This window comes from Nesoenas mayeri (assembly GCF_963082525.1).
Source record: "Nesoenas mayeri genome assembly, chromosome: 5".
Classification (NCBI taxonomy): domain Eukaryota; kingdom Metazoa; phylum Chordata; class Aves; order Columbiformes; family Columbidae; genus Nesoenas; species Nesoenas mayeri.
The window spans coordinates 61,431,998-61,504,086 of record NC_137548.1 but is presented as its reverse complement, the minus strand read 5'-3'; the positions used below and the strand labels follow the sequence as shown (position 1 = coordinate 61,504,086).

At 45.1% G+C, this 72,089-nt stretch overlaps 1 protein-coding gene across 4 annotated transcripts; it reads right to left on the bottom strand.

Moving 5' to 3' along the window:
* Positions 1 to 17,218: 17,218 nt before the first annotated feature.
* On the bottom strand, positions 17,219 to 53,358 carry WT1 (WT1 transcription factor; the record flags this gene model as incomplete). Of its 4 annotated transcripts, none has more annotated exons than XM_080345469.1 (9): positions 17,219 to 17,244; positions 22,137 to 22,229; positions 23,894 to 23,983; positions 31,618 to 31,768; positions 33,179 to 33,281; positions 41,904 to 41,981; positions 48,177 to 48,279; positions 48,495 to 48,617; positions 52,968 to 53,358. In XM_080345469.1, 9 exons carry the CDS (start codon positions 53,356 to 53,358, stop codon positions 17,219 to 17,221), a joined length of 1,158 nt encoding a protein of 385 aa, XP_080201595.1. The 4 variants fall into 4 exon arrangements, with proteins under 4 accessions (XP_080201595.1, XP_080201592.1, XP_080201593.1 ...); XM_080345466.1 differs by lacking the exon at positions 17,219 to 17,244 and adding an exon at positions 18,560 to 18,681; XM_080345467.1 differs by lacking the exon at positions 17,219 to 17,244 and adding an exon at positions 18,560 to 18,681 and having other exon boundaries at positions 22,146 to 22,229.
* Positions 53,359 to 72,089: the final 18,731 nt, after the last annotated feature.

The window sequence follows — 72,089 nt, the reverse complement described above, 5'->3', positions numbered from 1 at the left end:
TCAGAGAGATCTGGGACACAACACCTCTACCCATGTGAGCAGAGATTTCTCATATGCATAGAAGTTTGCAGAATAAATCCTGGCACAGGGCAAAGAGATTGCACAGGTTGTAACAACAAAGTAATGAGCATTTTTGGGGCATACCTCTGCACCTTCAGCCTGTATTGCTGCTTATGTGAAACACACTAACAGTAGGTTCCAAGGTCACCTTCTTACCTGCAAAGACTCCATTCCCACAAGAAAGCAGCATAACTTGGTAGGTTCCAAGCACTTCTGGGAAATGATGAATGGAAATGGATGGTGTCCAGCACCATGCAGGATAAATTCATGTTTGTTTGAAACAGAAATAAAAATCTTACTTTGGCATCGGAAGGTCTATATTAAATATCTAAATGAGACGAGAAAAAGAAAATATCAGAATGATTTTTTTTTTAATATATATAACAATATTTACTGTCAGTGCTGGAGTATTAAAAAATCATGCCAGGAATTCTTGCCAATTTTGCAAGTCCTTCACTTCAAATTTTCCTTTATTTCCCAGAAAATGCTGTGGACAGCAGTTGCTATCCTGTCATATATTCAGCAGGATATAACTTATTTTATACTGCATGTAAGGCTTTATTCTTTCCTTTGCTTTGTGACACAGTGTTTTGATCACTTTTGCTCTCAGACCAGACCATTTTTTCAGAATTTTTTCTCTACAAAATATTTAGGCTAATTTTTAACCTACTGAGATCTGGAACTGGTATCTTTGGCTTTAGGGATGCTCTAAAATGGCAAAGCTGGGAAGGCACTGGCAGACGGGGACAGATGTTTTACAAAGACTGAGAAGCAAAGGAATCTGCAGAATTCCTAAATCCCAGTGGGTTTAATGCTCCTTGCTGACTCCTAAATACCAATACTTTAATGTGTGTCCCGTTTCCTGGATTCACTAGCACTTTGCAGACCATTCAGCTTTTCACTTCTGAATATACAACCTACATATTTAGAAAAAAAAAGAATTTTCTGAAGAAACTACCAGTGAAAATGTTAAAGGTAATTCGGAGCTCATGTAAATAATCTGAAATGTATTTCCTCTGTAAAAGCTGATTTCTCCAGAGTTCCTAATGCTGGTTGTGATTTTGGTTCTACAATACGGAATACTTTGCAAAGGTTGTGGTTTTTCAGGTTCAGCTGTGAGAGCTCGCCACCTTCATTTCAACCTCTCTGGTTCTAATTCAGGAATGCACTTCAGTAAATCCATCATTTCTAAGCAGTGTGTAGACTACAGGCACACACAACAATTTTCTGAATGGGAATATTTTCTTACAGATCATACAGCGAAATACTTCTTGTCATGCTGCACAAGAAAGAATTATAGTCTTCCCAGGGTTAACTGTTCTAGGAATACAAAAACCAAAACCAAAACAAAAACAAAACCAACAACAACAGAAACCCAAACAAGAAATACATGGTTTAGAAATAAATTTGCTAGATAAAACAGAAGGAACAGGTTGTTGAATAAGAAATTTCACCTTGATGTTTTTCCAAGTCAGACTGGGCTTGAACAGTTGAGTAAAAAACCAGTAGTTACCTGAATGCAAACATTACAAAACTGGGAGTTAAGAATCTATTTTAAAGAGACCGCCTCAAGGAGACAGGAAGATTTCCTTAAATTACATTTGCTGTTCCAATAGCCCAAGCGGTATTCAGTGAGGCTGTTTTTAGGAACACAGTTAAACCCGTCTGTGCTGTGTGTGAGACGGAGAGAGCCAGTGCCTGGCCCACAGAGAGGATGGTTACAATCAAGGGAGATCATGTTTACATTTCAAAAGCCTGTGTATTTTTACGCAAATAACCATCATCATCATCTGATGCCAGCTCAACAGCAGACAGTGATTCACCTCCTAACCACAGCAAAGTTTTTTAGGGTCCATGCTTCCATCACTTCAAAGAGTAACAATACACAGATTTCAGGAAAGTTGAAGTATTGTGTGTCCAAGGGGTATTGTGCCGAGCACATTGTTCATTTCTTGATTCAATAAAATCTCCTTTTACTTAAAATTGCCACAGGATTTCCAGTCTGCTAGTAAAGTTCAGAGCTGTTATCCCAGCAGTCCCTTCTGGCTGGCTACATGACATAGAAAATATTTCTTGTAACTGATTAGCAATAGATTGTTTTTATAACAGTGTGTTTCTGTACATATGCCCTCCTCCAATATCCCTTCCCTATTCCCAGGACAGAGACACCAACTCAGTAGTCACAGACTGCTATATTACATCAGAGCGCCTCATTAAATCACTGCAGACACAATTATCTTTTGTATCCATCAAACCATGAAAGGTTACCTGAGTTACTAAAAAATTCCAGGCGTGTCTTCCTAATAAACAACAGTATAGTGATTAATTGCTAAAAGAATCTAGTGCTTTAGGAGTAGCTTTTATTTGGAAAGTTTAACATACTCATTCACCAGACAACTGAACTCTCCACTTCTCACTTTCTCAGGTCACCTGCAAGTACTAAAGATTTATGTGAGCAAGAAATATTGTTACTTTTTAACATGGCGATGTTTTTTTAAGCAACATATCTCAGATAGAGATTTAGCCCCGTGATGCATACAAAGAAAGAGACTTTGCCTTGAGAGGATTTGGTATGAACTGGGTCACAAAGGCAATTAAAAGTCGTAAACCAGATGTATTATGTCTGTTCTATGCTTTTCGTTTGTGTCAACGGGTGAAATCGTAGCATGGTACGCCCTGGTTCATTTTGTCATTCTAAAGCTAGAAATGATGTAAACAAAAAAGCAGCTCTCTTATTTTTTTCAGTACTGTGAGAGATAGTCATTTTATTCCACTTAAATCAACGATAAATTCAAAGCTGAAAATGCATGCATATTTTTAAAATATTCCTATTCCTGTAGCCCAGATTTGTTTTAATTGTGATTAATTTGTTTTCTTCTATATCCCATGGTATCTATACATAGGATTAAATATATGCAAATAAATCACATCCTTAACACTGTGTTTTCGTTCACCTGTAGAATCCTTCATAAGAATTACTGTTTCATTTAAATTACACTCTGCAACGTTCATGCGACTGAGCTGGGCCGAATGTGCTTTCTGCTTCCATGGAAGATCAGTTTAAACACAGTGAAATAAGTAAATCATGTATGTGGTTGCTCAGTAAGGAGTTACTCAAGTTAATTATATATCTGTTGGTTTTGGCAAATAACTAGTGCTACAATATTTATTTTAATAAGCTGAAGTAAGCTCTGGGCCTCTTTAAAATCTCACTCTCTAGAGTGCAAAAACTGTAAACACTGCAGAATGAGGATTCCACTTGAAAATCAATTCTTATTTGCCAAACTTCCTGCAAATGGGGGAGGATTTGCTATTCTCAGAATCTTGGTAGGTAACTGCTGGGAAAACTGGTGCAATATCTTGGTGGCACTGAGCAGCTGGTGCTGGGGCATCATTCCTAAATAAATACCACCTGTCAGAGCCCAGCCATTGGGGGACAGTAGGTGTCTCTTTGGCCTCTTTGCTACCTAATAGAGTGGAGATCAGGACCTCGTAATTTCATAAAACAAACCAGCTTATGCGCCCCCTTCTCTGTTCTAGTCCCAAAGAGCCACCACATCTGGTTGCTTAGGAGATCTCTAGAAATGTAGGATGCTGCGGCACAGAGGTGCCACCCTCACTCCTTCATGTTTCCTGCATTCCCTGTGACACTTGTCCCTGGGCCACAACCAACCAAAATGAGTAGAGATTTCCATAACTGCACTGCAAAAAAGTTCACCTTCATTAACCACCCAGTTCTTTCTTCAATTTGCCTTGTTTGGGTCATGTTTGTGCTCTCATTTTCACCTGTGGAACACTCAGACTCATGTCTGATCCAGTTATCTGCATTTTTTGGGGGGTGGGGAATGCCATATGATGTCTCTAAATATCTTACTTTCCATAGCCAGGCAGAAATGTGCCTGTAATTTGCTTTATACTGCCAATACTTTTTGTGAGAGGAAATTGTTCAGGCACTGGAAGTTATTTATTTTTCACTATATTTTATTAGGTTATTTCCTGTTTTTCTTCCTGTTCCTTTGCTCTGTCTAATTTGGCAGATTGATTTTCTTCTTACACTTTCCTTCCTCTTAGTTTGTTCTCCCATTTCTACTCAACATCTACTTGTCCAAATCTTCTGGACATCGGTTGAATCTTAGAAAGTAGAGCTGGCCAAGTATTTCATTGTTTAAAATGTAGATAAAGTTTTCCAGCAAATTTAAGCCTTCAGGCTTGACATATGAGTTACATTCAAATCTAGAAAACAGTCATTTCCTCTGTGGGTTTTTTTTTGCATATATATTTTCCCTTTTATTTTATTTTCCCCCGACATACGCTAGCTCCTGCTTTATCTTGTTCCTGTTCCCAGTAAAGTCAGACTGCCCCAGTTCTTCTCCTTCCTATTTTAGCATGTTTCCAAAGACCCAGGCACCTCAGTGTTCTTTTGACATTTAGACTGGTACTGGTGGAGAGCAAAAGCGTTGGGAAATAACAACATTCCTGGTGCCATCTGATGAGTACTGGGCAAAACAAGACATTTGTTTGGGGTTAGGTAAGCTTACCTGGCTTAAGACCCTTGTTGCTGAACACATTAACCTTCCTTCTCTGTCAATCTCAGTAAAGTATAATTATGCTAAATATATTTACTTACAGGTGAGTACAATATCCATCTTTGGGTTCCAGGTCTATCTCTGTTCTGTACTGCATATTTTACTGTTGTGTTAGGAAGTAAAAATTGCTCACTGCATGACAAAAATTAACCGGATTTCTCTGAAAGTGAATTTTCCATTCTACTAGCTCACAAGTTTCTGGTGAAATGCACTATGCTTCAGGAAACGAGTCCCTCTAAAGTTATGTGCCCCTCTAGACTGAGATAAATTGAACAACATTAGATGCATCTATACCTTGGGAAAAGAGATCATTAAGTTCAACTCACAGAGAAATAGCCCCAAGGGATCTTGAGCTTATTCAGGCTAGCCAAAGGCCATGGCCAGCACAGCAAAAATTCCAAAATTTGACATAGTTAAGCTATTAATTTGAATTGCCAAATAGTCTTTAGACATATTATTACAGAGCCCTGCAGTAGAATTGCTTGGTGGTTAATTTTACTCCTCAGCTGCATCAACACATGTTCAGGGGAGGCAGAAGTGTTGTTTTATTCCTGCAGCATTTTATGATTTTGCTCTTAAGAAAAAGCAATTGGATTTGCCTTTATTTTTAACAAAGACATTACTTTTGTCGTAACTCTTCAAAATAAACAAAACTGTTACAGCACACTATTGATTCACTTCAATAGCACGTCAAGCAATTGAAGACAAGACACTTACCAAAATCTTATCTTTACAAAACCCAAATGAGGAAAACTCATTTATTTCAATTAGATATTTAGTAGTAACTGTGCACAAGCCATGAGCATGGGAGAGGGAAACTCCTAACATTGCTTTCCTAATCAGTTTCTAAAATGCTATCTAAGTTTCAGCGTTTGTTAACTAAGCACAAATTTGATAGCATTGAGAGGAAGCAATACACTCAAAAGAGATTACAGAGACAAGAATATGCTGATACTAAAGGCAGTGAAAAAATATTTTTAATGCCAAGAAAGAAAAAAAACCTTGGGGTATGACCTGGAAATTTGAACACTTGAAGAACAAGGATTCAGCATTTTTTATTTTTCACTTTTGGCACACTCCGTTCACTCCAATTTACTGCTCATGTGTTTGGACACAGATTCGACTGTCTCCTGTATCCAAGGATAATGACCTACTGCTCCAATGATTTAGTAAACCTCAACTCTATGCAGCCAATCAATCAGTGATGGGCTAATCCCTTAATGGCCATTTGTGTCTTTCCAATGCGTCCTAAGGAGTTCTGCAACACTCTGATTCTGCTGCACAGAATTATGTGCACTTCTTCCACCCTCGTTATCTTATCAGGTAGCTAATTCCCACAAATGATCATGCAGTTTCAAGTTTAAGATGAAATTGCAATTGAATCATAAATTTGTCACTCTCCAGACAGCTGCTAAGTCAGTAAAACCTTGATCAAGTGGGGATTAGTCACTGCATTGAACAATTAAGACCTGTGAGTGCATCTGGTCCTTTGTCAGAGACATGTTTATTGATAAAAAAAATAGTTTATGTAGAGATTTAAAACGTTATTAATTCTGAAGTGGGGCATAATCCTTTATCTAGTATATGGTGACACAGCTAACTATCCCACTAACGTCCTGTTCTGCTCAACTGACTATTTAAACAGAATTAATCTTTTGAAATAATGATGGCTGCAAGTCTTTACAAATTACCAGAGCAGAGTGCAGTGAGAGATGTCATTTACAAAAATTGTTTGCTTCCATGGCTTTATTTTAGTCTGTAAAGGCCTTTCAGATCATCACCTACTTGCATTTTTATTAAAATGTTCATATAAAGCAATATATTTCCTACAAAAGGAAAATATGTTTTCAGCAGAGAACTGACATACATGCACACTTCTGAGCCCTGTTTTGAAAAGAGTAAGGCACAATTGGAAACTGGAGTTCTATTTTGTACTGCCCCTTACATAATGGAAACAAATAAAGGAGATAAGCACTTCCTTCAAGTTAGTGACCCCTATCCAAAGCTTTCTTTAGTAGAGATTTTTCCCATTGTATCACATATCCATGTTTTACCATAATCTATTTTTGTTAGTTTATTGTAGGAAAGAGTAGATCCCTGAAATGTGAAATGTCACTGTTCCATGCCTCTGCATCTTACACCTTTCATATTTTAAAGATTGAGATAGTTTCTTAACTACAGGTACAGATGAATTGAATTTCTGGCTACTTCTATGGTTCTTCAATTATGGAGCTTTCATTGTGTTGACAACCAGCTGTGAAGAGCTCAGCACAGACTAGAAGCCTCATTTCAGGCATGCTCATAACACAGCAGTGATTTTTGTTCATCTTTTTTATGATTGAGACTTCAACTAGGAAATTACAACTAAACCCTTTAACATATAATTCACTAATGATCCCTTGTTACCTGACAAATTCATTTGCTGCAGCCCAAATGTTTCTTTCCATGGTGCTGAGTATGAGTCTTCCTTTTTAAGCAGGTCTGCCCCTTTCATTCCCTTTGCCTTTCTCACAAGATACTGAAACAAAACATTCGGTTTGGGGTTTGAGAGGAACATTTTGTTCAACTTGACATTGCAGTTTTCAGCATTTTGTTTCCATAAAACAAACAAACCCAAAAGATTAAATGTAGATTTGGCCCAATGAAACTGAAATTTGGGACAGATACCTAAGCTTGGCTTCCCATTTCAAAAATCAATTCATATCCTTAATTAACTTAGCAGTGTGCTTTATACTGCAACATTTCAGAGTTCAAAGCTGCATCAATATAGTAGCAATGTATTAACTCCACACAAGAAACTAAGAGGAAATAATGTTATGGAGGAAATTAGTACCTCCTTATAGTAACATAGCAGTGATGTTTTTCCCTTTACAGTTGCACTGAGCAGCACTAGATGCAATAGCACATGCAATAAGCAATCATCATAATGTTCAGCTATGTTAAGTGTTCACAGAGCTTAGCGGGAGATGAAGGTATATATAATTTCAGAAGTGCATAAGTACATTCTGCATATTTAAAACACTATCCACAACTTGATACCAACTCTGTGCCTGGTGCAGACTCTAAGTAAAGTATAGAATGAAACCAACTATGGTTGAAAAAGTTTTCGGGGAAGAGTTAAGTCAGGCAGGTACTTTTACCTGCAGTATAAATATTGGCTGGATTTAGCACTGGGATATGGTGAAAAACTTCAAGTCTAAATTAACCATCTTCCTGGGTTTTGAGCAGAAAAGTTCACAAGAGTCCCATCCAATTCACAGACACATTTCTTCAGCCCATCTCACACAAGGAGACCTCAAACTCCCATTTCAATGGCTCACTCATGCAAGAACAATTTAGGTCTCAAAGATACCTTTTGCAGAATCCCTTAGGTGCTCATTTTAGTCGTTGTTGAGTCCAAGGTAACAAATGACAACAACTACAGCATTCAGAAGTGGCTGTGTCCCTCAGGATGACCCAGCATCGGGGCTTTGCTCCATGCAGCATTAGCACTGGTGGTCAGTTACATGGGTATTTGAGGCTGAACCACCTACACCTGCTCAAATTGGAGGGTTTTAATTTGTATTCACTGTGGCAAATTCTTCCTCAGTATCACACCCCCTGTTCTTCATCAAATCACAGCTGGGGGGCCTCTTGCTTAAGGAACACAGCCCAAATTCTTCTGACAACCAGGCTGGATCAGGGTGATCCATGTCACAAAGCAGACAGAACCAGCCCTGCACTAGCCATCGCTTTGCCACGCTGCTCAGAAGAATAATTTTGTAAATACTCTAAATTCCTACTCTCGTGGGTCACAGTCGTTTCATTTTGCCCTTGCCTGTGGCTGATTAATGCAAATTACACTTCATGCCAGTCAGCTCAAGCGATCTGCACAGTGCACCGAAATCCAGAGTTTCCACTAGAAGGCAAAATTGTTTTCACCAGTTACTAATGTTTCCAGAAGAGATCAGAATTCTAAATGCACTGATATCAAAGAGGATTAAAAAATTCAGTTGCAATAATCTTTGATTTAAAAGTACAATTGAAAAATCCTGCTGGGTCACTTACAATTTTTTTTCTGAATAAAAACATTTAAAGTGAAAAACAACAACCCTGTTGTTAAAGATGGATCTCTGCAAAAAGAGCCAGGAATGCACTAAGCTATTTCCAGCAAACAGCCAAGTTAAACAACACACGATTACAAAATTTCCCCTGACTAAAACCAGTGTTATACATTTCATGACTCTTCACTACATTGCTCCTGTGGTGAGTTCATGTTTTGGGCCAGTATTTCAACAGGGTCTCAAGATTAATTCACCCATCTTCTAATATTAAACATTCATTCCAGGCAGAGAGGGGAAGATCAAACAAACAAACAAACCAACCACCTGGCCTAGGTTTCTCTGTCACCTGAAATTTTATTCTACTTAAACAATATACAAACCTGTTAGTGATAAAGGCAGCATCATGTATCAGAGGTACTGGAATCCAGCTGAACTACATGATATACAGAATATAACCCCAACACGTAGACCTTCCTGTAGCCTTGATATCAGTGTGACAGAACATCAACTCTATACTCACGTGGAATAAAGAGTGTACTACATTTGGAATAATCAATGGGTTTTGAACTTATTCCAAAAATGTTTGGTCAGGTAGAAATCTTAGTCCTACTGACTGCAGAAATATGGGGCTTTTTCCTCATTTTGAGGAGTTTAAGATTGCAGATTCAGCAGAGGCTCATACTATTAGAAGTGTGTCACATTATATTACATTTATTAACAAGGGAGATTAATATTTTAACTGGCTGGTCTCAAAATTCATGCTTAATTGGGAAATTCAGAGTCTTTACTGTTTTTTGGTTCCCTATAGTAGCCATTTCCAATAAATACTCGGCTGCCATTAGAAATTACATTGCGTAAGTCTCTATTAAACAAAATGTTTCAAGATGTAAAATCTTGAAAAGAACAGCGTATGTTCTGCTGAGGCCATCCCCTAAAAATTGGTTTGGGTCAGTTCAACTTTCTAATATGATTTTAGATATCTAGTCTGTATGAAACTTTTTGTAATATAATTATGTGAAACAAAATAACACATCAAAGGAAAAAAGGTGAACTATAGACGCTCTTCACTAAGAAAATTAACTTTCTTTTCTTCTTTGATATTCTTTAATGAAGAATTTTAGATCTGTCTGAAATGCTCAAGAAAGTATTTGTACTCTAGGCAAACGTAACCTATTTATTTATGAGGTTTCAAATGTTGTGGCTCTAAAGCAAGTATCGCTGAAGAGCTAAACAATATTACCAAGGTACCAGCTGCTTCACGTTTGTCATTGTGGGTATGGACTATTCTACTGTTAGTCGACTGTCTTTAATTTAGCCCAAGCTCATAATAAAACATTTGGCTGGATGATCAGTGATTTATGTGAAGGGAGCTCAGGTACCTCAATCCAGCTTCTAGTGGCTGCATTCTCCGCAGACACAGCCCCGAAATCCAAGGACTGGGAGAGCAGGAGGAGCAACCTGTTACCTCCCCACAGGTGCAGGTCTAAGACTCTCCAGTTTGGACCTGAAATACAGTGGTAAGGTCTGAAGTGAAAAATCACAGAACCACATAGTGATTGGGGTTGGAAGGGACCTCTGGAAAATACCCAGTCCAACCCACCTGCTAAAGCAGGTTCACCAGATCACACAGAATGTGTCCAGGTGGGTTTGAATGTCTTCAAAGGAGACTCCCCAGCCTCTCTGGGCAGCCTGTTCCAGGGCTCTCGCACCTCAAAGTAAAGACGTTTCTCCTCATATTCACATGGAACCTCCTGTGCTTCAGCCTGCACCTGCTGCCCCTCATCCTGCCATTGGGCACCACTGAAAGGAGCCTGGTTCATCCTCTTGACACCCACCCTTCAGATATTTATAAGCATTGACGAGATCCCCTCTCAGCTTCTCTTCTCCAGGCTCAACAGCCTCAGCTCTCTCAGGCTTTCCTCACAAGAAAGGTGCTCCAGACTCCTGATTGTCTTCGTAGCCCACTGCTGGACTCCCTTCAGTAATTCCTTGTCCGTCTTAAACTGGGGAGCCCAGAACTGGACACAAAACTACACAGTTGCTGCCTAATCTCTCTGTGTTGTGCAGCTAAAAGCAAGGCTCTGTCACTTGGGGCAGGAATATTTCCCCACCAGTGCACTTATTCACTTTTTGCCTTTAATAGTGAATGATTTGTTAAGAATACGATGGAAATGTCTTAGGTGTGTGATTCAGCTTCAGAAAAAAAAAAAAAGGGAGATTCTAAAGACTTAACTGTTAGACCTGTGTGTGGTAGATGAGAACTAATGGGTTAACAAAACTAATTGTGGGCAGCCAGTAAGTGGCAGAGAGTAGCAAACATATTGGACACAAACAGGTGATAAAAGCCGATAAGAGAGATGACAAAATTAAGAAAATAAAGAACACTGTTATAAAGATTTATAGATCAGCTAAAGTAGAGCAAAATAAATGATAACAAACACTGATAAAAAAGAAATGGGGCATCAGCCATATAAACATGCAGGAAACTTCAATGCTTCTGTATAGTACTATGACACTGCTTTGTTTACACCAGCATTGACCTTTTGCTCCCAAAGAAGTTTATTAACCATCTTGGTCTTTCTTTGTGTTGCTTTACTCATCAAGAGAAAGTTGTACAGGGTTGATTCTGATGAATGGCTTTTTCAGAAAGTCAAGTTATCCTTGACTAGATGCAGATGGCCTAGTAAAAAATGAATGCTGCCAGCAGACATTGTCTTTATCAGTAGTAAAAGTTCAGCAGGGACTAGACTTCCTCATCTCTGGCCAGAGAAACCCAGCCTTCTGTTTCAGCACCGTATCACATATTGTCCTAATGAATTCTTGTAACACACTGCAGCCCAGATAAATATGCTTATATTAATGTTTTTTGGCAGTCTGGGGCATGGTACAGAATTGACACGAGTGTTTGGATTCTGCCTGCAGCAGACACTAGGAATTTATACAGCTTAGAAATATTAGACTGTTGTTAGGTTGTTTGTCCTGTGTGATGACCTTCAGTATTGCAGACTGCAGTTTGTCCTTCCTGCAGGGGCAGCCGCAGCAACCCCGCTCCGGGGGAAGGGAGCAGCTCTGTCACTAGAGGGGCTCATTCATTCCACAATAGTGCCAGAATTAATTTGAGATTTGTATTTCAGGTGGTCCAGTGGGCTCTCACCAGGGCAATATCCATTGCAGGCAATTCAAATCCTGTTGCCACGTGACCTTTCCTTCCTTTGATTCTCTATAAATTCTTCCTTCTAGTAACACGAACAGGCATCTCCACACTTCTGAGGTGCAGAGCAGTGAGTGATCGACAGCACACCTCTCTTCCGAGGGTGAAGCACCATCCTAATCACCCCAAAGGATGGTAGAAGCTTGGCCTTTGAAACCACATTTTTTAAAGTCTCTAATTCTCTATAGCTACCCAAATCCATGTGAATAAATGCTGTGGTCACAATAACAGCACAATAACCTGCTCAGGCTACAGAACTACATTTTGAGTTGTATTACATTACAGTCTCCAGCTCTGACTGCTCCTGCTTTGTAAATCCTGGAACCTTCCGTTGCAAGTTGGGCAATTCCTCCAGCAGCAGCAGGCAACGTGTCCCCAGAACCGTGGGTGTCCTACAAACAGGGAAACCCTTCAGGCTGAGCCGTCTAGCGGCTGAGAGAGAAATTGCTCTCCTGCCCTAAATACACATCTTCGTTGGGCTGGAGTGCTTGCCATGCAGCAGATAAAACCTCTTTATTTGGCTTTACAATGTACTTTTGCTGTGCAGTTAAACTGATATCTTAACCTAAAAACCTCAGCAATATGGTTAAAAATGCCAGAGACCTTCCTGGGAGGAAATATTAAGCAGACATGATTATTGTATGAGTATAGCACATGCACCAGGACACACTGTTTCCCAGGAAACGCTGGGGCAAGATTTTTTCCGGGCAATGAGGTTACTTTTTTTTTTTTAGCTATGTTTTTCAACATTTCATTCAAATGAATGAGAGTGCTGGGCCATGACTCAGATGAGAATGAGCCATAAAAAGAAACAGCCTGAGAATAAATACGGACGCATTTCTGTCCTGCACCTCCATGCCAAAGTGTCTCAGTGCCCTGTGTTTTTTTCATAACCCTCTTGCACCAAAAGGGCTTTTTTGATGCTGGGGGAGGGCAACTAGTTTTGTATTAGATTTATCACCTAGTCATTCAATTCAGGATGATCAGCCAGGTCTTTCCATGACAGCTCAGCTTATTTTTGCAGATTAAGATTAGGGTTCATCAGAACATAACTGGCCTGATTCACATAAAAAAAAAACAGTGATGCCATTAAATTATTTTTATACCTAGGGGATAGGCACTTAGTCATCAGGAATAGAAAAGCCCTGCCTGGGACTATACTTTCTCATTCAAGCTTTTCAATGCCTTTAAACACTTGTCTTTTAAAGCCTTATCTGGGGCTTGCAACCTCTTCAGGGCAGAGTCTTCTTGCTACTCAGTGTTCCCACAGCACCTGCCACAAGATCTGTCCATGTTACATGTGGCTTCCAAGAGAACACCTTCTTTCAGCCCATCCTCACTGCCCAAAGTCCTTTGAGGTGTCAAAGCTAACATTTTTAGCAGCACAAGGTGGCATCTGTGTTTGGATTGCAATCTATATAGAAAACTGCACTTTATTGGATGCTCTGGCTTATTTCCAGAGGCCTTGCTGGTCCTCGTTCCATCACCACCATCACTTAAGAACTGCACTGTCCTGATGAAGCCACGTCTGCTCATCAGCGCAGAGCCAGCCCAACACAGCACTTAAAACCAGGCTTCATCACGCTGCTATTTGAAGCCACGGAAGTTCTGCCAGCTTTTTTTATGGGAATCGACACAGGCTGTGCAGACAACGTGAAAGTACGCACAGCTTTGTACAACCAGAGAAAAACACAATCTTTTCTATATTTTGTCTTTGCCTCGTTTGAATCATATTCCACCCAACCCTGTTCTTTCCTATTTTACAAGTCATCTTTCATGACAAATGCAAAAACCAAACAAACAAACAAAACAGTGTTTTCTTCCTGGGTTGTTTCCTGTGCTTTGCATTGTTAACTTGCAAGAGGACAAGCAGCTTGGGTAGAAGTTCTCCAAAAACCTGATTATTAGCAAGTCTGTCACGGCACCTCACTGGTGAAACCAAGGGCAGCACTTACGACCAGTGCATCTGTGAGCACACCCGCTTCTGTCTGCCGGGCTCGTCCTCCTTCCAAACCCTCCTGGCAGTTTCCCTTCGTCCCCCACAGGGTGCTATCGGCAGCCCCATGAGTCTCCCCCAACAAGAGCCACTCTGCTCCTCTCCCGAGCAGCCTGGGCTCGGAGTACTCAGGGGCTATTGGCCCACCGTGCCTGTCCTCTGGGTTTATCTCAGCTCTACCCCTGGTTTTGTCACTGTATCCTTCAATCCCCTCTCTCCCCATAAAAGTGTCTAGCTGTCTCTTAAACTCACTTTACCATTTGCTGCTTTGACCTCACTTGGCAACATATCCTTGTGTTTATTATTTGAGGTGGAATAGTTCTGGCTACATTCCTGGTTTTACTCTTAATTGTCTAATTTTTAGAATGGTGTCAGTGGGGTTGGGATATGGGTTTGGGTTTTTTTTAAACTCATCACTGTTGTGACCAGGTCTTCTGTTTCATTAGGGTCCTTTGTGTCACCAGGACTTACAATAGCTAAAAGAATCCTAATGAATCTTTTATTGGATCTTCCCAAATATCGCAGCTGGGCTTTCTTGTCCATTAGTGTAATTCTGAACTGCACACACTGCCTTTAATTACCTTTTTGTTAATTGGAGAGAAAGAAGGGGAGAGGATGATTTTCCCCAGGCAAGGAGGAGTTCCCCAGCCAAAAAGCTGAGTGATTCCCCCTGCCCCACAGGGAAGGTACAAACAGGGCTGAAGCAGGACTGAGCAGCCGAACTTCTGCATGTCCCCTGGCCACATACCTCTGGTTGCCTTGGTGTACCCACCTCACGCCAGGTCCAGGCTGCTCCAAGGTGTGGGGCTGCCGGCACCTTCTTGGAGCCCCTCAATCCACTCCAAAGCCCCGCTGGGCTTTTGAAGAAAGTGCTGGTGGCAGCTTGCTTAACCATATTGGATTTGCTGTCAGGTCATATTGACGATGGGAAAAGACTGCACAGGACAGGTGGGTGACAGGGTTTTCTCGGTGCCTGTCAGGGGAAAGGGAAGGAGGAAGAAACACTGGTTTAAAGCACCTACCTGCATTTTCAGGAATGGTTCCCACTTGCTGTAAGGTTGGTTGATGGAGCAGTGAAATGAATCCTACTGACATCCTGAAACAGATAGGCCGGGTTGGAGTGGCTTCTGAAATGAACTCACCTAACTCAGCACGGAAGGAGAAGCAAAAAGCTGCTTCTGTGCAAGTCCCCCCACCCCTTACAGGAATCGGCACCTGTCTGAAGGACAGACTGAGTGCCTTCGGATCGGTTGTTTAACTGCAGCAAAACAACATCTTTGTACCTCTTGTTTAGTCTATACAGTCTCACCCTTAAATAATATGACATGCACCAAATGTACGATCATATGGTTACAATTTAAGCATGTTAGCTCTCATGTTTTCCTGAAGGAGAAGGGGCACTTTGCTGGATTCACCTACCTTTAAAAAATTGGTGCAAGTGAACCCTTGAATCTCAGCTGACACCATCAGAAAGAGATCACGTCCCCTTTCCTACTCAACACATCTTGTACATCATGAAGCAACAAAAAAAAATAGAAGTGTTATCTATGTAATTAACATTCTCCATTCTGGAGGGCTGGGGATGCTACAGGACAGGAAAAGTATGCCAGTCACAGTAAGACATTAACCATCAGCCAAAACAACATCGGTCACTATTTTCAGTTTGAGAAGAGAGGGCAGAGGCATAAAAGATTTGCTCAATTAATCGTGGGATTGAAAATTTTCCAGAGAGCTAAGGATACTTGTAAGATATAATAGAGTGCAGCCCCCTCATCTTTCATATGGAGGTCAAGCTCACAGAAACTCAGCCTGCTGAGCACTTTCTGCTTGCTGCAAAATGAGGAATTGCACGCTGCAAGAACCAGCGTCTGGGGGCTGCTTCTGAGAAATTCATGTAGTAGAGCACTTCAATAAAGGTGGCTTACCTTGCTGATAGAATCCTGAAAACAGGGAAATGAAAAGGAGAGACATGTCTCTCATGACAAAGACTGTAAAATAACTAGGAATAAAAAATAATTTTTAAAAAATCGTGAACATTTACCATTGTCTTCACTGAGCTCAGGGGGTTGGGGGACACAACAAGCCATCAAACATCAGAGTAGCAATACGTACTTTCCTTGAAAAAGTGGCAACAGCAGAAGCAAAATGACATGCTCTGTCACTCACCCACCCACGCTCCGTGTTTTGTAGCCATCTACCATTCTTATTTGACATGCAATTCACTAAGCAGCAAAACCGTGGCTGTAGTTGTTTACAGGTCACTGGAAGTCTGGCCTGCGCTGCAGTGGAGTTTTGGTTGTATTTCACAAAAGATAGTTTTATTTATATTTGACTAACACAGGCACAACTGGAGGCTGATTTTTCTTTCTTTGGCTTTCAGTATAAACACTCGTGGCAGCTCTCTATTTTGGGTGCAGACTGAAAAACAGACTGTTTTGTAGTTGCAGAAGACTGCTGGGTAAATCAAAGGACATTGTTACTGCGACTGAACTTTTCTCTCCAGAAAGCAGGAGGAGTTGCTTTATTTTTTAATTCTGTGCAGTTTTATGTACACCATTCGCTCCAAATATTTGATGTTTGCCACACTTGTTATGAGTTTCTCCAGAGAGATACTGTCTTTTGGCAGGAAAAGATAAAGTTGACTGATACAAATGAGTCACAGTACCCCAACAGTAATTAACAGTGATGCAATACCCATGCGAAAAAGAGGACTTGAAGAATTAACTGTTGAGTTTTCTTGACGATGCAGCTGCACTTTAAGAGAGAAAGCTCAACCCATCATAGAACTCCATTGTATACATTAGAGAAAAAAGCTTGGCAAGATACATTAAAGATTTTTGCTAAAGAGATACAAATATTTTGCAAGGTCAAAGGGCGCTGAGGCAGGCTGTACTTACTTCCAAAGAAAAGTAGGCAGTATGACAAAGAAACAGTAATATTTTTTTATCTTCATTTTCACACTTCATCATCTAAGAAAGACTGTCTTTTTCAACCTGCTGAACTGATTTAAGCCACCCCAACTCTAAGTTAACTTTTACTTAGAAGTCAGTCTATGACAACCTAATCTAAGAAGTTATCTGTGCTTATGGTCTCAGCGCAGTTCTACAGAAGGCCAGTACAGCAATTTATTAACTGGATTTTACTGTTCTACAAAGTTCTTATACAAATCTTACAGGTCGAAAGAAAAGGAATAGTGTGGTAAGAAGACGAACAATTGAAGCAACTGTTTTATAGCGCAATATGAAACTTGACACTGTTTTCTGCTGCCAGTATGATTCCCAAGTGAGATGGATAAATTGTGGTCAAGACCTGGACAGGTTAACTAGTGGTCATCAGTGCTGGTGGTACCTTTATATACAGAAAAAAAAAAAAATGGATACTATTGGACAGGGCATTTGAAATTTAATACCAGACATGAAACAAGACATCTGTTGGACTCTCATTTGTTTCTCTTTGAATGGGCTTTAATTGAAAGCTCAGTGAAAAATGCAGGTTACATTCTTAGTGTTATCAATAGTTTGTAACAGCAACAACATCAGAACAGTGATGCATCTAATATTTATACACTTTCTAATTTCAGATGTCTAAGAGCAATACATTATCAGATATATATATACACACAATTTCAAGCAATTAAAAGTAAATAATAAACCCCTCCTCCCAAAACCCTGAAACAATATATTTCCTTACACTAATAATGTCTTTTTCACATATACTTGACAAAGAGTCTTTTTAAGTTACTTATCTTAAGAGTAATCTGTTAATGGAGATCCTGGACCAGCCCCATTAAAAGTTCAGTTTTAAGTTTATACAGCTTGCTAGCCACATAACCAGTGTGGCTTTACATTGTAAACAAATCCCAAATGTCTACAATGATTGGAATTAGTTTTTTGTAAAGAAGATCTATGCATCTCATGATAGAATAAATTTAAACCAATACATTAAAAAGAGAGAGATAAAGGTAGAGAGTTAATTGACAAACAAAACCATTTGGGGGGGATCAATAACGTGATTATTTAAAAAACAAGTTAACTTAATGGTAAGATTCTTCTTTTCTGTACAGAGAGGCTCTGATTCATCTAGCTTTAGCTGCTCTAGAAATACATCTTCTAGAAAAAGGTTTGATTTGTGAAACTCAAAAGCAGAGCTTCCAACTTTAAAAGGTCACCCTTTGGCAGTACGAGTACAAAGTTTACCAAAAGTGTCTCAGGTGATTGTTCCATCTCTTAGGTGAGGACAGCTGTACTAGCATTTGGAAACCTCGGCATATGCACAGATGAAGCAAGCGTGCAGCTCACCCTACCCACTGCAGGGCTTGAAAAGGTACAACAGCTTGTACCTAGAAAAGTTCGAGTGAAAATTAAACCAGAAAACTGGAGACAGACAGGTAAGGTAAGCAGAGTTTATAGTAATCTTGAAACTGTGGCAATCTTGCTCACTTTTTAACAAAATTACAGGTAAAAATCTCTTGAGCTTATTGAATAGGAGCTTGGGTAAGTCCAAATGGAAGACAAGGTTGAGCAGAATCCTACGGTTTAGTTAACTTGTGTCAAATGGGATGCGAAGACAGCTGCAGCTTTCTGACAGAGGTGATCGAAGATGGCTGGGAAATTTTGCAGTAGCTCATAATGTCCCATCTGGTTTATTCACTTGTTTGAACTGCCTAAAGGGCCAGCTGCAGCTTAGTCATGTTCCTCTGGTGCATGTTGTGATGACGAACTAGTTCATCAGACCTGGCAAATTTTTTTTGACAGCTGGGCCACCGGCAACTGAAAGGCTTTTCACCTGTTAACAAAACACCCTGTTATTAAGGGGGTATACAGCTTGCCTGAGACACTGCGATTTGTTTTCTTTCTGCAGGGCAGTGGGGAGCCAGGCAGAGCCCCTGTCAGGAGAAAAGGCATCTGGGCTGTCCTGAAAGGGTGCGGGAGAGTCCTCAGGTCCTGCTCAGGGCTTTCCTACACCTCCCTCAGCTGATCTTTCACAAGAGCCTTTGCAGACAACTAGAACATTTTGCAGCAATTCGTTCCTGAAGACAGGCCCTTACTGAACACTGTGTTGCCACGTCTATGCTGCTCTCAGCTCTCGAATGAACTAGTCTAAAAGTCACTCCGGCATTCACATAAGCTTCAGCCACACCTTGGACCACGGTGCAGACAAACTGTTTAGTCACTGTGAAAATCGTCAGTGACAATTTAGAGCTTGACCTCAAGTCAAGGAGAGTTTTTTCCAGCAAGTTCAATGAGTTTTGACTGAAGTTCTTTGAAACTGGTGAGTGTAAGTGAATATGGTAGAAGCAAGAGAGTTCAGCATGAAGTCTGCTGAGCCAGACTGAAAGTTTCCCGCTACTGTCTAAATAAAGTAGGTTTTGCCAAGAAAGTTTGGACCAGATGATCCTTGAGGTCCAATCTGGTATTCTATGATTCTGTGATTCACATCTACGGCAGATATTAAAGGCTCAAAATAATCAAGATATTTCTAACACCCCCATGAACATCATATTCACTAAAAATGACCCCAAGCAAAGCACATTCAATTTTAACAAGAAATGCCATCAACTTTTTATAGTTTAATCTAGTCTCTCAATTTCCTACGAAGGGTAAGTGGAATTTTGGGCCATGTTTCTGATGCCGCAGGAATGCTGATGGAATGCTTTCATTAGCTCAGAGCAGTGCCTGGTGACTCATGTTTCTTTTAGAACTGCATTTTCTTTTTCCTCCCCAAAGTAGATGCAATACTTTAAAATAGGGTCAGCTCTGGGAGCTCTTCAGTGCTGTGCACACACCTCGTACTCTCCAGTTCAAGACACACTGGGGTGGTACGAGCTCACCCAGACATCTTCTCTTCTTTGCCTCACACTGTGCATTTCACAAACACCCGAATTCAGCCAAAAGGGGATCTGGGATTGACATAAATGTTGTGTATTTCTGTTTGCAAAGTCTCTTGCAATATACACAAAGGGGGCGGGAGGAGGGGGATAAAAGTCTACTTTATATGCTTAACATGCATGCTGGCAAAAGCATCAACTATCTCACATGAGCGCATAAAACAGTATGGGACAAAATTGATGTGGTCAGAGCTACTAATAAAAATCACGGATTGTGTAAAGTGGTCTTCTTTCATCTCAGCGGCATTACCATAACCATTCTGTAGACTGATGCGAGTTCCCTCTTACTGGTCAGTTTTTCACTAAATTACCACAGTAAGAGCCACGTGGTTTTGGTGTTTCACAAGCCGTTCTGGTTGTCCTCCCGCAACAGGGGGCTCCAATCTCTACTAGTTCCAGGTTGGGCACAAAATACTTTGTACAGTTTCATTGTACAGATATCAGGAATCACATTTCCATTGCTAAAGTGTAGAGTTTTCCTTTGATTCATATTTTGCTTTCTACAGCAAATATTGCTGTCACAGTAAAATTGCTTGCGGAAGGGAGAAACCCTGAATTTGTAGCTTAACAAATAGTTTGGCAACTGACTTAAAATGAGGATAGACTTAGAGAGAAGTCACCTGTGCTTTGCCTCATCAAGATTTAACGTGGAGCAAGTTAACTTGCATTAGGTGTTTCATTGCAAAACTTAGGGGGCACAAGAAAGAAAGAGGAATGAAACTCCAGGGCAGGATGGAGATGAAAAAACCCCACCCACCACTCATGCTCATTCCCCCCAGAATACATGTATTTTACAGTCAAAGCATGACATATCCGAAACCACCGACAGGAGCATCATCACAGCAACACGCAGCTGGGCTGCGGAACTCGCATTGAACCGGAGCTGGGGGCGGGTGGCAAACCCACCCGAGTCTGTGCTGTGAGGCTGCTCTCGGCAATGAGTGCAGCATGGGCTTGGATCACCAGCAGCAAGGAAGAACTAAAACAGGGAGATGAGTTTCACCAGGAAAAAGAGAGCAAGTTCTTCACTGATTTAGCTAATCCGGGAGAAAAAGTGACTGGGGTCATGAAAGTCATGAATTAGTAGATCAATTAGCAATGAAATGTGATGGAGAATGTAGTTTATCCCGACTTGTTGGAATGTGACAACCACTTGCCACTTTGTCTCTACCAGAACTTTACCTCTTGGTGAGTAAGAAAATACCTTTCTTCATGCAAATGCCCACAGACCCTGCAGCTCAGCATGGGGAGAACCCAGGAACACAGCCGTGCCCTTTACCATGTGCACATTGCAAGCGCAGATATGGACATTACTTGAAGCATTTCTTTGGCCGGTGCCACAGAAAATGCCAGTATTCTCAGTTGAATCATTTCCTTTATTAAAATTGCCTTTTTATTTTTGCACGTCTTAAATATGTCTTTTTATGGTCCGGAAGAGAAAAAAGACTCCTTAGCAGGGAGAAAAAGATTTGCAGGCTCCTTGTCCATCTGTACAGAGACTGAATTTAAAAGGTTAACGCCAGTATAGAAAACACTGTGACATCAAAGAACATGTCGAAGTGCTCGGTAAACAATTACTTAGTAAAAATACTGCGTACGCAGCGGAATGGAAGAGAAAGTGTTGGTTCACAGGAATATTTCTAAAACTTATAGCTAAAATATAGAGGTTGTAGTTGCTCCTTAATGGTGTTTACATTAACGTGAGAGCAGAGTAGACTAAAATGGCCTCCTTTTTTTTTTTTCCCCTGTATTTATATGAAATACTATGGTTTCTACAAAAAGGTCCTTGAATATTTGAGTAAGCTTTTACTTTAGAGTCTGTCAGTGTGAGTTTGCAAAAGGCACTCCTTTTATCTTCTGGAGAGATTACAGCACAAGCAGCAACAGCAAGAGCTTTGCCGTGCTATGCTGCATTAGGCTCAACTGACACTTAGGAGAAGCACGAGTAGGCACGAATACTTTAGATTACAGACCTTCGTCTGAAGCTAGAATTAAAATTTCTATCTCGCAGGGGTTTTTTTCAGTGAAGGCAGTAGATCAACTTGACATTTGTGGGCTGAGACCATGATGTTCATTTCACAATAGCTGACAAAATATATTTTGCCAAGCTGATATTTCTTTAAACATGGAGAAGGAAAGCGTAGTTTCCAAAATCACCTAAATCCCTTTGTGAAAAGTGACTATGACACTTGGGGAATTTGGTCACAGTGAAAAATCAGCACGCTCTGAAATTCTTGCTGTTTTTTTGAATATTTAAATCTGGGTCAAAGTCCTTCTAATCATAGAATTTACAACAACATTGATTTAAACTTTAAAAATAATGAAATATAAATGTGAAGAAAAGTTTACGCACTTGTTTTACCTGTATGAGTCCTGGTATGAGTCTTCAGATGATCAGATCTGGAGAACTTTCTCTGACAGGTTTTACACTGGAAGGGCTTCACACCTGAAAAGACACCAAAAAAAAGAGTATATTCTTATATCCCAGTGCCTTTTGGAAGGGTGAATGAAATCAGCTATTTCTGAATTTTCTAAAGTCTGGATTTTTTGTACTAGTTACTGTAACTGCTCCTCCCAGCTTGGTGCCCACACAGCGCAGGAAGCCACGAATGAGCTGCCACCCCTTTGCAAAACCTCCTCTCCAATGTCTGGGCCTGTGGGACCAAACAGCACCAGCAGAAACAAACACCCACTCACACTCGTTCACTGAGGAGCATCTGCAAACTTTCTTAATCCTGATCCTGTGGCTTGGCTCTATCGGCATTGTGTACAAGCAAACGTGACATAAGAAGAACAGAGGTGCAGAGATATATTTTAATATACTCCAAATAGGCTTAGCTTAATTTACACTTCTGCTGCTTACTTTACACACTGATACTAAGTCTTGAGGACTGCTTAACACAGGTAAGTTCTAGCATGCAGTTGCTAAAAATGTATCAGTACTTTTACCACCAGATTTCAGAGGTGTTTCCTGCATATCTCCATAACACCACATAAGTGGGGCAGGACACCTTGAGCAAGAAAAGCATCAGGCAGAAATCTACCACAGAATAACGAGTAAACCAATTGTCAGGCTGCTCCCTGAGAAACAAGAGACCCAAATGCAATTTCTTGTGGGCATTCAGTCACAGAGAAGGACTCTGCGGCCCTTCTCATGTCCCACTCCCAGCCAGGAGGCTGGAGTCACCGCCAGCTCCTCTTCTGTGGCTTTCAGAAGACCCACTCTATCCCCTGTCAATCTAATCTGGACCTCTAAGAACTCCTGAAATGCTGAAATGGGCCATTTTGACATTTCTAGAAAACGGCATATGCGCAAAAACCAACTTGCTGAATTTGGACTGGACTCACAAGCAGTTTTGGCTGTCTCAGAGCATTTCACCCAGTAAATTACTTACTGAAAAAGAGATGCCAGTCTCGCTGGGACCCAGCACCATTCACGACTGCTGCTGCCCACTCTATTATATGTGAACTGCTGCACACTTTCCAGGTTATTTGTGTGTTCCAACCAGCCAAATCTTTGGTATTTCTCTCCTTGCTGCTCCTAGAACCCTTCTTCAGTTGGCAGAACTCAACAAAGGCTCAAAACTAAGCTTAAGTGGTTTGCTGAGTAAGTATCTTTAGCATTATAGCTGGTGTGGCTTCTCCTTCTCCACTGCAGCTTTCCACATGCAAGTGCACAGTAATCCCACCAGCCTTTCAGGTTATGCACATGCAGCTTCCACCTATTAGCATTGCCACACAAACAGCTTTTATCACGTTACTCATTGGTAACTTTTTCTTGCAGAATTGCTTCTCTTTTTTTTTTTTTTTTGTAAAATAATATATTCGCTGTATTGGCAACCGGTATAAAGAGTTTCATTAAGAAAACTGTTTCAAAAAGGTGGCAGCAGGATTAAAGGGTGACCTGTACAACCACAGTAGCACTGAAATGCCAAATCAATGGCTCAGCTACAGTCCTCTCCTAAAGCTAACTTCAAGAATTTGGCACTGCAGGCATCATCTATAGGCACACACAACATCAGAAAAATAGAATTTCAGAAGTATACTTTTTGGATCACAGCTAGCATATAGAGATGAACTCCAATGAGCTGAGATGCATTGTCAACAAACCTGTGTGTCGTCTTTGGTGCCGTTTGAGTTGGTCTGAACGAGAAAATCTTCGTTCACAGTCCTTAAAATCACACTGATAAGGTTTTTCACCTGTAAAGGACAAATGGTTTATCAGAAAAAAATGGCTAAAGGAGGGAACACATCAATGAGAATCAGAAGATGAAACATATTACACTAGAAGACTTAGATTTCCCTCCTGTCTAAAGCAGTCTAGCAGTTCATCAAGACTAATTTGCTTTAAAAGCATACAATTGTGCTGGAAATAGTAGGGAAAGGCTGACACCATTCTGCTGCATTGACACTGATCTTTACTCCACTCATTCTAAAAACAGAGCTCATTAGGCTAAAGCCACAAAAAATGTCAGGTTGCGTGATTTTTTTTTTACTTGTTTTCTGATGGAAAAGAACAGAAATCTCCTGGTTTACATCTCTCTGAAAACCATATAAAACCCTTTCCACCTGTTTCAGTAATACATAGTTTGTACAAGGGAACAACTTGCAGTTTGCTCTAAATGGGATTTGAAGCAAAAGCTGAGCCAATGGCATTCATGTAGGCAGCAATTTTAACCACACTAAATGAATTAAATTAAAATGAGCAAAATTCAACCACAAAAAAATACATATCCTTCCCCAAAACACCCATGATGTTTCTTTTGGAAAGCACCATTGAATAGAATTTCACATGTAGCTGCACAGCTCCCTCGGACAAGCCTTTTAATAGCTGCAAAGCCTCATGTAAATATAAGCTCTTCCTCCAGTTCCCATACAGTTCAGCAGAGAACATCAGGATGGGTTTTCTGTGAGAGCAAAAGTGAGATTCTGACTTGGAAAACAAATTAAATCCCTATAAGCTGGTGTCTCTAATGAACATGGTGTTCAATGCAAAGGACTTCACCAGCCACATAAACATGCAAAAAGAAATGCAACAATTGAGGAGCTTGGGGAAAGAGGGGAGAATTGCTAGCATGTCGCACACCACAGAGTTGCTGAAAATAAAATTAAAAACAAATAGAAAAATAAAACCACCTAATCCATATTCTGTTCCAGGAGAACCTCTATGATCTTTCAGATCTGAGTCGCATCTCATCTAAGACCCCATTGGACAATACTGGAATCCTACAAGAGCCTCTGATATTACATTTATACCTGTGTAAAGTCTGTTTAGGGTGCCACAGCCCTGCACAGAGGCCTCTGCACAAGAGCAACATCTCTCATTGCAAAGCTGGGAGAATCCTGGGTTTTACCTGGAAGGTACCAAGAGAGGAGCTGGAACCTGCTTTGTCTGCTGTGGAAAGCTGAGATGTAAAACAAGGGTCCAGCACAAAGCAGCTGAATTAAAAATCAGCCAAACTGGGCAGTGAGTTTAATTTTGTGGGTCTTTTTTTAAAAAAATATATCACTTTCATACATCTACATTGCAAGTGTCTGCATTTCAGATTATATTATGATGAGGAAAAGGTATTCTGGTTGCACTGGTATCTCAGAACTCTTTTAGTTTAAAGCAGAAACCTTCTAACCTAGGTAACACAGTATAAATAGCATATTAAGCAGAACATTCCAAATTCGTACTGCTGCAGCTAAGATCAAAATTTTACAAAAGCAACTAAATCTGGAAGAACAAGCCAACTTCCTGTGACAGTCACCCCAAGGAGTTTACTGGTTCTCAGACTTAGGTGTGGACAATTTCCATGTCTGCTGTGCTTAATTTATTAGCATAAGGGATTAAAGTTGCCACAGGTGTTTGAAATAGTTCCATACACTTTGACCGCAAGGACTCCCTGGGGGGTGCCTGCTTTTCAGAAACCACTTACTTCCAAGGAATTCAGCCCTTTGGCAGATTTAAGAGGGGGAATGTCAGCAGAGCAGAATGCAGTGACAGGATGATTGTCTGCTAATTGCAATATAAACGCAGAAGATGGTTAAGGAGGTATTTGAATAGAACAGTATAGCGGTTCTGATGGCATGCACATGCATGTATTTCTTTAAATACTTTGAAATATAAACTTGATTAAATTAAGGATAAATTTGACCAATGAATATATTAAAGGAAGCAATCCAAGATGCCTACACAGGGATATGCTGACCATGCGTAGAAAGCAAAAAGCAAACAAACAGAAAGAGGCAAAATATTTGGACAGGAATCCTAATTTCTCTTTCCTTCTACATCTTCCATGTCAGCTAGTGCCAAACAAAATTCCTGCCAAAGCCAACCATTACATACCTGTTAACTCTCATAGTTTCATCAGAACAGGACGACAGAAATGTCCCAGATTAGACAAAGTCTGTTAGTACCTCATTAAATCACTACACAGAGAGGGGTCAGAGCAGTGTCTAGTTTCCCCAGGCCTATTAGAGCCTCTCCAGTAAAAGGCTAAAGTTTCTCAATGGATGAAAAACATCCCATAATGCTGTCACCTTCCTATGTGATCATATACAATTTCTAAACTAAACAGGAGGTGAAGATGAAGCTTCCCGAAGTCCTTCCACCTGTGACTCGGGTGCTTCCCTGATTATTTACATTTCATTACTGTGAGAGGGCAGACAAAAGAAAGGATAAATTTGGTGCATAACTAAATAGTCAGGCTGAGAGAGGATAGAGGGAATGGCTGTTCTTTAATATTTAGGAAAATATTTAGAAAAAATAAAGCTCAACAGTTGCAGAACAAGTGTGAATCATCTCAATAAATGCTTCTGATAAAATAAACCTATTTGTTGAGAAATAGTTAAACTAGAGGAAGCATGCACACTTTCTCTGGAGCAAATTCATTTGCACAGACACATGGGAAAACAGAAATTTCTACTGCTGTAGTTGCAGAAAACATTCATGATCATTTGGTTTAATGAAGGAGTGCTGCAAGAGCAAAAGCCTCCACCAACAGGAAGACTTGAGGAGAGGCTGATTTCGAAATAGGAGACTGCAAGTCTGAATGAGAATCTGAAGGCTGATCTAATTCCTTTTCTTGTATATTCACTTAATCAAATGAGCACAGCCCCACAATCACAACTTTACCTTGCTAATGTAGCATTTTTCTATTCAATATAATTTGCTTTAGCAAACTTGGATAAATAGTATGTTTCTTTATTTAGTAGGGAGCCCTTATGGGCAATGTTTTCTCTCATCTTCAAACCATAGCTCAGGTGTGAGATGTCATCACTGTTTTGAAACTAATCTGAATTGTAAATAGATAAGCATTTTTATTCCACAGAAATGAAAGCCTAAAAGCTCTCGATGCTGGGTGAGATGAAATATGGTGCCTGCAGGAGAGCAGAAGACAGCAGGGGTGCAGCAGAACTTGCCCTGGACACCCTCCCAGGATTCAGCAGCTCATGAGTTAGCAACTTCCCAAGCCGAAGGCGGCTTTCTGTCTAACACTCATGGAGTTTCTTTCTATTAATTCATCCAATTGTTTCCTGAACCCACATATTCTCTCAGCTTCCAGCATATCCTGCAGAAGGGAATTCCACAGCTGAAGTGTGAAGGTCGATATTTCAAAGCAACATTAATGAGAGAGCACTGTCCTAGACATGAGCACAGCAGGCAGGGGAGAGCCTATGCAGTGGGAGAGCCTATGAGTGTCCAGCTCAGCTGCAATCACACCCATTTATCAGTTTATCGTCTCTATGCAGAGATACACCCAAGGTGATGCAATGATGAACTGCACTAGTGATCGTAAAGCAGTTAGCAGCATGGTGGCACATGCCATGGTAAAAGGATATTTGCTTTTGTCAAAGCAAATCTATAATTATTAGATGATTAGCACAAAAATCAGTATTAGACTGCATTACTTACACCTCAGAAATTTACCTCTGAGTGAATTTCACTCACCCCTACGACATAAGGGACAACCTTCCTGATCTACAGATTCTCATACTTCATTGTAGAAGCTCATACCTGCAGTCGAGCATATTTAGGCTGAAGAATATCCCTGGCAAACAGGCAGAGGACATTTTCTCTGCAAAGATGCTCAGTTTTCCATTAGGGTAAATCCAGGATTTCCAATGTGTGACACTGAACCCAAAGGGTCTCTGGCAAGAATGCTGATGTTTCCACCATAAATGAAATTTATGGGGGTCTAGACATCAATTTGTCTACACAAAGAAATCTCTGAAGTCTGCCACAGGATGACAAGTCACATTATTTGCTGTACTGTTGAAAAGTTATATGTATTTTTGCATTTCTTTTCAGAGGTCTATCTACTGCAGCAAAATACACCGAGATAAGAAAAAAGCTTTTTTGGCTGTACATGTTTCAATGAAGGCATTGTTAACAATGGATAAGCAGTCTTGGAGGGTACAAAATGTCAACATATTTTCAATGAAGGCTATGTTGAAACATTGGTAAAAACTGATTACAGAATCCAACTTTGTATTTCAGGGCCCTGCTGCAATACTGCAGCCAGTGAGGAGTGGAAGATCTGATGAGCCAGACCTCTGTAAGTATCTATGACAGAAAGAAAAAAGATAATCAAGAGCCAATGTTATTCTGCAAAGATACTATCTGCTGGTTTCATATTAGGTATATGTAACAGCTTGTTGGCAAATCACGTGTTCATAATTTAAAAAATTGACCTACCGCTACATTAAGAAAGGTGGAAGAGCTTCAAACCCATGAGTGAATCCAGAAACACCTTATAGGAGGACCAGTGGAATTTTATGTTGGCTGTAGAGAGGTGTACCAAACACAACTGAATTATCTTCCACTTAAGCTGTGATCTGACAGCTCTCCTGACTTTAGACTGGCTCATCGGGATTCCTCCCCATCAAAACATTGAAGCAGAAAAGACACATCCCTTTGTTTAATAAGAACATTTGGTGCTATGTTTGCCAACTACTTTCTGTCTAATATGCTCATTCCACCAAGCCAGATTTCTGTATCTAGTACAGAACTCTAGAATGGTGTTTTGGAACTCATTGAGTTACAAACAGAAAGTTGATCAGAGAGCCAAAGAAACAGCCAGATAAATAACAACATAAACCAACAGCCCACTCTAGTCATACTGGCCCCTTAAGATATCCCCCAACTTATAGAAACAAGCAGATGGAGAAAAGAAAGAAGGTGCAGAGAAGTGCGAACTGCAGCTACTATTACAGTTATCAACAAGACATACACATTCTTCACAGTGATAATTGATCTGGCCTTGGAGAAAACTGGTTTTCAAATTTTGCTTTTGACAAACAGCTTTTCCACAAGCAGGAGACAAAAGTCAGGGTGAGAGAGAGAGACTAAGCTACAAAGGACAGGAGAAATGGATTTGCATCACAACAGTTGGTTCAACTGCCCAGGACTTCTGAAGAGCACAAGACTGGAAAAGACCATTATGGCCACCAAGTCCAGACTCTCTACTACACCAAGCAGCCAAGAAATTATGTTAATTCATAAGCATTCATTGACTCTCCACTCCAGATGCTCCCATACACCATATTTCACCAAGCATTCCCAAAAACCAGGACTAAAAGATGACAGAAGGAGACTAGAAATGAAGAGCATCATACTCTAAGCCTCTACAGCAGCTGGGAATTTGGTAACTAAAATTTCCAGATAATAACCGTAGGAAATATCTAGTACCCATACTCAGGAGAAAAACCTGGCAGTTTGATATAGGGGAGACCTCCCTTCTGATGCTGAAGCTGAATGTATCAGCTGGGCAAGATCGCCCAGCAGTTCTCAAACCAGCTGTGCACTGTCCCTTGCTGCCTCTCTTCAGCTTCAACCAACCTCAGATCTTACATGGTCTTATCAATGGCAACCCCTGTCTCAACAAATATGAGTTTTGGGAATCAACTAGGCCTTTTATGGAAAGCAACTTGTGATGGTTTGAGAATAAATGAGTTTTGTTATCATCATATCAAAATATAGTGGCAGAAAATCTGGGACCAGCCGTACAGAAGAGGTGTTTGGAGGGGAAAAAAGAAATATCTTCTATCCCATTCCACTATCACATAAACCAAAGGAAAAGGAAGGGCCATGGATGACCTCAAAGACAAAGAGAGAAGTCTCTCTAGGGATGCTAGGTGGCCACAGTCCTATTCCCTATGTGTTCTGGGGCTTTTGTGGCTCTACATGCCTAGTTTATATGTGGTACAATGCTGGAAATCTTCTCTGGCTAAGGAAAATAAAAGATTTAAGTTAAAGTCCTTGTGATGCATCCAGAAATAATACTGTGAAAGCCAAGCAACTAAATGGAATAAAATACGGGACCAGAACAAACAAATTATGACTGTTAAAATACAGTGTAAATCATTTTACAAATGAAAGAAACAGTGATTATAAGAAAAATTCAGAAATGTTTAGGCATACTCAAGAAAAATATTGCAGTTAATGGACTCCAAAAGATCTCCAAATTTTCTTCGGCTTCCAATTTATTAACAGAAAATAGAACAGCATTTCTGTAGGCGTCCAGCTCTAAAGACTACACTACACTTCAGTTACAACCTAAATTATTTTGAATGTGTAACCTGAGCAACACAGAAGATGGGCCTGTTTCAGCAGAGCCTGTTGTGGTAGGACAAGGGGTGATGGTTTAAAACTAAAAGAGGAAAGATCCAGGTTAGACATGAGGAAGACATTCTTTACACTGAGGGTGGTGAGACCCTGGCCCAGGTTGCCCAGAGAGGTGATGGATGCCCCATCCCTGAAGACATCCCAGGCTGGATGGGGCTCTGAGCAACCTGAGCTGGTGAAGATGTCCCTGCTCATGGCAGGGGTGGCACTGGATGAGTGTTAAAGGTCCCTTCCAACCCAAACCATTCTATGATTCTGTGATTCTATGTCTATCTGACTATTTTGTGACTTGCCCATTCAGAAATTAAAAATGTTTTGTAATGTTCATTTCCCACCTACAAGTATTTTATGCGATTAACTAATGTCAGCACATGGTCTCCAAAAGGAGACGTTTGCAATTATTTTTTATGAAATCTTAGGCAATCTGTTAGCTCACAGTATTATGGGCTACCTTCCTGTTGTCCCTTTGACCTTCCATCATATTAATGGTTAACTGAGCATCCACATTTATAGATTTTTATCCACAGATCTTTAGATTAGCACAGAAAGAACCATCTAAATAAAAATATGATAAGCAATTAAAAAAATGCATAAGGAGCATATCTAAAGGTATATCGTAATTATATACTTCCAACAGTATAAATCTCCCGATAGGGGAAATAATTCTGTTTATTCTTTGGCAAGATGCAACAGAGCATTTGATTTCCACATTTTGAGATGTAACTTATGTTGCTTGAGCTCAGAGAGAATCCAGATTTCAGCCTACAAATGACTGGCTTCAGGCTCAGTTCTTCAGAGAAAGATCCCATATCAAGGAAGCTCATTTGCCAATCACTCCCTGCCTCCACCCCCAACCAGAGAAGGCTTACACAGGAGGACAAATGTCTAAATGTTTAGGTTCCTCCTCTTCTTAATAGTTAACAACAGTCAAGATTTGCAGCAAGAAGATTCACAGCCCTGAATGATGCCCTATAACAGGAAGAGAGGGAGGTGATCTCCTTGCTGTCAGCACCGCTCTGTGCTTTTCTTCACCAAAGAGCCCTCTGCATCCAGAAGAGGGATTGCCCAGATGACAGAGCACACACATACCTCACCTGACACATTCTCGCTGCCCCTGACCTGGCAGATCATTTCTTGCACCTCATGCTATTTTAAAACCACCCTGCCCACTTTGCTGCCCAGTGCTACACTGTGATTTACACCAGTCCAGGCCACCACTTACCAGTGTGCTTTCTGCTGTGCATCTGTAGATGGGACAACTTAAAGTATCGCTTGTTACAGCCCGGGTACGCACACATGAAGGGACGTTTTTCATTTGTCTCACTTGCCGATCGGACAATAGTTGGAGCTACTCCTGGCACCCGTCGGACATCCTACAATGACAGAGACTTGCTAATGCAGTGTGTATGTTCTCAAGCTTTTACTTCACACATTCAAAGACAAACAATCAGAGGCACTTCTCCACAACAAAGAGATATTTAAATATATTATACTGCAAGCAGGCAATTTTATTTTGTTCTACATTGATGAAATACAACCTTAGTGTACCTTAATCTGTTCTTTGCAGAGTATTAAAATTATTCAAAGACAAAATACAGTGAACTCTACTTTTGAAATTCTCTCACCAATATTTATATACAAGATTAAATGGGCTACACATTCTGACCTCATGTATAATCACACAATCCTGGAAGAACACTCATTGGCATATGAAATTCTTTCAGGCTTATACCAGTGTAAGAGATCAGAGCACAAGCCAGAGTAGCATTCTTGTCTTTATTTTAAATACTCATATGAAGTTAAAAGACAGGGAAATGAATGGTTTGGGTTAATACAAAATGGTAAAAAACAAAACAGAACAAAAAAGAAAAAGAAAAAATGACACCAAGACTGTCTAGGTGGAGCCGGTGAATAGTTCAGCCTTAATGCATTTTGGCCACCGTCACAACGTTCCATCAAAGATGATCTTCTCCTCCTGCGATAATTAACTTCCTTAAACAATGTCAACTGCTTACTTTTATTCACTCAACAAAAGCTGGCTCACAAGCCCATTTCTGAGCGCTTGCCACTGAATAATGACTTGCTACACTATACAGAAAAGGAAAAGGAGAAAAGATACTATCTAAAAACACAGATGTATGTTGACAACACAGAGCAACACAAAAGAGACAAATATTATGTAATGATTTTGCCATCAGTTTTAAGAAGACATATTTTTTTTACAGTGCTATTGATTGATGATATGACTGTTTCAGAAAGGGAGGAAATTAACTCCCATGAAAGGCAAGTTCCTTCCAAATACTCACTAATTACTTAGTCATTAGGAAACAAACATTATGTTTTGTTTTAAGGAAATATGTTTGAATTAGTAAAGTTTCAGAAATATGTAAATGCAAAATGTCTTCTAACGTTTTCTTGTATATAGTTATCAGACATAGTCCATTGTGACCACAGGAGCTTCACACAGTCAAATAGATTGGAGCTAGAAGCTGGAACCTGGATTGTGTATTTTGGACCCTCCTGAGAAGCTGGTAAGGAATACTGACCCACAGATAGGCTTTAGAAGAAGAAATAAACAATTTTAAATGACTGTGTCAGAAAGAAATCTTACATTACAGTTCAGTGGCTTCGTTGAAGTCAGGACACTTATGCACAGCATTTCTTGATAACACAAGGAAACCACAAATCCAGGATGGGTTTATAAATACTAGCGAAGTAGTAAATGAACATTATAAACATGTAGCAGTTTTACTTCCCTATGAAGAATGCCCTGCTATACTCACTTGTATGCCTCTAAAAACTCCATGGGTGTGTATTCTGTATTGGGCCCCACAGCTGTATAACATGGGAGCACTGTGGTTCTCATTTTCATATCCTGCTGTATGGCTGTAAATAAAGAGGGGAATAATGGAAAAATGAAATATTTTTTCAGTACTCAGCTCCATGTGAGAGGTTTCATCTCTTAAGTCGGTGATAACATACACAGAGTTCGCTTTTATAGCCAGGATATCCAAGTTCAAATGAAATTCAGCAAAGGAAGCCTGCTCTGCCTTCGTATGGATCTGCTCCCGCTGGCACAATGCACTGACTCCATACATACAGCTATTAGTATCCATTAAGACAGTCCAGTATAAAAAAAATCTAAAAATTCATTATTTGAACTCTGGTGTATTTCCACAAAGATTCTAGGTAAGAGGAAAAAATCCGCATAGCAGCATAACTGTGTCATGTGCACATGTACACATTATTCATCAGTTAAATGCGGGGCTGGCTATTGCTAATATCTTTTGGAATGAGCAAAATGCCTCAGGTTTCACATTAAGTGCAGTGGATTTTTGTCAGCACCTCATGACTCAGATATTACCAGATACTACCAAGAAAGTGATGACATTTATAAGAATAGCAGTCATGTACTCATAAACAGAGATTACAAATCAATGTCCAAACTATTTATCCCATGTACCAGTTTGCAGGATGCGCTACAAATTTATCCTTTATAAAAATAAAAAATCAAAACCAGCCTATCTCTACCAGCTACAGATTTCCAAGATTCCTCATGCAGCATCATCACAATTAGTTTAAAAATCTGTAACCTTTATTGTGTCTTGGTGGTGTCACAACCATATATTTTATCCAATTATATTCTTCAAAATCCTACATCCTCCTGTTCAGAACATTCAGAACATCGTTGTGTTTCCTGTTTTCAACCTTCTCAATATCAATATTATGTAAATAAATTTTAGGTTTTATTTTTAAATTAGTATCCTATATCAGTGCGTATGTGCATTAACATGCATTGGTGATGGTAAATGTTCATGTTTTACACTGCACTAGAAATTAGAAAGCCCAGAACAAAGCCCAAGGGCACAGAGCTGGGGACAGAGATGGATACATAGGATGTTATCCCAGCCCTTGCCAAATGCTTGCAATAGCAATTTGAAAGGGTCCCTGAGGCCCGGACTCTCATTTCACTGGTCCTTCCTTTCTCTTCACTCAAAGTTCATGTGCAGAGTAGAATTACAAGGAAGTTTTAAACCTCTTAAATGATTTGCAGAACAGCCAGTGGACCTAAAATGAGGGAGATGTCTAAAGGGTTTGTGAACCTCGTGGTATTTGTGGCTATGACTGCGGAGTCTGGGTTACATTCCTGGTTATCTGTCCTCATAGTGGTTTGCAGGCTGCCAACTGGCAGTCCCTTTACATCAAGTCCTTCCCTGATTAAACCAGTAGTTTCAAATCCTGGTTCCACCTCACTATTCAAATCAAAGGGTACACCTTTTAGGAAGGTGTGCTCTGTTTACTTCAATTTTAAGTGGCACACAGGTGACCATAATGAAATAAGTTATAGTCTGGTGGCAAGAAAGTATCTCTGATCTGTAATATTATCTGTAATAACAGACAAAGGAAGAAACCATTATCTGATTTTTATGGATTAAACTCTTCTCCAGATATGTACCACATCTGAATAAACAGGGTCTCCTCTTCACTCAAGGCCCAGATGTGGCCTTTTGTTCCCTAATACAAGTAACAAATTATTTGCTCAATTCAGGTTCCCCACCAGCATCAAGCTTTCCTCTCTATTGAAAAGCAGCAAGTCCATATATGTCAAAAGAAAGGGTTGAAAAGCACCCCACCTATGGTGATACCCGTGTTAATCATAAATTAAACTGTGGCTTTTAAAACACAAATTAAATGAGAACCACTATCTATAAGGAGGAAATTCTGCAGTAGAAGCTATTCCTGATCTGTAATGTAGCAGCAAACCAAGGGTAAATATAAACTTCAGCACTAGTCAGCCTGAGTAACCGTGTAACCTCTCATTCACGCCTGTGCTAGCAGCCTTACACGTTACCATAAAAAAAAGGACAAGAAGAATTCCCAGGACAGAAACTTTAGAAAGAGGAACAGGAATATGTGGTAAAAGCTTACACCATAAAACACAGCCGAACTTTCCCTTCAGATTCATGTGGGTTTCATCTTTCAGTGATAACTGGCTTTGTAAAGACCAGTTGGTTCTGAAATAATTCCTGCCAGGAGTTAGGAGCAGAGCAAAGACCCTGTCTGTGCCTTAGGGAATGGCTCTGTGAATGAGAGGTATCCTCCAAATGATCTCCATCTCAACTTTTATTGCACAATTGGGAAGCCTTCCTCACCCTTCAGCCCTTTTCACACCTCCTCCCATTATTTCTAGTTATACTTCACTAAAACTGTATACACAACTATGAAGCCTTGCAGATTAAAATTTGTTTTCTGAGCCTCTTGACCCATAATATACTAAGTAACAAATAGGTGTCTCCTTACACAGGTGCCTAGAAGAGATTCTTCAATAATTGGGAGCCCTAGTTCCCATTTTACATTGGGCCCATTTCCATCAACACTGGCTGGTACTCAGCGTGGTCATACAGAGGATGACAGCAAAATGGATCACATGAGATTTCTTGGTTAAAATGCTATTTATTCCCTATGAAGCAGTACAGAATGATCTGACCTTCAGGGAGGTGGAAATTAACAGGTGAATGTTCTTTCCAGTCAGCAGGGGAACTGGAAAACTGCAGGAGGAGTTTTCATGAACCATCCCTACATTGCTGCTGCTTAAACTTCGATCTTCACTCCACATCGATAGTAACCTCATTGTAAAATACCATCTTTTTTCTTCCAGCCTCTTTACTCAGTGCATCCATGATGTAGGCTACAAAGTGTATACCACACTTTGCACAGTTGGCTTGTTTCATATTGTTGCAATTTATATACTAAATAAAAGCACTGATTGAAGAAACTATATAAAACTCCTAAATACATTACTGAAACTCAAACGCCTGCTTTATTGCATACAAGAGATAATGATCAGATGTAGACCCACATACGTGAGCACTACAAGTAACTGACTAATTTATACCTGCAGTACATTAAGTGAATGGAAATCTTAAGAGAACAGGAGACTCTTTAACCGTCGTCTCTTCTAGTCCGGCAGAGAAACAACGTCTCAAATGCTTAGGCCACCAAATCTATAAGAATAGTAATGAAAAATTATCCCACTAGATTCTCAGGACCAGATAACAGCCTAGATCTCCACCAAAGCACTGCAATATGTGCCCGGATTTGCTAACAATATATGCAGGAATTTTTGTTCAAGGAAGGACTGAAGGATTTGGCCTCACACTTCTGCCTTTACTTGTAAATAGACAATTCCCTTTAACTTCAATGGCAACTGCACAATGACAGGACTGGACTATAAATGTTTAGAATTCAAGCTAGTTGGTGAAAAAAAGGACCCAGTATATTTTGTTCTCCGGTTCTAGACAGCCAGAAACAGACCTGGAAACAGAGCCATAAAATGTAACTCTAGATAACTGGGAAACAAAGACTCATGCAACATAAAACGCTAAGCAAGCGCTATGTGTTGTAGAGTATTGAGAAGCGCTTGCGTTTACCATTAGCCCAGCAAATCCTTAACACTCGCAGAGTAGCTCTTTTAAAATGATAAATCTCAAAGTTGTACAGATTGTACAAAGATTAATAAAAATGAAGGTTTTACAGATGAGAATGGGTGATGAAAAACAGAGCAGCTTTTGAGAGTTGTATCAATCTAAGTGGTTATAAAAAACCTCATAAAAGATGACACTCTAATCTGAATATTTTAAAAAATAATCAAGCTGCAATTTCTCTCTCACACCATTTTACTTTGTTAAATTGAAATTGTCTGTCTAATGTATAAAGCAGTTACAACTTAATCTGGAGAGTTAAGCTTTTTATTATTATTTCATAAACCAAAAAAGGGAAGCTTTAGGGCATAACTGAGAAGAGTTAGAAAATTTCAGATGAAACGTGAATACACATTGATTCATGAGATTCAGACTTGGAAGAATAAAAAAAGCCAGAAAGCAAGATTACATAAAACAGGCACCACATTAAGCTTCAATTTAATTGTGTTTCAATGCAGGAACAGGAATTTTAGGGTTTAGAAACAGAGCCAAAAATGAGGCAAAGTGAGGGTGTGGGCTAGTCCTGTTGATAACAGAACATAAAGGAAGAGAAGCAGAGTTAATTCCCTCTGCTAAAATATTTACCATCCTAGCACCCTGGGAAAAATATGTATGGAGACAGCAAAAAGATTCTGATTAGTTATATAGAAGATCATGTTTCTGCCTGTTTTTTGTCTAATACTGTTGTGGAGTGTGGAGGATAACGCTGCATTTTTATCTGCACTTTCCAAAGCAAAGGAATAGTAAAAACTGTGATTTCACAGACTATAGCCCTTCTGCCACCTTCAATGAGAAAACCAGCTGGTTGATGAAGGGAAGGCACTGAATTTTCAGGGGACCCTGGTCTCTCTGACTTCAACAGTCTTTGTTTGGTTTGAGTTTTTTAGCACTGACCTGAGTGGAACCAGGATTTCACCCAACATTTCCCTTCAAAATTAGACTCTCAACTCCGAGTGGGAAAGGGGAAATTCCGTGTTAGAGACCATATGTCATTGTCTGTTTCCAGTTCATGGTGACTGCAGAACTGAACCCAAGCAGGAAATTTTACACCTCCAAATTTTACTAATAGTACAATCATAGCTAAACAGAAAGGCCTTTACCATTCACTCTCAGAGAAAATAAGTTTCCACTTCCTTGTTTTAGATGCAGTTTTAATAGTGTTCTACAGAGATCACACCTAGTTTTCCTTCCAGGTAGCCTGACCAAACAGCAACATATACAAATGTCCACGGAACATGTCGAATAACACACAAGCAAAACCAAAAGAAAAAATAATTGTCTGGTTACATACACAATTCCAGATGACTGTTGGATATATGGATCAAAACTTCTTACTTGAGCAGCTGAAGAGACAACTAATCAACCTTTCTGTGAACTCTTGCTGATGGGTATGTGGCTACACCCTTGTCTACTATGCTATACCACTCTCTGCTTGGCATAAATAGTTTCCATGACACTTTTATACAGAACTCATCAAAATATCAAGGAGGGTTTTATAGTCATGAGGTCTGCCTCTACAACAACACTGAAGGGAAAGCAGTATTTTCCACATTGGATAAATAAGAAAGCAACACAAAAATATTAAGGACAGAAACTGAAGGGAAAGGTATCCACTAACGTGGAACATCCAGTGTGAGATGTCTGGGACCTGAGTTCTTGGGGCAATAAGCAAAGGACCCAATGACTTTCCTGCAACAGTATAAATTTGATTTCAGCTGCTCCAAACAAAATACCACAAAATGAAGAGCAAACCACCAGCAAATGGTCTGAAGAGCTAAAACCCAGTCCCACAGTGATGTTCACTGCCTTAACCATGAAGCTTTCCTTTCAGACCCTTGAATCTGCCAGTTTGTGTGACAGCTCTTGCAGACAACATGCCAGCCCTGCGTCTTGTGTGCCCAAAGCTGTGACAGAGAAGTCCCTGGACAAGCAGGCAACACATAACCAATGCACTAGCTCACAAGGCACCCAATGTGGACTGTTGTCCCTCATAGGAGTTATTAGCACAACTTGAGGTCTATCTTGGGCATTCAGAACCTAAGTGAAAATCTACAGCATAGAATCAAGTCACTTGGACTATATGGTAGCAGTGGTGAGTTGTCTTCTTCTCCAGGAACAACTCCTTGCAGATAGAAGCTCCGTTTGGGCCATCAGACCTCCTTTTGGTTTGCCAGTACATAGAAACATCTAGAATTCAGGCTGCAGCCTTTTCTATCTGCTTTCTCCATTTACATCTCTCTCCCCTTCCCCTGCCCGCCTATCACACTGTTGCACTCTGCCAGAATACATCTCTGTTCACCTCATGTGTCTCCTGCACCTCTTAGCCAGGCACCCAATTCTGTATCTGGAATTAAAATATCCGGGGAGGAAAAAACATTCAGGGAAAAAAATCTTCTAAGGCCTTAAAGCCATAGGTTGAAGCAGGCTCTGAGCAGATAAAATCATTTGATAGTTTAGATGCCAGGCTCTTACTTCTGATCACACACAAAGAAGAGGACTGTTCATAAACTCGCAACTCAGCGGGCATGATTTTCACAGTGACTGAAAAGGATGTGGCTTGGGCCGCCTGACAGTATTTCTTGCCAAATTGCAAACTTTTAATCTGAAGTGAGGAGATTCTGGAGCTGATCAGTCAAATATTGGCAAGAATGTAAATAGATAAAACCAGAATTCTCTCAGATAAGCCACTAGATAATTTCAGCATAGAAGCTGCTAACTAACTCCACCTGAAAAGCACAGCAAACAGCTTCATTTCAGTACATTAAACTTAAGCTGAACATGAACCCAGAAACAAGTTACTGAACTGGTCTACTGTCAGCTATAAAGTGTATGACCCGTAAGTTTTATGTAATTGTAGAGTTCTCTAACTATTCACAGAACTTAATGGTAATGTTTTCTTCCTTCTTATAATGTGCGAAAGTCTTATCGAAGCCAGGAGGAAGAGCTGGGAAGAACTCAAGGCAAGGAGCTAAACAAGGACTGTCATCGTTGGACAGAATCTGGAAGCTCCATATTTCAACAGAAAGTTTGATTCCAAAATTCTTAAATCACAACTACAAGATTGAGAAAAGTATCTGAAATACTAAACGCCTGGGAATCTCTTATGAACAGTTCATATATTTTAAAGATGTAAATCTTGGGAAGAATACCTTATGTTCATGGCAACTGAGATTGGAGGTACTGTGTATCGTAACTCTCAGCCAGAAAAGACAGATAACTATTTTGGCTCATATTACCAGTGATGAGGCTATGTCTAGCACTGATTTTCCACAGATTCTACAATCTTGGCCTATACCAAAACTTTCAGCTTTGTTTTACCATAGATCATTCATCTTGATCTCTTTCCCCCACCCCTTCCATGCATCCTAGGTCACATACTTTACACTGCTAACAGTCTGACTCCTGGACAAGTAAGAAGCCATTTATTTTGTTCAGTACTCCTTTAATATTTCTATTGTGTCCTTTTTTTTTTTTTTCACTGAGCTCCCCAAAGAATAACCTCTTCCTTGCTTTAATAACTTGGACCTCGGTCAAGGTTGATGTGTTTCTCCATTTTGCAGGATATTTTCTTCAGAAGAGACAAAACAGTGTCTAATATTGCAATGACTGATCTTTAGAGGGTACAGTTTAAAGAGGAAATCAAAAACACTTATGGGAAAAAAATAGGAGATAACCTTTAAAAAGAGAGGATTGGCAACAAAGACACAGAACTGTGGCCAACTGTAAGATTTGGGATTCTTCTTAACCAAGAGAGTTCCTTGACAGGTATCTCCAAGCTCCATTCTCTAGTTCATTCTGATACAGATAGTTTACTATGCTACTATCTTCTCCCTCTAACCTTCAAACACCATTTGTGAATGAGCTAGAAGCCAACCCATGACATTTCTTTTCCTTTATCACGCTACAGCACTGTACACTAAGTCCACCTTGAACAAGTTTTTCACATTTATGGACAACGACACAAAAGTGTAGATCCACATGGGCTTTTTCTCCTGCTGTTCACTTGAGACTGTTTGCACATACTTAGGCACTGAGAACATTTCAGAGCAAGTTGGTGATACCTGCCTTCGGCAGGGGAGTTTTCAAACACAATTAGATAATCGGCTCAGAGCAGAGCAGGCAGCCTTTGGCTTTATCTTGGATCAAAAGCTGGCTCTTTTGCTCATGGATGAAACAAGGTCAAGTTACGGTTGTGCACCAAACCAGTAGGGTCCTACCTCATGCTCCCCTAGGTGCGTTAGGGGACAACCATCCCCGAGCACAGGTTGCCGGTGGACTCTATCCACCTTCCTCCCCCAGCAGCACGTCCTCGCCCCCGGGGCCGGTCCGGGGAGAGCGGGGGTCCGGGTGCGGGCTGGGGGAGATGCCCGCCCGGGCCGGGCGGGAGGGGCCCGGAGCGCGCCCCCCTCAGCGGTCGCCACCCCGGCGGGGCCCCGCGGCGCCTCGGGGCCTTCCTGCCCGCCCAGCGGCAGGAAACCCCGCGGGGGAGGCGGGCCGGAGCCTCTTCCCGGCAGGTGGGAGGGCGACAATGGCCGGGAGGAAGGAAGCTGGGAGGCGGCAGGGCTGGGACACAGGACGCAGGGCCTGGCGAACGGAGGGAAAGGGAAGAGGGATGGTAGGAAGGGGCGACGACTCGAGGAGGAGAGCGCGGAGAAGCCGCAACTGCCCCGCCGGGACCAGCACCGGGACCAGGAGCAGCGGGTACCGGGACCCCCAGCCCGGCCCCGAGCCCCGGGGGGGCAGAGCAGGGCGGCCACAAACTGCGGCTGGGAAGCTTCGTCTTTTCAACACCTCCCGCCTAACCTAGTAAGCCTGAGCCAGCCAGCACCCGGACACTTAATTTAGGGCATTAGAATATACTTAATCCCACAGTAAACTGTAGCCAGACAATGAGCCATTGTCGGAACTGGTCAGTATTTTTTTCGTGCTAGTGACCGCGGATTCAAGTCGTAAAATGCAATATAAAGTTAGGTCAGTAAAACAACTACACTAGGGCAAAAAATTAGGAAATAATAAAGCTCCTTACCCCTTCAGTGTGGATCCCAAGTTCATTTGATTCCATGTCATGCATTCAAGCTGTGAGGTCATTTGGTATAAATTGTCACTGTTGTGAAAATACATAGAATTAGAACTAAAATTACTGCAATCAAATTAAAACTGATACGTCAAAATAGCAACATTGCCTTTGTTATTGATTTTAAATATAGAACAGTAGAAAGTGAATTTATTTTATATAATCCCTTTTATCGTTGTATTATGAATTTTTGAAAAATAAAAGGAAATAAAAGAAAAGAATGGCTTTGGATTGAAAAGTCTCTTCGAATCTGCAAGCTTGTCAACTTGTAAACAGCTGGAAGTAGAGATACAAAACTTTTTCCTTACAGAAAAGTAATATCCGATATTGACACATTGAAATTAATGAAACGAATATAGGCAGCCTTGTGGGCTAACGAAGCGGATTATTTGTTTTAAAAAGGCAAATTTGTTAACTGTTTTAAGCGGGAGTGTAAGAGACCACGTGGTTAATGGAGTGAAGTAGCTATCGTGACTCATGATGGATGTTACTACATAGAGGGGCTTGACAAGCAGGAGAAAAATGGAGTGGCTGAGCGATAAACGGAGCTCACCGCTGGAACACGCTGTTTCCCCGCCGGTACACGGCAGCGGGGCGGCTGCTGCAGAGCGCGGCTTCCCGGCCATCGCTCCCCGCTTTGCAAGTGGCAAACCCGGGGAGCGCGGCCGCGGGGAACGGCGGTGCTGGGAGCGCAGGAGCGGCCCCGGGCGCTGCCGCCGAGGAGCCCCCGCGGAGTCTCCGCCCGGCCGTGTCCCCCCGCCCTCCGGCTCCTCGATGCCGAAGGGGTGACCCCCCCGCCCCGGGGCGGGCTGCGGGGCTCCCCCTCTCCCGGCCCTCCCCAAAACACGGCTCCCCATTAGCCCCGGCGAACGGCGAGGGGGAACGAGGCGGGAGCCCCCGTGCCTTTCAGTTGAGCGCTGTGATTGATGCAGAGGAACAGCCGCTCACAATAAACTCAAGTCTCCCTGTTGATTAATTACACCTAAATTCGCTGGACTTATGTGGTGAATTTATATCATTCTGTTATTAGAAGAGGATTTTTTTTCCTTATTTTTTTTCTTCGTGGCAGGTAGGAGCGACCTAAAAAAGTCAGATTCCAGTGGGAAGCTTTTGCATATAAAAACAAATTAAGTTACTTCAATCTCGAAGTATGCGTAATATCATTTGTCAGTATCACTGGACACTATTATTCATTAGTATGTCTGAAGTGCTATTATGCTACTACAATGTCCTGCATATCAGCTCAGGAATTGTTAAACTCTCCTGCAGTTTCCCCATTTGCAATAGCAGTCCGTGCTGGTCTGTGCCAACTACGTTTTGCAATTCCACGAATTCTTCCTGTAATGCTGCTGTAATTAATTCCTCCAGGACCCTGATTTTTATTAGAAGTACCCGCCCGATGCATTTACAGCAGGAGATTTCCCTTTAACTTTCTTTCCCTTGACAGTTCATTTATAAGAGCCTCCCCCACAATATCCACTTTTTCCCTTCCTTTGCTTTTTCATAAAGCAATACACTTATTCATCTTGTCACTAGCTCGCAGCCACTGTCTTGCATGCCGCCTTTGGGTGACAGTGTCCCCAAGGAACGGCTCGGAAACCAGCGCCCTGTCTGGCGTGGGGTGCAGCCGCAGCTCACCGGGTAACGCTCCTCCTGCCCTCCCCATTTCACGTCCCCGCTTCGCTCCTGGCTTCGCAGCTCCGACAACAGCTCAATGGCGCAGCCAGAGCTGCTTTGAGCCTTTGAAGGGCGCCCGGAGCGGCTTTCAGGCGGGCTGGGCGTCGGGTAAAGCGCTGGGAGAAAAAGGGGTGAGAGGAACTCCGCTCTCACCGCTAAATCCCGCTCTGCCGCAGTCGGTGCCTCTGGCTCGGGGCGGCCCCAGGAGAGACCCGCAGCCCCCGCACCACTCTTGCCCTCCCGCTGCAGTTGCGGTGGGAATGAGTGCCGGGGGGAGGAGGCGCCCGGGCTCGGCACCTCTCGCCAGCCGGGGTCGGCACCCCACGCAACTCGGCTGGGCACCCCACGCCAGACCTGGCCGCCCCCCAGCACGGGAGTCCAGCGGGGCCGCGTCGCAGCTGCGCGATTTGGGGAGAAGTTTGAGTTGAGCCCCTGAGGGCGGATTCCCGCCGGATACGCTGCGGTTTCTCGAGTGGGCAAGACCCGGCAGTGGGGCACCCCACGTCCATCACACGGGTTGTACAGGGGGTCTGTGTGATCCCTGCTGCGGGCAATGGCCAAGGGGAGAAAGTTCTTTTTCCGTGGAGATGCTGAGCCCATGATCCTGCGAGGTTTACATCTCGAAAAAATAAACGGGATTGCCCAAATTTCGGCTAAATCGTCCTCAAGCGGCCTCGGGGCGGGAGGCAGGTGGGCACCGCAAGAATGGTCGCGCCGGCCGTCGTTTGCCCGGGGGCCATCGACACAAGATTAAACATCTCGTATCTGACATGTCGTAGAGAATAGGACATCCCTAAGTCCATTTGCGCCTCGCCATGGTTTGTTATTGACAGTACCGTAAGGTGATCTCATGGAATTAACAGCTCCTCTCAAAATCTCGGCTTCGGATGAGGTTTGGATGATGAGAAGGAAAGCGAGGTTCCCGGGGGATACGCCTGCACCGATTCCAATCTGAATCCTTGGCCCTCCAAACGGCCACAAAGACGACACTAAAAATAACTTATTTTCATTACAGAGATGCTTTTAAAGAGAAACGAGAGGAAGGAGGGGGAACATTTCTACAGCGGGGATTAATGTAAGTTGGAGTGGAATAAAAGGAAGTCAACGCTGAGCAAAAAGGGAACTTAAAAGGAAACCAGTAGTAGATCATATAGAGTTTGTTTTGGCCTGCACTGCAGTATTACCGAGTTCCTGACCTCTGCACAGAAAGAGCTATAATCTGAACCGAAACTCCTCCACTTTTAAAGTCTTTGTAAGTGTGACTCACAGTAAATTTTCAACATCGAGCATGTTTACTACATTAAACAGCGCGAGGTAGAAAAGTTCACATCACCGTTTTAACAGGCCCACAAACGCTAGTCATCGAACGCACCCTCGCAGCCCGTGCGGGGTTGTCATCCACGTCCAGCCCTCAGCATCAGGCGCGGTCTTCCCTGGCAGAGGACCGGGCTGCGCCATGAACAGAGCACGCAGTTGCCGAGGCGAGAGATTTCAGAGATGCTTTTGCTTATTGTATAAGAGCTGCGATATTTTAACCATCTGTTTCAAATTGTCGCTCTCCCGACTGCTTTGCCTTGGTACGGGAGAGAGGGGAACGCTGTTCAGCCTTGGCCCGCCCGAGTACCAGGCTGCACCAGCCGGGCCGGGAGCTCCCCCGGCCACAGGATCCCGCCGCTCACGCCCACTCGCGACCCGCGGGCGGAGAGCGAGAAGGCCGATAGCGGCTTGCATGGCACTGAGGAGATGACGGGGAGGAGAGCATCAGGTGGAGGTGATTCACTCCTGCATCTCCTCGCAGCTGCTTTCCCGCTCTGCCTCTGCTCAGGGGAGAATTACCCCCTGGGTCTCGTTTCGGCTCTGCAGAGATCAGAGCCGGGGGGTGACGGAGGGATGGGTGGCAGAGGGAACGCAAACGACGCTCGGGCGCTACTCGAACGTCTCGGGGAGGTGCGAAGGAGAGGCGGTGCGAGGCAAGCACCGGCCGTCGCATCACGCTGGGAAAAGAGGCAACATTTCCTGCTCCCGAGCTCGGTTCGTCCCGCCACGTTGCCCCTGAAGTCGAACGGGAGCGCCTGCTGTCCCCAGTGAGTGCGAGGAGCGACAGAGGCGACCAACCCCGTCACGCCGGGGATGAGCACTGTGCCCTCCGCGATCGCTGCGCGCCCTGCGCTACAGTCCTGAGGCGCGCAGCGGGCACGGCGGGGGACATTGCCGCCGCCCCATCTCTGCAAGCCCCAGTGCTCAGGGACGGCAACCGAGCCACCAGGTGTCAAAGCAGAGCTGGCAGACTTGACCTCAACTACGAAAAGCAAAATAAATCTTCACAAAGGAGGTACGGAATAAATATGGTCTTAATAACAATGATAAAGATCCCGCCTAGTCAATATGAACAAGACAGCGCGGTCAGTTTTCTGGCCGTTGCAAATGTGGCTAATGAATCACGCTCGTTTCTGCACCGTAACTGGTCACCCACTTTCTTGACAGCACTTTCTAGGAAGAACACTTGTGTAGTAGGAAAATCACTTCTTCCAGATGCTTTTGAACACGTACAGGAGGGGACAAGGGGAGGCCGTACCAAGCTCACCCACCTGTTCAGGCTTAGAGGCTGGACCAGGCTCTGTACAACTGGAACTGCCCTTGACACGGAACAAGTTCTGCCCTGGCTTGTACCCCCACACATCAGTAGTGGCTCGCGTGAGGTTTAAGGGCTTAAATCCTTATCGTAAAGCAGTAAACCTCCCAGGGAGCTGAGTAGGATCAAGGCTACAGTTAGGAGGAAATCAGCCCCATAGCGTCGGGGTCCATGTTAGGGCGATGCCAGGCTGTGCTCCTCCTCTCCCCGATGCTACCCCGGTAGAGGCACATGGAGGAGAGAGCTCTCGGCACAAGCACCGGTTTCCTATGAGGATCACATCTCCCAGAACTGGGATCGGTCCCCAAAACGTACCAACCGGTAGAAACGCCACAGGAGGGAGCGCCCGTTGTGATGCCTCCGCCGGGTGCCCCTGCATTGGGGCGGGGATCGGGGCGGTGAAGGTGAACCCCGGGACCGGCCAAGACCGGGGAGAGCGGCGGCTGCCCGCGGCGGGTCGGAGCTGCCCTTCTCAAGCCTTCCTACACACCATATTTATAGATTTCCCTGCGAGGCGAAGCAATCTCTGTCACTTCAGCACAGGAGTTCGCCCCGCCAATTCTTCTGCAAGCTAATCTCTCTGGATAGGCTTCTTTCCTTCCTTCATTACCTCATTCCCTCCTTCCCTTGACGTCAACTCACGTTCATTAGCGAAGTGACTTCTGGAAGTGACAGAATTTTGTTGTCCCAAGTCCAGTGTTGATTAATCAGAGATGATATAACCGGCCTACAAGAGGAGCCGCTTGCGGCTTCCTTCTCGGAGGCACATTGTTTTGTGTGCGAGAGTTACTTAGCAACTCCAAGATACGGGACTGGCTCCAAGTTCACAAAAAGTTGAAGAATAAATTTTGGGGAAATTCTTTGCTCACTAAACACGTTGTAAAACTGCGAGAGATACGCCCAGCCCCCATGCCAGACCAAAGAATGCGGGAAGCCCCGCTTGCAACGGACCCGTCTGTTGGCAAAGAGAGTTCGGGCTTGCAGCAAAGCTCCAGACGCACCTTTCTCCCAGCAAGGATATCCGATAGGTTTATTGCCCCATTTTCAATAAATAACCTCCCCGTAGGTCAGTCCCCGCCTCTCTTGTGAGCCATCGGAAGGGCTCTTGGTCTGCAAAAGGAAGCCCCTGGACGGAGCTGAGATTTAATCGCCTGGACCACGCTCTGCCCATCGCTGCTGCTCACCAGCCAGCACTCCCACATCTTCCCGGCCTTGGTGGGGAGCGTCAGCGGGGATTCCCAGCACCGGGAGCGGGGAGAGGGCGCAGGGGCAGGGCCTTGCGGGTCGGACCCTGCGGCCGGAGCGGGCTTTGCACCCTGGGCCGAGGAGGAGGGGACGGGTGTAGGGCGTGGGTGGCCCTGCGAGGGGATGCCCTGGAGCAGGGTTGGGGCCGGGGGCTCTGCCGAGCTGCCCCGGGCACTTTCCCGAAGCGCGGATGAAGGCAAATCCCAAAACCTTCGCACCAGCGGGCTCCGTCCGGGACAGGTGTGTCCCAAGGAGGCTCGGCAGCCCGGGACTCGTGTCCCAGGAGTGGCCGGCACCTGCCGCCGGCGAGCGGCTCCCCCGGGCTGGCGACACAGAGCCCGTGCCCCATGGAGGGGCTCGGCTACTCCTCGCAAACCCCGGCCCGGGAGGGCTTTGCGACACGGCGGGGTCCAGGGCAGAGCGGGAGGCATTTACTTGGTTTTGTCGGTTTGTTTTGGTTTTGTTCGAGTTTTTGTTTGGTTGTTGTTGTTGGGTTTTAACGTGTGAATCCTTCTTTTTTTTTTTTTTTTTTTCTTGAGAAAGGAAAAAAGTAAATCTGTTTCCTTGCATAAAATAGAAAGATGTTTGACAGGCATGCGGGGGAGAGACCGCGCCCGAGCAAGAACTCGCGCAGAAGGAGGGGAGGCAAAGCTCCCAGCGGGCGGAGGTACCTGTTGTAGGGGGTCCGGAGGAGCAGGGCCTGGCTGCCCGTGCAGCTGTCGGTGGGGGTGTGACAGCCGTACACCGGGGGAGGCACCGAGTACTGCTGGTCCCCTGCAGAGAAATCAGCAAAGAGTTAAACCCTGCGGCCACCGGTCCTTCCCCCCGCCCTGCGCTGCAGAGGGGGCTGTAGGGCCTCGTCCTCCAGCGTGTGGGTAGCTCTGGCTCTGTGCCAGGACAGCAGAGGGGCAGCTCCGGAGTCACTCCGAATTGCCAGCGCACTTTGAGATGGGCCCCCGCTCTCCGCACCCCGCGGAGGCTGAAATTACCTAGTGAGGGCTGCTGGCTGATGGGGTCCTCGTGTTTGAAGGAGTGGTTTGTAAACTGAGCGGCGTGGTGAGACGGCGTGTGGCCGTAGCTGGGGGTCCCGTCAAACGCCACGGTGCTGTAACCTGCCGAAGAGAATACAGCGGGGTTAGGAGGAGCCTTAAGCCCGTTCGGACACCAGCTTCCCGCGAAGCTTCTCCGAGGAGCCGTCGAGGGAGAGGAGCCCACGACCGGCCGAGAGCCACAGGCTCCCCCCCCCACGCACCCACGGCACGGCCACGGCCTGCCGGAATATTTCACGTGTATTGCACCGTGTTGTTCTTTCCCCGGCGCTGCTGCCCACGGTGGGTATAAAGACACAGCGAGGCCGAGTCCCTTGGTTCAGTCTCCCACCGCACCCCGCTCCCCAGCATTCGCATTTGGCAAGGCTGGGGGTGCAGGGCGGTGCGGGGAGGACCCCCTGAGACCCCCCGCCCCAGGGAGAGGTGAGGCGGGCAGCCCGCTCCGAAGGGCCGAAAGTCGGAAGTCTCGTTCGTGTTTAAAGAGAACAGATCGGCTCCGGTAATAAAAAGGATGTTTTCATTAATTGTTGCTCATATTGAAGAGGAAGATTCCCATCTGCTCCGTGTACTCCTCTGCCGTTTCCAATTTAGAAGTTACCCTTTAATCTTTTTTTTTTTTTCTATTATTATTATTTTTGTTTTGTTTTTAAGAGCGGCTTTTTGAAGAGTCTGCAATAAAGAGGCGGAATGTTACATACAAAAATAAAACTCCTCCTTTCAGCGAAAATTGCTCTCCAAAATAATAAACAGCCTATTTTGTTTCCTACACCGAGCAGATTCAGATGGAAAGAGACCACCTCTGCTGACCCTGGGCCGACACGAAATCGTAAATCAGGTGCTTGGACACCAACTTTCATTAATGACTTGGAGCTGGCTAAACAACTTCGGCTAAAAAAGTAATTACTAAGTAATATTATCTCAGAGGCTTCTCGGCTCATCAGCATTACCCCGAGAACCAAACTCCTCCGAGAGTCCCTCTTAAAAAAAAAAAAAAAAAAAGAAACACCAAAACAAAAAGTCCGACGCGGGCTGGGAAAAAAACAAACCCAAAGAGACGAAGAGCACTCCCTCCCTCACACCCTGCTCTCTTAACTCGCTTATTCCAGCCCGGGCATCCTCCGCAGCCCCGTCTGGATGTGGCATGTGGCCGGAGGGTGATTTTGTTGGGCGAGAGGAAGCACTCGGGGCTGTTTTCAGGCTCCTCTCTCAGTTCCCCTCGGTGCCGAGTGCTCGGCGCGGTGCAGGTCTCTCTTCCACCACCGCCGATCGATAATCACAGGGGGATCCAGAAAGAATAAAATGAAGAGGCAACAAAGAAATCCAGTTGTTGCTTCTTTTCTTTTTTCTCTGCAGAGAGCCTGCATTCAGCGACATTATATGAATGAACTAACCTGAGGGGCTGCGCGGGAGAAATGGAGGGAACAACGGGGAAGAAACTAACAAAAAAATCCAGAAGACTTTGAAACCTTCACCTGCGCGATTATTTTAAGCCGGCCATGAGACTGCGGGGCTGTGACAGGAGTGGAACTGAGTTGTCCCCGGCCAAATCTCTCTCGCATCCCCCTCGACACAGGAGCAGAGCTCCTTTCACGGCGATGCAAGCAGCGCTGACAGGCCGGTACCTTACGGGCTCCCATCTCACAGCTGTTTCTCACTCCTTATCTCCTCCCTTAGCCCTCAGGGTAGAGGCTCAACCTTCAACTCCCTTTTCCCCATTTCCCTCTGCCTCTTTTTTAACTTTCAGAAAACACTGACACTTTCTACGTTACTTTTGGCCCGGCGCAGACTTTTGGTGACCTTCAGAACTCAACTCGGAGCATAACGAGGTTTTGGCCGCATTTTCCGGTGTTGCCTGACCCAAAGCTTCAGGAATGTGATAAGAAAGTTGAGTTCTGAACCGAGCTGCCGATAGTGAGGTCTCTTTAATTAGGGCGTTATCAGAACCAGGCCTGATTAAAATGTGCTGAAAATAATTGAAAGTTGTACATCTGGAGTAGGGGGCCCGCTGGAGGCATCCAGCTGTTGGAGGAGCCCAGCTGGATGAAAGAGAGAGAGGCGAAGGAGAAAAAGAAAATTGGGCAGAGGTTTCAAAGCCTTAGCTCCCTAACCCACACCCCATCCCAGACTTAGCAGTAATGTCATCGCAGAGCCAAGGTAGAGTCTTTCCCACGGTCGAAGGAACCGGCTGAAAAAAAAAAAATAGGAGTTCAACCTTGAGGAGAGTCAAAGCAAGAACATTTTATCCATCCACGGGGAAAAAAAAAATCAAAGACCCTTCGCCGAATTTCTCCTTGCCAAAGGAGCTCGCTGCGTGTCTCCGAAAACAGTAGTGGCTGAGCCCCAGTGCCGCCCGTGCGGGGAGGCAGCCCCGGGGGCGCAGGGACCGCACCCGCGGCGAAGCCGCTCGGCCTGGAGGAGCCCGGCAGGGAACCAGGACATGGCCCCTGCTCCCCGGGACGGTGCCTTCCTCCAGGCTCTTGCAGGGCTTCCGTGTCCCCGGCCGAGGCTGTGCAGAGGTAAGGCGGCCTGGCCCCGGCTCTGGGGCACGCACAGGTGTGTGTCTGCAGGGCTTGTGCTGCCGCAGGCCCAGCACCGCCCGCAGACCCAGCTAAGCCCAACACGGGCTCCGTGGTTTGGTGCGTTAAAGGCTCCGTTTCTCTTCGGAGTGGTTAAACTCAGGCGACAGGATGCCGCACGGTCGCACCTATTTTGTCCCTCGCCCACCCGCTCACCCATCCAGGGCCGGGCTTATTTCCGTCTGCCTCCTCTCCACCTTCTCGTCTCTATTTCGGCCCAACGATTACAAATCCCCTCCGATGTCTAAAATCCTTTCACATGTCTTAAAAAAATATCCCCGGCAGAACTCCCTGGCCCGTTGTGCTGGGGCGATGGCAGGGCGCTCCCCGCCGGGTTCTGCCGATCGGAGCCTGGGTCCTCGCTCTCAGCCCCGCGGCCGAGCCTCCACCCGACCTCCAGGGATGCTGCCGCTCTCTTCGCAGCCTGTCTCGGCGACACGGCCCTGGCACCCCGCTTCGCGATTTCCGACGTTAGAGCCGGCGCTGGGCGGACAGCGGGTGCAGGGGCCGGGGGACGAAGGCAGCGGTGGCACCGGGACAGCGACCCGACACTGCCAGGCAGAGAGGCCCGTGCGCGGCCGCGCTGCTGAACAACCGCTTCCCCTCCGCCGCCATCACTTCTCAGTGCAAACGCCTTGCCGGCCCTGGGCCACTGCTCCGCGGCAAGCACAGAACGCGACCGTCCGGCCTCGGCCTCCGCTCTGTGTCTTCGTCCCTGCCTCCGTTCGTCAGCTGCCAGAAAACCGGGGACACCCCGAATCGCCGGGTCCTTCGGGGGCGGTCGCCCCCAGCCCCTCTCTGTGGGTACGTGGTTGCCCCGAAGCGCACAGCAAGCCCGAGCTGCGGGCGCGGGGGACCCCGCGCCAAAATCGGCGAGACCCTGGCGAATTCCCCCCGCTCCGGCCGGGCCCCGCACCCGCCACCGCTCCCCCGTCCTCCGAGTCGCGGGGTCGCGACGGCTTGAGGCCCCCGGCCAGACCCCCGGAGCCAGGAGTGCGGGGCAGGCGCTCAACAACACGGGCCCAGTTGAAGGAGGGGGGGGAAAGACCCGAAAGGTCTCAGGCGAGCTCTCCGCACGCTCGCCCCCTCTCCTTTCTTCCTGCACCACCAGATGTTTATACCGCAGCCACTGGAAGAAAAAAGATTAGATGATGATCCCAGTGCCACAAGCAGGGGATGACCCATCGCCCGGCCGTGCAGCCCAAGGGGAATTTCCCAGGGCGGTGCAAACACCGGGGACCGCAGCGAGCCGGAGCGCAGCCTGGCCCGGCCACGGAGATGCCACAAAGAAACTACGAGGTGCCCCTGTTTGCGTGCCCCGGCCTAGGGGCATTCAGCCCTCCCGAAGTTAAGTCGACAAAGGGCTTGAAAACACTAACGTGCAGACAGCGGTTTTCGGCCTCAGGAGACGCATTAGAGGCAGCAACCTCCCCGCCTCCCCAAGATTTGTAGGGGGAATTGTATCGGGGCACCGGCCCCATTCGTTCCAGGACTTGTACCGTGCCCGGCCTGAACAAACCTTTGCTAGGCGAGAGGCTGCTCCAACCCGGGGATGGGGGCTCCAGCCCGCCTGGCAGAGCCGCCCGCCGCAGCCCACTGCCCCACAGGAAGGGTGGGGGCAAGCAACTCGTGGCTCCCAAAACTCCCTAGAGCGACGCGGCTGCCGTACATGGAGGAAAGGATGCACGGGAGGGCTGGCTCGCTTAACCCTGCCCGGCTGCTGCGGAGAGAAAGGCTGGGCTTGGTGTTTACATCAAGCGCGGCCCGGCAAGGCTATGCGGACGCCTCCGGGGGCCGCCCCCCCCTAGCCCGGGGCGCCCGGCAGCGCTGCCCTTACCCTGGTTGCGGATGGCTTGCTGGCTCTCCAAGCAGTTGGGCAGGTAGGGCGCGTTGGGGAACATCCGAGCCTGGCCGGAGGGCGGCTGGCTGGGCGGCGGGGCGCCGAAGGGCCCGTAGCGGCAGGCCCCGGCCGTGCCCGTGAACTGGCCGGAGAAGTGGACGGTGAAGGCGCTCAGGTATTGCTCCTCGTGCGGGTCCGACCCGTTCCAGCTCGGCTCCTGCTTGATGAAGGAGTGTGGCCCCAGAGAGCCGTAGGAGGCCCCCGGGGGGAAGTCCAGGACGGGAGCCCACTGCGCCGCGCTGCTCACCGGCATCGTGCAGTTGCTGTTGCCCGGCAGGGAGGGCACGGAGGGCAGCAGCGCGTTGAGGTCTCGAACATCGGAGCCCATCTGCTCGCAGACCTTCTGCCTGCCGCCGGGCAGCCAGTCTCCCCCCGGGCCGCACTTATTCCAGGACACCTGGCCCCTGCCCGCCAAGCCGGAGGCCGGCTCCGGCTGCAGGCACCAGGCTGGCGAGCTCAGCCCTTTGGGGGAAGTTTGCTCCGCAACGCAGCTCCCCGGGTCCAGCCCTGCGGGAGCCGGCAACAGCGACAGGGAAAGGTTGTTCTCCAGGATCGCCTCCGGGTGCAACCCGCTCGCAGCGTAGGGCAGAGCGGGCTGTGCGTGTGTCTGTGTGTCCGCCTGTGCGTGTGCGTCTGTATTGTGCGTGTGTCCGTCGGTCCGTGCTCGGGGGGCACAGGCGACTCGCACGCCTCACCTCGGATGCCTGCTCACCCTCAACTTTGCAAAGCTCAAATAGAGGCGCTTGCAGGGGAGGAGGAGTCAGCCACGCCGATCCTCCATTCACACAACCTCCGCCGAGGGGCTGCCCACAGCCCTCTCTGCTGAACCCAGCCGGACCAGACACGCGGGGGAAGGGGAGGGGGGGACGAGGAGAGCCGGGGATGGAAGGGGAGAGGTTACTGTAGGAGAATATATCTCCCCTACACATCACTCCCACCCTTCTTCTGGTGCAAGCGCCACTAAATCTCACCCTAACGTCCCTTCGCTTTGAGAGAGACTTGCGAGACTGTTAGAGGGATCCAAGAGGCCAGTAAGTACGTGCTGGATGACTTCCCACGCCAGTTCCGTGCACATCCGTGTGGACTCCCGAGGGCGGCAGGGTCGCAGGCCCTGGGGACCGCGGGCAGAAGCCTCCGCCCTTGTAGGAGCCAGGGGAAGTGACCCAGCCCGGGGTGGGCGGACTCCGTCCCTGTAAGGGGAAAGTGTCTTTCCAGGTGCGTCTCCCGCTCTGGCAGGAACCCGGGTCCCCCTGAGCTCCTGCGGGGTCCGGGCTGCCTGCCCGCCCCCCCGCCCCCGCCCTGCTGGCGCTCCCGCGCCGCTGGCGCTCCCTCTGCGGCGGCGCCTCAGGGGCCGTCGGGCCGCGGTTCGTCGCGCAGAGCCGGCCGTGCCGGTACCGAGGGCTCCCCGGCGAGGGGGCGGGAGGGAAGGGCACCCTTTGCGAGGGGTCCTGGGCCGGCGTGGGCCCGGTCCCAGCCCCGTCCCTCCGACCTGAGTGCGAAAGGGAAGGAAGTGACTGGGAGGGCGGGGGAGGATCGCAGCGCTGTAAGTAACCTGCTTTTGGGAGATTCACCTGGCACTGCTTCTTGAAGCCCCGCATTCTTTCTTCCCTCCCCAGCCTCCTGGACAGCAGCTCCTCAGCATGCATCCCGGGAGCGGCGGCGGGACAGCCTCCGGTGGCATCTTATACGATATCCCCGGACGGTCCTCCAGGCGACACGGCGGGTTTCGGTTCGGCCCGGGCAGCGAGGGATGCCATGACTTCGGCGGTGCGGGACCGGCAGGGAGCCCCGGGGAGGGCGGCAGAGCCCGGCGAGAGGTGGCGGTACCTGCCACAGCCAGGAGTCTGCTGGGACTCGGGGCAGAGGCAAGCCCGCAGCCTCCCCCTCGGGAGACGCTCTCACCAAATGCGACAAGAGGGATCCTGCTGTCATCCTTCCAAACTACTAATTAATAATCACCTGGGCGGGGGGATAGGGGAGGGTTGCTCCTACAGGCACGCGTGGGACAGCTCCTGGGAGCTGCGCCCCGATGCAGTGTCCTCGCAAAGGCAGAGTACGCGGGAAAAGCACCGCAATCCGCGGGCCCTTGCGCATCTTCCTCGGCCGCTATTTAAACCCGCGGAACGGAAAGCGGCCCCAGCAGCGCGCAGCCTCCTGGCCGCCTTCCCCTCCCTCTGCAGCTGCGGGAACCAGGGAAACGCCACCAACGTTTATCTGCCGCTGGGAAGACCGAACCCGTTGTCTTCCCGGTGACAATACACACTTCGATATTTCCTTGCCTCCGCGGCATTGAAAGTTACCGCAAGCATCGCCAATCTTGAAACCCTGTTTTAAAATTCGCAGGGTGAATGGTACAACAAAATAAACTAAAATAGCTCGTTATTAGAGTAGCCAAATATAATTTCATTTTCTCTTTAAGCTCTTTAACCAAAACAGTCCGTGTTTTTTGATTAGTGAAATAACTTAAATTTTCACAAACTGTCCTCGGAGAACCCCGTTTTAAAATCTCTCTTTCGATGCGTAAATTTATTTGTTACAGAAACCTACGTGTAACGTAAGGGCGAAAGATTTGTTCCGCATTAAAGATCGTCTAAGTTTACAGGATCTGCCGTTTCTTCTGAGCACACACAAAACTAAACCACTCCCGGGCGGCATTTGCGAACGCAGCCCATATTTGTGCTGACACCGCCGGCCCCGTCGCTTGGCCTCGCTCCCCCTCCCTAAGCATCGGGGCTTCCCGCACCCTGCACTCACCCTCCGGCCCGGTATCCGCACCGGTACCGACACCTGAGGTCGGTCCCATTCATCTCCGGCTATAAAATTGACGACGTACATATCGTAATAGAAGCCTTTGGCCAGCCTAAGCGGAGTATTTAATTTCCCGTGGCAACTAGACCTCTCCTGGTACAAACCTAAAAAAGCCTTTCCCGCAGCGGACTGTTCGAAATAGTGTGGGTTTTTTTCTTTTCTTGAAACCACCTAGCTTGACAAATCTTGAAAGGGAAAGATGCTTTCTCGATCGCTTAGGTCTGCGTTATTTCACCTGCAAGGAAGAACTGCCGAAGTCCTTCCCAATCTTCGCCTCTCTCGCCCTTCCCAGCGGTGAAACAAGAGCCTTTGGCCAGCGGCGCATCCTCCCTCCCCGCGGCTGCCGGCAGCGAGGTCGGGGAAAGCAGCGCTCGGCCGGGGAAAGCAAGTGGTCGGCCGGGGGCTCCGGGGCCGCCCGTTCAGCCCTGCGCAGCGCTGGCAGCGACACCTGCGCCCTCCAGGGCCGCCTCAGCCCTGGCGGGCCTCGGGCATGTCCAGGGAGAAAAAGCCAGCGGTGCAGCCCGAGGAAAAGGAGGGAAGACCCGACCCTTCTTCCGCTGGACGGGCTGGCGACTTTTGGGAAGCGGCCAGCATCACTTTCCGCAGCCGTTCTCTTCTACATAGTACCAGGGAGAGACGCAAACCTCCCGCCCCGTTGCAAAGCGAGGGCACTTTTCTAGCCCAGGCCGGGAGCGCTGGCAGCAGGTCCCCTCGGGAGCGCCCCGGCATGCCGAAAGCAGCTGCTCTGCCCGTGCAGGGGACATCCATCCCCGGAGATCCCAAGCCCGATTCCAGTCGCACTTCAGAGTGAATCACCCCATGTCCCGCAAAGCGGGCGCCCGCGTCCGGGCCTCGGCGCCCAGCTAAGAGCAATGGCAAGAGAGGTGGCAGTTCAGGGACCGCATCGCTTTTGCTGGTGTCCACACCCAGGCAGTCCGGAACTTTTTGCCCTCTCCCCTCCAAATTCGGTCCGATCCAAATCTCTGCCAGGCAGCAATCAGCCTTTATTGTTTTGCCCGCTATTCCATAGCTATTGGTAATTCCTGATAATGCTCAATCTTCGATTGTGCTCGAAGGTATGCTCTACAAGATCGCACAACACATATTTCCTGGACGGGATTATTCTACCAAGCGTCTCACTCGATCCCCGGCAAAACGGGCTCGGGAACCTGCTCCAACCTGAGCTGAAGCACCTCCCCAGCCGGCGTTCCCCCGTTCTGCTTTCTCTCCTGCCGTGCTAACTAATTAACAGTCGAGTAGTTCTTACTACACTTTACAAAACTCCATAAATGACCCCCTCGCGTCTCGGAGGTGGGGGAGACCGACTTTAACGGAGATAAATCCCCAGCCTTTCCAATCCCGCTCGAGCCGGTCACAGCACTCAGGGGGATCTGTCTCCTTTCACTCAGAGAGCTGATCAAAGTTTGATTATTTAAATGCCAAGAGCAGCAGAAACAAAACGGCGGAGCATCTCCAGGAACGCAAGGCGCAGAGGGGCAGCAGCTCATCACGACGGGCCCAATTCTGCATTACTCGCTGCCTCCCCGCCGAGCACTGCGGGCACCACGGGAGTCAGTAGCCTCCGGCAAGGCCGGTCCCAGCTTTCCCTGCCTGGGCTGACGGGGGCACTGGCACGCTTCCGAGCTGGGAAGAGGGCATTTTGTTTATCCTTTGAGGGGGAAAAAAGCCTTTTTTGATGGTACAAAATGGGAAAGGTGCGTGGCCCCTCTGCTGAGCGGAGCAGGGCACAGGCCATCCCGGGCGCTAAGGTTTCTCCGCGGGCTGGCAGTGGCGAGGTTTGGGAACAGCCACGCCGGGGCTGCGCGGCGGACGTCGGCGCCCGGGGACCTGTACACCTCCCTCGGGTCTGTACGGCTCCTTCCCCCGCCCCACCGGCCCCAGCACTCGGGGAAGCGCGGCCCGGGGCTCCGCCAGCTGAGCGGTGCCAGCTCCGAGCGCGTCCCACGGCCGCGCCCCCGGCGGGCGGTGCGCTCCCCTGCAGGCCCCGCTGGCCCGGCGGCGGAGAGCAGAGCGGAGCGGCAGCGGCGGCGGGGCGAGCTCACGGCGGCCTCCCCAGCGCCTCGACCGCCGTGCGGAGCGCCGAGGGCCGGGCCCGGCTGGTGGGGCTCAGGCCATTATTTTACCGTAAATCTTTGAAACGCTGGAACTAATTACGGCTAGGATATGTCTCAATTTGTTCCGCATTAGTGCCGCGCCGGGACGCAGGCACCGAGCACGGGAAATTGATGAGCCAGGCCCAGCCCAGCCCCGCGGCGGCCCGTCGGGACCGCGGCCCGGGCCACGGCCGGGCCCTGACCCCGCGTTCAACCCGGCGAGCGGCCCGGGGGGCGGCGGCGCTCTGGCTCCCCGGTTCCCCGCCTCCCGCACCTGCGGGCCCCGCCGCTCCCGCCCCCGGGCCGCTCAGCCCGGCTCCGCACACACACACACACTGCGCAGTGCCCGCTGCAGGGCCGGAGCCGTGCGAGGTGGGGCTAAAGTACGAGGTACTGCGAGGGCTTTGCTAAATTTATTGGCATGCTGCTAAGGCGAAGCTCGGTATAAATCACGGAGCTGTATAGGGCCATAAAGCATCCCTATGTGTCCTGCCCTCGCCGGGGTTCTGGGGAAAAGCGCTCATAGAAGGCTGGGTATCAGTAACATCTTTCGGTTCTGGTGTATGTGACGTTTTAAAAGTCTTAGATATACAATTGGATACAGTTATGGAGCAGCTAAAACTATTATATAGAATTTTAATAAGTATTTTGTACTTACATACAAAACAAATAGGAAAAAAAAAAGAGCTCTTAGGTAACATGCTCGGTTCTTGGCACTATCTCTAATGGTTCTGAAAGTAATAAAATGATTGTTTTAGGAGGGGAAAAAAAGTCTAAACTTAGTACATCATAAATGGATGTGTGGTAACTGAGATCTAAGGAATTAATTTCTCCCTGATTGTAGAGTTCAGATCCCACTGTAAAGGCACACTCAACTCTAAATGTAGTAATACAGAAACAAATCAGTAACAGTATCTGTCATAGACACAAATCTGAAGAATTCTTTGAGCCACCTGGAATACGATCTTTGAATACAGGTACACATTGGAAGTGTAAACCAAACATTTACACACTCAAAAGTGTTATGAAAGCTCCAGATGAAGTGGACCTGCTGTCCCCAGCCCCCCACTGCAGCAGTTCTGGTACCTCACGGGTACAGAAGAGCAGTTTGTAACTGCTGCCACCAGCAGCTGCGACTCTCACTGCCCACTGGGTGTTACAGGACAGGGACACAACATGAATTGTCCCTTACCAGATTCTCCAGTGGACTGGCCATGAGCATGTTTTCCTTAACACTAACCATCCACACCTTTAACTTTCAACTCCATTCTTGAACAGGGACACTTTAACGATGCAAGCAAAGTCCAAATCTCACTTTGTTCTTGCAAAGCCCTTTTGCAGCCCTGTGCAAAGATACTCTCTTGTCCAGCCCTCCTCAGGGGGAAACCAGTGGGGCTCCAGTGAGGTTGATCTGTCTTACTTCAACTGAGCATTTAAACCCTTTTCACAGGATTTTGTTCTCATCCTACACACTTCAGAGGAATTCACATGTGTAAGCACCTGACTAAAGGTCCTTTAGAGCAAGAGTGGTTGCACTGAAATCAGTGAAGGACTTGAATCCACCAGAGTCTAATGCCTCACACCACGCAGCGGGGAGAGCCAAGCACGTCCTCTTTGCCTGCAGACGGTCAGCAAGTGCAAAAGGCGAGCAGTGAAGACAATGTGTCTAGTGCCTAAAGCAGGTGAGGATGAAAAAGCTCCTGGGTTCTGTTCAGTGCTTTCTGAATGCTTCAGAGAAATGGAAGAGGCAACAGCAGTTTTGCCAGAACACTGGGGGACTCCAGCAGTACTTGTGGAGTCCTTGGAGACGTTGGGTAAGCAAAGGAACGCAGATGGTTGTTGCGTGACGCGGCACAGCTCCGTGTGATCTGCCAGGGATGTGACCTGTGAGGGGGTGGCAGGGCTGGAGCTGGAGAGCTATTGCAACACAGCAAGTCCCTGCTCCCAGCCCCACTAGCACGGCAAACGCCAACAGCTCCTTCCCAGCCTGGGGAGAGATTCCACCGCCCCTCGGCACAGCCCTTTAGCTTCATCAGTCACTGAGCATACCCAGTCCTTCATTTAGCTGCAGATACATAAAGGTACATGTCTTTTTTCTCTCTCTGGACTATATGTACTGGTACGTGTGGATTGCTGCAATACACAAAAGGCAAACAAGCTCATTTTTCTCATCTAGTTGGCTGGAAGCAACGGGCAGCAAAAACGTAGCTCCAATCAAAACAAGAGCTTTCCCAGTTATTTATTCTGGGCATTCTCACTCAATATATATTTTCTTTTCTTCAAAACCAAAGCTTTTAAGCTGGTCTCTCCCTTGTGTGCATGACATGCTGCTGCATGGGATAGCTGGTCCAGCTGCGAGGATGAACGGTCATCTGAGAACTCCACGGCTCCAGGGCCCCGGGCCAAGGGAGATCTGCTGCAAGCAGGGACAGAGACCTGGTGCCCTCCACAGAATCGAGTACAACCACACTGGGCTGTGCAGGTGCCTGCACGGTTCTCATCAGCACGTCACTGCAGGACTCGGCTGCTTTCATGTTGTGACTGTCACCGTGTGGCAGCAGCTGCTGCTGACCCACCTGCCACCAACAGCCTTGTCTCACAAAGCTCATGCTGAGAGGGACATGTGCAGGGACAGCGAGAGATGGAGCTCGCAGGGAGAGATAGGGGAAGAAAGGAGAGGAGGGAGGGTGCCCATGTGTTGAACTTGCCTTAGAAGACAAATTTCTTCTTCGTGATTCCCTTCAGATTTTATATATGTTTGATTCCACAAAAATTGACTGAGTACTGAGGCGACACAGCAATTAAAAGCACTGAGAGTTTGCTGTAACCATCGGGCTGTGGACACTTAAACTGATAAATCTACCACTCATTTTCCCTTTCTGTTACATGAAAGCAGTGTTCAAAAAAGTTCAGATCAGAACTAAGATCTACTTTTGTGATGGCTTGACAAACCTTTCCTGAAATACTTAACATGTTAGTTGAAGAGAAAGCAGCACAAAGAAACCCTTGTAAACTATTTATGTATGTTTGTTTGTTTGTTTTTTAAAGGAAACAATGAAAGGAACAACTAACTAAGTGCGATTCTTTCCTCTAGATTTCACTGTCACAGATTAATAGCCCCATGAACAGATTTGCAAGTAGCACCATCATGCTAATCAAGATATTAGAAAAGTTTATGAGCAGTTGCTTAGAAAAAACAAGATAAAGCCTATGGAAATCTGATACTGGTCAATGGTGCATGTATTCAAAACATAATACTGACTTCAAGCCTCCATAAATTCTTTGCAAATGAAACTTCCATTGTGATCACTGTTCCAGATCTAAATGATTTATTATTTTTTCTTCCTTTGGTAGACATTAGATATATCTCAGAGTGTACAAGTTCTGTACCTATTGGTATAGAGTTAATAATGCCCCCATGAGATAATAAATGTTAAATCCAAGTAAGAAGATAATTCAAAGAAGGAGTTTCCTTTTTTAATTTTTTTTTTCTTTCCTTAAATTTATTAGTGGATCAATTTACATGAAAAAAATCCACATTTCTGTGTGTTTCAAAATTCAGGGCTTCCACCGTTCCAACCAGTTAACTCTTGGGAGAAGAGTAGATGTTGGATTGTGTGTGGTTTCAAAACTTAGCAATATTTATCTCATTGCTTCATCCCGAGCAGCAGCCGCCTTTGCAATTTCTATGTGCATTGGAGGAAATGGGTTCCACTGCTTTGAGCAGCTGATGGAAAACAGGAATACACCAAAAGGCCAAGCAGAAGAGACACATCAGTCTGTCAGCCCATTTTCCTAACTCCATGATTTGAGTTTCCCAATTTGTAGAAGCCTTGTGGTCTTCACTAGCTCCAGGTTTCTTGGGTTTTGCATGCTTCTCTCCTAATCGTTCAAATCCAAGTGGATTCTCAGTTATCAGTTTACTCTCAAAACCTCTGGGCAGAAGTCAAAATAAGTTCAGCAAATTGGTTGGATATCAGCTAAAAACACACTTAATTTTTCATCAGATAAACTTCTCTCAGAGGAACCACTGGAGTCAGCATTAACCAGACACCAGATCTACAATGAAATAATTCTACGAATGGGTAATATGAACACCTTGCAATAGTTACATATGCTTTATAATGGAATGACAGTTCTTGAATAAGTTGAATAGGTTCTTGAGTAATTTTCCTTGTTTTACTACACTTTTTTTAAGCATAAAAAACCCTCTTCAGACAAACAAGGATTTCAGAATATTTCACACTTGCAATATGCTTCACTCCAACACCATCTTTCACTAATATCCATCCAGATATTGCAGAGATACCAGGCCCATATTTATGAGTACACACACAAAGGCATATGTGATTACTGCCTTATGCATCTGCAAAGATTGGGTCCCTTTGGACAGCTGGATCCAACCTTGCAGTCTCCCACACTTAGCATCAAAGAAACAGGATCAGCCCCATGGCCACAGAGTGCACACATTTGCAAGCACCAGATCAGAGGAGGTAGGTTTTCTTCAAGACCTGTAATATTACTTAGGACTCCTAACCCAAAGAGAAGCCATAGGCTGGCCAGCACACAAAGGATGCTCTGGCCTGCCCAGCAAATGCAAGGAATCCAAAGAACCTCAAACACAGCTACAAGATGGGAGGTACTATCCATTCCTGGATGCCAAGTTATTAGGTGACTACAGAGCTATGCTTTGTGGGGCACTGGGAGGCTCTGAATACTCTTGTACAACCTTTCCCAAATCACAGAAGTCCCCCGGGAAACTTCAGTAATCAAACAAGATCTCGCGGTCAGGAAGCTTTTCTTCCTCCAGCCAATTTTATTCCCCTTCATCATTCCATCTATTACTCATTACATCCTCCTGCCAAACTCGACATAATTCTTCTCTCTCATGCTTACATGTTTCAGTTTCATGTAGGCCTTTATACCCTTTCATCCCGGCTTTTCCTACCCCTTATTCAGGCTGCTCACATTTAGTCCTTTTCATTTTTCCTTCTGTCCTCCTCTGAGCTCCCTCCAACAGCATCTCTGCAGAACAGAACTAAATATTCTGCAAACAATTACATTTGGCAGTCTCTAAATGCACACACCAATGACCAAATCACCTTGAACAACTGACCGAGAGTCCAAAGCCATAAAATTGTCAAATCGGTATAGGGAACTCTGGATGACACTGCAAGATCAACCTCACAGGAAGCCCAAAAGTAAAGATGTCTTCAAAAAATTCCCCAGTCTGCTTTATGGTCCTTGTCTCAAGGAATGTGTTATTAAGTACATATTTGCAGTGCTCTTTATGTACAAAATATTTTATAAACATTCTGTCACTGCGACATTAAGAAGCTATTGGCAAGTGCATATTATCCTTACAATCCTATAATACATTCTTGAGACACAACTTAATTATTGTTCCAAGTTACTGAAGTTCATGCAAAGGCAACTTTTTACCCAATTAAATAACTTCTTGTTGTGAAACTCATGCTGAAAACATTAGAACATCACTATGTTACACAGTTACAATAGTTTGCTTCTATTATCATATCCTGCTTCAATGAAATAGCTTCCACCGACTTTCACTGCTAGAAATGTGTGGTTCTTATCCACAAAGAAGGCAAGGTCATTTCTCAAACCAGAATGCATTACAAATTATACTTCATCTACATAACTTACAATTTTATAAGCTCAGGTTGGAAGACTTCAAGTCTAGTCATCTAACGATGGTGAACATGGTCATTTATCTCTTCAAAATCTGGAAGCGCTACGTATTTGACATTGGGCTTAAATCCGCTTAGGAAAGACAGTTATCTGTTTATCATTTTTGCTCAACTTTAATAAGCTTTATGACTAGACTTTGATAATGGTGTATATTTGTGTAAGGTGCCAAAGCTGACACAGAGCTACATTATTACTCCCTAAACTGGGAGTTTGATTTTCCTTTTACAGCAGAAGAGACAGGTAAAGTCACTGGACCTTGAGAGCACACATGAGCCCCAAGGAAGGAGACAGGACAGGTACCATGACACGGAATGCAGCATGTTAAATGGCCTGTGTGTGACACACAGATAAAGAGTAACTTCTTTTTTACTCCGTGGAAGGTTTCAGGTTGAGAGTGCATCCTGATGCCTCCTGGGCCCTTGCTCAAATGTGTTAGAACCGCTCTAACAGCACAGAAACTTTCACTGTGCCCAGGAGAAGCGTGATGGCCGCAAAATTAAGCCAACTACTATGTGACCTGAGGGAGTCCTCAACGCCTGAGCAAGAAACACCTGCCATCTTTCAGCATGGAAAGGGCAGCTGGCAGATTTAAAGGATTGTGAATGCACAATAACAAGGAGACATTTAAGTGAAGCACCTCCTCTGCCTGCTCAGCTTGCATCTCCATGGAGTGGGAATGGCACCTAATGTGCATGTCCCACGCCAAGCCCAAATCTTTGCACTAGAGCTACATTCTCAGAAAATGCTTTATGTCTATACACAAAGCTACTCTTTGCATCTACCACTGATTTCTGTGATTTTTTCTCCTCTTGGATTTCTTCTTGTTACAAAAGAGAAGGATGCAGTCGCTTGCAGATAATTTCCATGCTGAAGACACAAGGTTGCTCTGATTACCTGGTGTGCATTTACCAGGGAGAAGGAGCTTGGGGAGCCTTAGCCCTCCTCCCGTCTCCCCTGCCTTTGCTCTGCCTCACCTCCCATGGCCCTGGGCTCTCAGCACTTCTCTGACATTTTCCACTGTGAACCGGGGTCATATTCTTTCTTACTTATCGCCAGAAAAAATAGGCGGCATGAAGCACACAAGGTATCGGGCCGTATGACTGCTGACAAGTCTCTAAGCGCTATGTGGATTATTTTGGAAGCATATTCCTAGAGACACTGTAAAGTCTTTTGGGGTGAGTGTTGCTCAATGGAAAAGCAGCACAGAAATTTAACAAAAGCTGCGCTGCAAAACGTAAAAACAAACCAAAAAAGTAACTCTCCCACAGGAACTGAAAGGCATTTCATACATGTCCAATGAGACATTAAAAATAATTATGTGGAAGAGTAATAGCTCCCTTGGTTGTTTTAATATATTTTTGTCTACAAACAAGAAACGTTCTCTAAACTGCTGCCTTGGCTTGGCTTGAAAGGTCTCTCAAACAAAAGCCATTCAAGTGACCTTTAGATTATTAAAGCTCAGTAACAATGAATGTTGATTTCAGTTCAAACAAAGACTGTAAAAATAAAAAGACAGCAGTTTTGGTCTTGGAAACGAATATGTCTCAATAAACTGGAAACACACGGAATGTATTTTCGATCACTATTCACACCTTCTCTGAACAAAACCAAAAACTTCTGTCTGAAGTTTTCAACATTGTTTTTCTCTTAAAGAATAACTGCAAACAGCCTCACTTGTAGTACAAATGGAAAGATTGGATGTTGTGTCTGAATTTAAACTTCCTAGAGTTCATTTGGAGAGCAATTCAGATCACAAAGTTGTAGAGGTTTTTTTTCACTCTATTCTTAATGATTTTTCCTCCAAAACTTACTAAATGTCATTAGTATCATTAGAAACATTTGTGGTGAACAAAAAATGCCAGCAATGCCAAATTACAAAGCTTAAACACTCTGATCTGTGTCCCCCATGAGAAAAATACAAAGGTTGAGATGTTCAATGACAGACATTAATGTCACATGCTCAAGCAGGAAAAGCAAACACAGGAGTGGGGAGAGATGTATAGGTCCACAGAATACCTTGTTTTGAAAGTCACATGTCATTTAAATGGCCTTTATAACTGAAGAAGTTTGTTAAGAATACATTTTTGGGTAGTTTGCAGACAGAACATACGCTACTGCCAGCTGAGAGGGCCAGTGCTGCACTTGTGAACAAGAGGCACAACTTTTTGGTGGCCCCTTTGTCACTGTGCACAGCACTCCCTGTAGGCACAGGCCAAAAAGGATGTTCCCAAAGACTGGAGAAGATATCAAAATGACCACAGTTCCTCCATCTCCTCTGTGTCTACCAGACTTGCTCTTGCAGCCAGTGGAAGGAGAGGAGAAGCAGGGGCTGTAGCTATAGGTGGGAGAAGGGGACGATCTCCCCCAAGGACAGTGGTCCTCTGTCCCTTTCACCAAGCTCACCAGGCAGCTCACCAGTCCCACACCAGTTGCTCTGGCTTTCTGTGTGTGCCATGGTCTTTCTTTTCCCTCCCATGCTCCTTCCTTTAGAAGAAGCAGTCCAGCTCTCCCATCCCTGCTTCATGCCCATCATCACATTTGTCTCATGAGCTCCATTTGCTATTATCAACACAGTGGCATCAAGCAGACACAAGTGCTTAGCAGTTTCTTAGCTGCGTAAATCATGTCATACTAAAAATCTCTCCGATGTTTTCATTATGGAAGTTCACCACCACTGGGAGTATTGGTAGAGCTCAACAGGTGGATAAAAATGCAACACATTTTCCCAAAACATACACCCTCTATACATTAGCAAAGGTAGACAACAGATACATAGAAATCATAGAATGTCCTGAATTCGAAGGGACCACAAGGATCACTGAGTCCAGCTCCTAATGATTCCCCTCATTTGCTGTGGCAAACCAACCTTTTCTCTCTTTTGTCAAATTTCTGAACAGAAAGCTCAGATGAGCTTGACATTTGTAAAAGAGAAAATACAGACAAAACCATGTGTCTGCTTTAACAGCTTATAACCCACAACATCCCTTCTCTGCACAGGGATGCTCAGGGACTGAAACTGGATTAGTATCCTTGCTGACCAAAGCTTTCTATTCAAACCTGTCTCTATTCAGAGCAGTAAATTAGCTACCTTTGTGTTATGCCTGATTCCTGCCCAGGGGGTGAGGGAGATGTTTGTTCTGCATAGCCATGGCAACAAAGTTGGCAATTAGCATCAAGTTTGGCTATTCCTGTGAACAGGAATTACCCCGTGAACTCTGTTTACCAGACACCAAGCAGCCAGCAGCATGATAATAATGCATTTAACACCATGATGCATTTAATACCATCAAGACTGGATTTGAACACAGTGAAAATAAAAGACACTATAACCTACCAACCTACCTCTTTCTCACTCTGTCCCATGTTTCAAGATATTTGTATTTTCCCTTAGATTTAGCGAGCATCTCTTTCCTGCCTTAAAATCTCTTTGCTTTTAGATTGCAAAGACTAATGCACTAAAGCTCACCTGTGGTGTGGGGTGATCACACAGTGCACTGCAAGTATACTTTCTCCTGGTACATTCATATAGTGCATTAAATGAAATACAGGACAAAAATTAATAGGTATATGCAGGAGGCAAATATTTCTGCATGATATCTGGCAATGTAGACAGATGAAAAGATGATGCATAATTTACTGAATAGATTAATAGTTGACAGTGTCATTACTGATGTTCTTCAAAGCACTGATTTTCTTTTCATGAGAACTCACAACCCTTGAATGCAGGAATCTCACCTCCATTCTGTGTTCGCACAGTGCTCAGAACAGCATGGCACTGCTGCGGCACCAGGGTTCCTGGGTGCTTCAGCAGTACAAATGAAGAACAGCAGCAGAGGAAAAGTGATTATTAGAAAATACTAATTCTTAACAGTTTAGCTTAACATCTGGTACCAAGAAACTAGGGCCTGGGTTTCCACACAATTCTTCTCAGACCTACTGATCACTTTTGCCAGCTGCATCATTTTGTACAACTCTTCTTACTCTACAGTTCGATAGATGATGACAGTGTTGATGGCTTCCTGTAGTTATCTTTTCATTACTGTGCTTTCTATATAACAGTATGATGATAGTAACAAGCTCCTTGGTCAGAAAAGAAATCCTAATCACATTGTGTCTCTGTAAACACCATGATCATTTAATCACCTGTAGTGCATTACAAATTGCTAGTCATAATTCTCAAATAAGTTAGGAAAAGGAAGATGAATTTGTGACAAACTGGATGTAGTGAATGAGATATTTATGCACTTAGGAATTGTTTTGGTTTTTTTTTAACAAGGATGGACAACCATTTAATATTGAAGGTTGCTGTGCCCACAAAGAGGAAAACCAAACCTTTATCATTAAATATGACATGGCAATACAAGTCAGAAGACTCCATTCTGGTATTCAGTTCTATCTGTCAACAAAAAAAGCCCAAAGAGAAGCATGGTGTCTCTTCAAGGACATGGCAAACTAGGACTTCACAATTCAAAAGGCTATAGATAGTACTTCAGGTGTGCTTAGCCATTTCTTTATCAGTTTTGGTCTTCTGTATTAAGTAAAGCTGCCTAACATCTGAACACCTAAAACCATGCTAAGGTGAGGAGAAAAACACTTTTTCCTTAAAACCATAACCTTCTAAGAAGTCAGCAAGGTCTGAAAGACACTATGTATTTCTCCCATGAAGACATCAACATTTAGGCTATTCCAATATTGGGCTATTCCCATCGAATGCAGAGGGAAGGAAGAGGAATATCAAGGGAATAACATCATGACAGCAAAAATTCTGTGAAGCCAACATAAACTAGGCAGCACTAGCTTGTAAAATATTAAAGAAATAAATCCACTGCTATTTTTTAAAACCAAACTATGCATGAACTGACAGAGAAGTACTAACATGCTTAAAGTATCATTTCATATGCATATGTAGTTTCATCCAAGCAGTTAACAAGTCTTGGAAAAGAAAGCAAAAATGTTTTGTCTTGGTTCAAGCAAAGCGTTTGAAGGCAGGTTCCCTTAGGAAAGAGGGCTTATGTGATTGCACTGCCAGTCCCGTCTCTCAGATAACTTCTCAACTCCAGCCCTCTTTCCGCCAAATTCTGTAGAGACATGACATTCCCAGCAATGCTAAGTGCGCACAAACTTCAAGAAACTGGCAGCTTGATAGGAACAAAGGGACCTAAACTTGTGCCCTCATTGAAGAAACCCCGCGGTGTGAGCTCAGCAGTTGTTTGTACAGTTACTCATCAGAACTTACTACAATATGCGCTACCACAGCCCAGCTGTTATGTGGGGAGAAGTAAGGGAAGAAAAGGTAGTGGGAGGGGAGGGAATCACAGGGGACATGTAGGGAGTGGGGGCAGAAGGGTGGGCAAAGAGCTCAGAGGCAAAGATCCAAATCCAGGCAGCCAGGATTCATCAGTTCCACTGCCACGGAACAACTTGTTTCTCGGTTCAGCCAAGAAACGAGTAAAAGGAGTTATTTGCACAGCTCCATCGATATTGGTCTTGCAAAATCTTTATTTGCTGGCATTTCAGATCCTGCTTGCAACTGTAGAGGCTTGTGCAGGTGGAAGATTTGGTTTATGCTCAGCAAGCTAAACACTTACATTGATGTGGGACAGAAAAGATGCATAATGGCACTGACATAGAGATGCAACAAACATCAGGTTGCTTTAAATACTCCAGAGAACAGCTTGTATCTTTCCAAAGGGGGATTTTTTAATGCTTCTTTTCATCTGCACCATTGTCCCCTATAAACCAACCTTTTATTCTGCTTGGGAATAGTAGAATGTGTGAGTAAGGGCGGAGTTTACTAACTGTTGAATTAGTTGGGATTGATTTAACCTTTTAGGCTTTTACTTCTGCTTAGGAAAATGTGCTGACCTTTGAAGAAGTTGTTTGATGCCATTTTTTCTAAGCAGGATGTAAACTGATTCTTTTCCTGTAAAGGACCCCATAAAAAGTTGTCCTGTGACAGAGACAAAAGGAGGTCAGATTCAAAAAAGAAAAGTCCAGCTGACAGAAACCACCCCAGACAGATGTATTTATGAGCTATATATCAATTCCTTGCTCTGTCAAAAACTGACTAGATGATATAGAAGTGCCCACATCGTTCTAGAACACATAATCTTACAAGAAAAATTTCAGTCTTCTCATTCTCGGTTTCCAGTTCCTCTGGTTCTAGTACTCTCTGTTCCTAAATGTCATTAAACATTCAGTGACACCCAAAATCAGCTCCAGTTTTGCTCTAGGTAAAGCAGAGAAACAGCCACTAACAGGGGGCTTGACAATGGTAGAAGTGGAATTATCGCCAAAGGAGTCAGTTCTAGTGTCAATCAGACGAGTAGCTGTCACTTAAAACTCCAGTTGTTACTTCTAACAAAGCCGTCCCTAAAAGAATGGTACAAACCCTTGGAAAGCCTTTTCTGGTTCCACCTTTAAGTGCAGAGATCCAACTCCCTCGTGGTTTGCTCCCAACACCAGTAGCAGCTGAGATTCCCAAAGAGCAAGTTCAATATCCACGGGAAGGAGAAGTCTAGATTGTTCTGCAGTGTCTTGCTGGCTACGGGCTGGGACAAGTAGCTCTTGGGACTAAACCTTCTTGGCAAAAAATGTTCCCAACCCAGTGGCTGTGCTTAAACTGTCTGGAGGTACCTGCTTGTCCTGAAGCCCTGGCCCTGAGTTACCCATGTGGCTTCCACTGGGCCTCTGGGGGTTTCTTCTTCGCTGCAATTGAGATATGGGAGCAGAAGGGAAAGAAAAAGACTGGTATGTGCCCAGGTTTCACCGAGAATAAATGGCCAAAGCACACTGCTGAGAGGAAAAGGGTCTTGGACATTCAGTTCAGATGTAACATGTGCCATTTTCATGGAAAGAAAAGCAGCAGGATTTGCCCACAGAGCAGCTTTAGTGCGTGGTTTCATCATTTAGGTTGCACAATTCTGCAGAGCTAAGAGGAAAGGTAGGATGCAGGAGCCAGAAAAGCCCATGCAAACTCACTGGCGGGGCGGACCTGGGTATCTCACAGTACAGCAAAAAGTCTTTGCCGAAGAGACAGCAGAATTGTTTCAGGAGTGTGGAGGGGTGTGGAAAGGTTTGTGAGGAATTTAAAGATGGTTGTGGGAGATGGCTGCACTCACTCTCCTGCCATCATCTCCCATCCAGGGCATGTCAAATGTATCTCTTCTCTGTTTTCTAGGTGCCACCTTATGGGTTGGCTAAGGAAAAGAGATAAAAAATAAAGTGGTCATGGCGGTGAGGAGTGAGCTCTCACACCAGAGAATCCACAGCTGCTTTTTTGGTAGTCAAAGCTGGGTGCAATTCTTTCCCATTGCTGGTCTTTCATCTGGACAGACACAGTCACAGAGCTATAACTTGTACCTGTGAGAGCTGTACGCTCAAGAAAGCCCGGAGCATGTTCTGTTGGCTCCGTTCATCTGGCCTTTGTGTTCTTACATTTTCTATTGTTCAAATAAGGACTCTGACAGGGCTAAACAACTCCACAACCAGCAAATAAATCCAGAGCATATCAGCATCTCGTTTATCAGTGTCTCACATAATGCACCACTGACTTCCCACACTTCTAAAACAGATCCAAGAAGAGACACCAGCTACACGAATGCCCCATATAAGCTAAAGAAGCCCTTGCTTAAAAAGCGAGTAGGATTACACGGGCGCGTGCTTCAGCAGATCTACCTCTGTTTAGCAGCACCTGGGGCTGCATCTAAGGAAAAAGGAGGGTTACAAGGCAAGCACACATTCAGCTCAAACATTACCTTATTTTCACTGAACACGGCTTGCACAAACGATAACCCAGAATCTCTCCGAACTGAGGTGCGTTTAATGTTTACTTTCTCCTCAGCAGATGACAAGGCGAGGCTGATTTCTGCTGTGCTTCACCAAAGGATTGCTGCCACAGATCTTCGCACAGCAACTACAACCAGAGCTTCCCCAGACCTACCTGCTTCTGACACAAATCCTTCCATAAGTCTGTCACCAGCCTTTGGTACCTTGGTTTTCCTACTGATTCAAGTTCAGATGTGAGCGATAGTGTAACCCACAGCACAGATCAGCCCGCAGCTCTCTGGATCATCTGTGGTAGCATCAAGTAACTTCTTTAGAAATTAAAGCTTTAATTGAACTTGAGTGACTAATATGTTCAAACCAGAGACTATCCTGTGGGTTTTAAAAATTTAATTATATTCCACCCCCAATTTTTCCTAGTGCTACTCATTGAAAATACACAGCTGCACGGTGAAGCTGTCAGTGAAAGGAAGCTGGAGGTTTTGGCAGCTGCACAGAGGGAAGGAGGTGAGGCCCTGGACTCATGAGAAGGCGTTGGAGACAGTTTAGATTTGGAGATCTCAGGAGTCTGCTGTCATTTTTGGCGATTTGAAGAAAGCTCATTTCACCCCCACCCTTTTGTGAATAAGGCAGAGGTGACGAG